This window comes from Paramisgurnus dabryanus, chromosome 5 (genome assembly GCF_030506205.2).
Source record: "Paramisgurnus dabryanus chromosome 5, PD_genome_1.1, whole genome shotgun sequence".
Taxonomy (NCBI): Eukaryota; Metazoa; Chordata; class Actinopteri; order Cypriniformes; family Cobitidae; genus Paramisgurnus; species Paramisgurnus dabryanus.
The window spans coordinates 34,779,064-34,845,723 of record NC_133341.1 but is presented as its reverse complement, the minus strand read 5'-3'; the positions used below and the strand labels follow the sequence as shown (position 1 = coordinate 34,845,723).

At 37.9% G+C, this 66,660-nt stretch overlaps 3 protein-coding genes across 5 annotated transcripts in view; 2 read left to right on the top strand and 1 right to left on the bottom strand.

Annotated features, from left to right (window-relative positions):
• The window catches only part of slc1a3a (solute carrier family 1 member 3a), a 17,279-nt gene extending 14,152 nt beyond the window's left edge, over positions 1-3,127 (top strand). The window contains exon 10 of the mRNA XM_065251006.2: positions 2,460-3,127. Within this exon, the coding sequence (XP_065107078.1) occupies positions 2,460-2,670 (211 nt within the window). The 3' untranslated portion in view covers positions 2,671-3,127. The remainder of the gene's footprint in view (positions 1-2,459) is intronic.
• A 3,386-nt stretch (positions 3,128-6,513) lies between these two features.
• Positions 6,514-56,011, top strand: nipbla (NIPBL cohesin loading factor a). 3 transcript variants are annotated; one of them, XM_065251010.2, is made up of 45 exons: positions 6,514-6,631; positions 8,639-8,788; positions 12,012-12,174; positions 12,698-12,834; positions 14,596-14,692; positions 15,475-15,626; positions 15,707-15,762; positions 15,980-16,343; positions 16,428-17,153; positions 24,536-24,700; positions 25,037-25,207; positions 25,499-25,570; positions 25,669-25,758; positions 25,844-25,944; positions 27,129-27,215; positions 27,356-27,587; positions 27,819-27,970; positions 28,049-28,129; positions 29,287-29,387; positions 29,472-29,601; positions 34,926-35,008; positions 35,107-35,239; positions 35,340-35,483; positions 35,574-35,660; positions 35,833-36,047; positions 36,135-36,237; positions 36,536-36,634; positions 38,301-38,447; positions 38,529-38,663; positions 38,739-38,837; positions 39,552-39,605; positions 39,717-39,825; positions 41,342-41,472; positions 41,610-41,750; positions 41,841-42,089; positions 43,668-43,758; positions 44,565-44,738; positions 45,766-45,956; positions 46,144-46,251; positions 48,601-48,801; positions 48,894-49,040; positions 49,313-49,686; positions 53,414-53,588; positions 54,197-54,379; positions 54,948-56,011. In XM_065251010.2, the coding sequence occupies exons 2-45, from the start codon at positions 8,725-8,727 to the stop codon at positions 55,314-55,316; spliced, it is 7,083 nt and encodes a 2,360-aa protein (XP_065107082.1). In that variant the 5' UTR covers positions 6,514-6,631; positions 8,639-8,724; the 3' UTR covers positions 55,317-56,011. The 3 variants fall into 3 exon arrangements, with proteins under 3 accessions (XP_065107082.1, XP_065107080.1, XP_065107081.1); XM_065251008.2 differs by having other exon boundaries at positions 12,698-12,861; XM_065251009.2 differs by lacking the exon at positions 6,514-6,631 and adding an exon at positions 6,654-7,330 and having other exon boundaries at positions 12,698-12,861.
• A 10,085-nt stretch (positions 56,012-66,096) lies between these two features.
• Positions 66,097-66,508, bottom strand: gdnfb (glial cell derived neurotrophic factor b). The gene has a single exon (XM_065250106.1). The coding sequence runs from the start codon at positions 66,506-66,508 to the stop codon at positions 66,143-66,145; it is 366 nt and encodes a 121-aa protein (XP_065106178.1). The 3' UTR covers positions 66,097-66,142.
• Between the last annotated feature and the right edge of the window lie 152 nt (positions 66,509-66,660).

The following is a 66,660-nucleotide window of genomic DNA, read 5'->3' as shown; positions in this document are numbered from 1 at the left end:
CCATGCCAACATCTGTTTCCAGTGAATGTCCAAGAACATAACACAGAATACACTCATGTTTGTAGCAAGTTCTTGTGATCTCATGTCAGAAAGGGAATTTATAATAGGTAGTGTATTTTTTGTCACATTATATGCTAGTTTAGAGTCTATGGTGTAATGCTGTGATCGCCCAGAACAGAAGATCCATTGTGAGGTTTAGGAGAGACCCTCAGCCCTGAGGAAAAGAGAGGTTCCAGAAGGGGAAGTTAATACTAGAAAAAGATGGATCAGCTATTTTTTTCCACACAAATCTAAAAACTGTTTTTCTAAGGAGAAGCTTGTAGTCCTCAGAGCAGTTTATCATGTTCAAATGCAATGCATGAAGCGCTTAACATGATAATAAGAAGCAGTGACTGTGACTTTACAGGAAAAAAGGTTTATGTCAATTCAATTTAAAGCTTTAAGGGTACATCGGCTATGGAGACTTTAATAATTTATATTTGCTTTATACTACTAAAATCCTTTGATAAAAATGCATCAAATATTTTATTACTTTAAAAATCCCAACATGTAATAGTCATTTTAAAGAGGACATTTCACAGGACTTTTTTAAGATGTCAAATAAATCTTTGGTGTCCCCAGAGTACATATGTGAACTTGTAAAGTTTAAGCTCAAAATACCATATAGATAATTTATTATAGCATGTTAAAATTGTCACTTTGTAGGTGTGAGGTGCCGTTTTTTGAGTGTGTCATTTAAAATGCAAATGAGCTGATCTCTGCACTAAATGGCAGTGCCGATCAGTGGATAGTGCAGATTAGGGGGCGGTATTATCCTTTTTTGATATCACAAGGGGAGCCAATATTCAATGACCCATTTTTTTCACACGCTTGCAGAGAAAAGTTTACCAAAACCAAGTTACTGGGTTGATCTTTTTCACATTTTCTAGGATGATAAAAGCACTGGGGACCCAATTACAGCACTTAAACATGGAAAAGTCTAATTTTCATGATATGTCCCCTTTAAAGCAACACTATGTAGTTTCCTTGTAAAAATGACTTACAGCTCCCCCATGTGGTTGAAAAGCGCAACAGTGCCTGGCATCAGACACTCTTCTGCAGGCAGGGGGAGGGGCGGGGCTGTGTTTCCTACCCTCCACCGCCACTTTCAGAGTGTGCTTGTAGCAGCTAGGAGGTTTCTCAGGTTGCAGCAACAGTACAATTTATCCAGTTAAAAGTTGTTCTATCACTGAAATAATTTTAGAGACATTATTTAAAGGTAAAAAAAACTACATAGTGTTGCTTTAAGTTGTGGAGGCCATTATGTTTCACACATAGTGCATTCTGGGTCGATGACGTGTAATGGTTGAAGCGAAATATTACAGCAGTGGTGACCGGTGACTTCTGGGCGCAAATTCATAATATGTGTAAAAAGAATTTATGATAAAGAGACGCTCACGTTCACAAAATAATCGCAAGACACTAACTTAACACTAAACTCTGATTATACATGAGATTAAGCGAGTATCTGGCAAACGCAAGCGTCTCTTTTATCATAAACCCCTTCGAAGCGTCTGCAGCGGGCACGTATTTTGACATGACGCGTGATACACATGACGTGCCGAACGCATGATGGGCTTAATACATGTTTTGACCAGCTTTGCATCGTGTGCCCTCGAAAACTAAGTCAACGGCCACCAATGCATTACAGTTTACTATGGTAAATACTATGGTATCTAGTACATTGTAGAAAGGGAAAAGTTGGATATGCTTAAAATATTACGTAAACTGGTAACACGCTTAAAATTTCACTTTAGTTTACCTTAGGGGAAGAATACCTAGCCCCTAAGGTGACATTGGAGTAAGAAATATCTAAAGTTCAGTTATGTGCTCACGCGAAACCTTCATAAAAAGTTTAATTTTTTTAGCGTGAATCCATCGCGTGTGCACGCGAAAGTTTACTTTATTTAATTTTTGCTCTATGTCCCCTTAGGGGCTTCGTAGAAGAATTTAAGTTGAATAAACTTAATTTTTTAAGTTGAAGTAATATTTTTAATGACATGCAGGTGTCAAGACCATACAGCACCACCTAGTGTCTGTATGCATTTAAAATGCTCATCTTCTGTTTAATTTGTTTACCACTTTTACCTCGCTGCGGGATTTGATTGTAACCCTTTGCATCACGTATCGTGATGTAAACAAAATGGCGGACTCTGAATGAAAATATTTTTTCAAAGTTTATCAAAACTATGACATTTATACTGTTTTTTTATTTTATTTCAAATCCATATAGCCAATCCCAGTGTTAATCTATATGCCATACATGTGTTTATAGTCAGGGTACCCTTTAAGTATGCCTTAATAAATTCTGTAAGCAAGCTGTGTGCAAACAAAATGTGCTTTTACCAAGGAATAAAGATTAGTAAAACAAAAACTAATCACCATTTATCTTTCTTTCTTTGTTTATATCTGATATTAAGGGATCGATTGCGCACAACCACTAATGTTTTGGGAGACTCTATTGGTGCTGGCATTGTGGAGCACCTGTCGCGTCACGAGTTGCGCTCTATGGACGCTGAGCTCGGAAACTCTGTGGTGGAGGAGAACGAGACCAAGAAATCCTACCAGCTAATATCTCAGGAGAGCGAATGCGGGAATGCCAAGATCCCTGACAGCGAGACCAAAATGTAGACACCTGTTTTTCTGAGGAGTTTTATTCATGGAAAACTGGAGTTTTGTACAAACATTAGTGACTTAGCCAGACACTAGTGATGTCCGACATTCATCTCAAATCTTTTATATACCTTTCAAAGACATACAGATGTGTTGAAAAGACCACTGTAGAACCAGATGTGAATGTGTGCAGTGCTCAAGGGTCCTTTTTACTCTGTAGATTTAGTAAACTAATTTTTATTAGGAATATTATTAATTAATCTAGATGCAGGTTTGGTTTTAGTTGTTCAATAGAAACTGAATACCATCATGGAAGAAATTTGTTTAAAAAACTTCAACTTAAATTTGAATAAATAAAAGTTAAATTCATCATAATCTGCTCAGTTATGCACAAAACGGAGTAATGCACAGGTACGTGTAATAATCCTGAAGTTGGTGATGATCATGAAACACAAGACATGTAACAGGTCATTTTTGGAAGCTTTAGTTGGAAAGTGAAATATTGGGTCCAAAAACACCAACACAGAACAATGTTTTCATGCAACACAATAAAAGTGTATTTTTTGTATACCAGGTTCAAATCTGTGAAGTCATTCAGACAATGTATGAATTTATTTGAAAAGTTCATGATGTAATGGATATTATTCCAAGACATTATAGATGAATGTAGTTTGAATAAACAGAATAAAGGAATGTTTAAATCCACAGATCATTGTTGTCAAGTCTGCTCTCACTGCTTGTGTTCATTTTAAGTGGTTAACATTTATTTGTATTTAGATGCAATGTTGCACTGTAAATAATTTTCTGTATGCAGCATTTTGCCAGTAACTTACTGTAGATTTAAATGCACTGTAAAAAAATCCGTAAAAATTGCAGCTGGGTTGCCAGTAATTTACCGTAGATTTAAATTTATATTATTTACTGGCAAAAGTTGTTTTACTCTGTAAAGACAAAGACTTGTAAATGTTAAATGTTCATTTAACTTTGAACAAACTCTTGCCAGTCAATAACATAAATTTAAATCTACGGTAAATTACCGGCAACCCAGCTGCAATAACATTGTAATTTCTACGGATTTTTTTTACAGTGTGTTATTACTGGCAACAGATTGTTAAATGAACAATTAACAAGTTTTTATCTTATAAAAACCTATAAAAACAGCCTCATGCAAAGGATTCTAAGAAACAGAAATATTCATAAACCCTTTCCTGTTTTTTCCCCAAATTTGGTTCCCAGAATTATTTGCATGAGTTTGTTATTTTAGTTTTATTCTGTAAAGATAAAGACTTGATAATGTTTAATGTTAATTTAACTTTGAACAAACTGTTGCCAGTAAATAACATAAAATTAAATCTACAGTAAGTTACTGGCAAACAGCTGCCAATAATACTGTAATTTATACAGAAATGTTTAACAGTGTGCCAAATAATACAAAGGAGTAAAACTACAAAAGTGATTTGTCCTGAGGAGGCAATAAGAAGTGCTATAATACAAAGTACCAGGATCGTTCAGAGGAGATGCATAACGTATTTAAATGCACACATTATTATAATAACCATAATAATGTTATAAAGCACAAAAGAAATATGCACACAGTAGCAACAAAATAATAAATGTGCAAAATGTACCATTTGATTAAAGTAGACAGAGCAACTGACAAGACAGTTTTGTGTTTATTATGTTACACAAACTTCAATTTACCCTGAACTTTTGTGCTACGTCGCCATCTAGCAGTAAAACTCTGTAAGTACAGAGACAGCAGAATAGCACTATGCGTGTTATAACCTTTCACCTCCTCTCTCCTAGTGTTTGAAGAACAGGCGACAAGAACAAAAATATTACGTGATGTTTTAGTCTGTCATTTTCACGTGCTAAGGACAACTCACATTAAATGTATTTGTATTTGGCAGACGCTTCAATCCAACTTAGGGTGTCTTACAAGGTTCCCTATGGAAGGTTTTATCTGCCAATTTAAAAAAATAAATAATTTTTTTTTTTAATTAAAGCCAAATTTACCATTTCATTTTAGAAGATTGTATGTAAAAATATGCGCCAAAATAAAAATGTAATTAATTTATTTAATTTTCAAGGTGATAAAGCATCTTCCCAGGTAAAGTGAAAAGTTAATAAAAAAAAAAACAATTGATGAATTGACATTTCATTTTCACTACAATCTCATGGCAAGACAGCATTAAAATGAAAAGGCAAATGTAAAAAATTATTTATTACATACATTATTATATATAATTTATTAATACTTACGCAATAATAGTGACAAAAGTTCACTTTTCATTTTATGTTCACTTTTATTTCATAGTTATCATTTTCAAAGTCAACTTGCATGCAAATTATATGTTAATCAGTGCATGAAATTTACTTGCTCACGTGTCTGGGGCAGTGTTGTCAACTTTAGATTTAGTGAACCCAGCGATGTTTTTTACTACAAAAAAGCGACAAATGTTTGGATGAACCTTAGCTTCACATCTGTACCGAAAAAAACTTCCATAGTTCCCTGGGTTCAAACCTATTAACTTTTGTGCTAAAGTAGATGGTTTCATCGGACGCACATGCGTTGTCGCGATTACGCACTGAACCAAAGTGAACTTCCAGTCTAAATTTATTTTGGTCTGGCTATTGGCTAAACTGATCTCTGAAACAAATACCTTCATAAAATGTTTGGTTTGCTAAAGACAAGGGAAGCATTGATCACAACTGTGCAGAGAGGTTTGGCAAGGATTCAAGGACCTATAGTTTACATTGTATACATTAATTTTACACAGTAACGTAAGCTCAATGTAATAGTTTATACACTTTGATATTATATATAACTATATAAACTTTATATAAGTAATTTACTTGTCATTTTGTTTCCATTGTTATCAGAAATAAACTACTGTAAAAGCATTACTGTATTGATTGATTCTATGTGGAAATCTACCAGAAGTTGCGTTTTGTCAACAAAAGCTGTTTGTTTATGTTGTTGTTGCTAAAACTGTATATAGGAGGATAACCAATTGTATACAAAAATACTTTCCTCTTTTTTTAAATAACAAAAACTAAATATAAATAAATTGTATTGTTTGTATCCAATCTGAAACGTGACAACCCAACACAATATTTATGTACTGTTGTGATGGACAAAAATTTGTAAAAAAAAAAACAGATCTAATCTTTTGTTGTTATTACATTTCTTTGGTGTTTTTTTTCATTATAACATAAATTCTATACTGTCATTTACTCTATATATTTATTTTTTTGTTTTCTATAATACATTTTTTTTCACATTCCTATACTCTTTTCCTTGTTTCTACCATGTTTAAAAAGTATTTTCTGCAAAGCTGTTTAGCAACAATGCAAAATAAAAATGAAAAGCATGATAGAAATAATTAGAATTTAAATTTTGCCTGCAATTAACAAATATTAATTATGTTATTTGCCTTCAAAACTGGATATGTATGTTGAAATAGATGTAAAAAAAGATGCCGATATGTAAAGTGTTTCATCAAATCATTTGTGTTATGAGTTCAGTTACATTCTCCACCTAAATGAAAGCATCACATCTGTGTCTGAGGGAAAATATTCACGTATTTGCGTTTCCGGTCAATCAACAATTGTGCCAGCCTCGACAAACCAACAGTTGCGTGGCTGTTTGTTTGAAAACAAAGGCTTGAAACATTACGCAAATGTTTTAAATGGACAACATTTCCCAGCGTGGCTGAATAACAGCTGCATTTGTGTCGTGTCCACTTTGAAATACATATAAAATTTTAAGGGAAAAAGCTTGACCTCCCCCACCCCAGATGTAAAGATAGAGTTGGCTTGTTGTTAGCTGTCTCGGCTAATGAAACCCCGCTAGCCCGCGCTGATCTTTTTATAGCAGAGAGGGGGAGCCAGAGACTTACAGCAGACCGACAAACCAACCTCTCATCCCAACAACAGTCCCCTTATTTTTTCTTCTTTGAAGTTACCCCAAGATAAGGTAAATATATTATCACCTCACAATTCCTCCTTAGGCCTCTATTCGCGCTCCCTTGCTTTATTTCGGCAGCTTTCCGTTTGTTTTTCCTCGACGAAACGCCTCTGAGGTAGACGGACGTCGCAACGGCTCGGCTAGTGCTTCTCCTCCGGCGCGCGCCCGTGGCTGGAAGCGCGTGACCCGGCGTCGCTCTCATGCGCACAGTCCGAGGCTTCTGGGAAACTCGCCTAGGCCTCGCGACACAAACACGGACGAGTGTTTTTGTGCGACCGTTGGAAAACGCAAACGGATTATTCGCAAATATACCGTACGCGCTGAAATGACCGATAACGTATCGTTGTGCGACGTACAGTCGCGCTGAAGAACGAGGGAAAGTGAAAAAAATGTTTTTTTGTTCGCGAGGGGGGATAGAACGATGTGCGTAGCCGAGTTAGCTTTAGCCTTAGCGTATCGGTTGTTCTGACGAAATGACCGAACGATTCACCAACAGTTTATCCCCAAACCAACTGGGTTATTTAATAGACGACTAAGGAATACAACCGACCCGGATTTTGATAACAAATGAACCCCTCATATCAGATCATTGCTAACTAGCGAGCTGCTCCACGGAATCTTATTAACTCGCTAGTTAGCTAGTGCTTTGCTAATAGACGAAACAGTGTAACGTCTGTCATCTCTCGTTAACCCACAAAAGGCTTGAATGTGAGTTATGCTAAATGTTTACAAACTGAACTTCATACTTTATTGAAAATACGTTAGCCACGATTTATGTCCGATGAACGTAATGACTATAAAGCGTCAGCGTGACGCTTTGAGGATGAATGGTTTCACTCTCCAGTGATCGACTCCTGTTTTGTCAACACTGTGTTTTGGTCGTTTTGTGTCGCCATGCGTGTACAGATGTGAATCATCACTACACTTGTGACTTGTCACTTTTTCTGACTAGACTAGGTCACGTTTAGGAGCCATGTTTTGTTTTAAATAGTAAAAAGCATACATTTGCATTCCCAGTCTCATTTCCTCTGCAAGTCGTTTTCGCCAAGTGGTTAGAAGTAGAAACTGAGATTGCTTTAGAGGATGTAATTCTTCCTTAGCTTTGTAGTTTTATTTTATATCGACTTGTTATGAGCAGATTGGATTTTTCAGTGTCATCATATGCAATTGCTTGTTGTGTTTTTATTTTAAGTATGCATGCAAGCGATCAGAATGGATTTATGGTCAGAACTAAGTGAAATATTTGACACATAAAGGGTCGGGGGATAACTGGTGTGAATGCAAGCCTCCCTCGTGCATGAGTTATCTGTCATCAGCTCATTCTGCAGTTTACCTTCCGAATACTGTATCACATGCAAATGAGTCATGAATATTAATGTACTGTAAGTAGCCCGGATGCGGAAGTACATTCTTGGACCAGTTTAACAGCTGCCTTCGTGAATTTACGAAAAGGCTTTCATTATTTTGTGTTAAACTTACTGTTATTCATAAATATGCATCTTACTGTTTGTATTTAAAGTAACGTTATTGCATATAAAATACGATAGTATTATGTTATACATTCAGCATTAAAGTTTAGCAGACTTGCAGTGTTTTTTTGCATCTGCTCTTTTGTGCCTACCATGAGCTGTCCAACACCCAGCTGTCCCTTTGAGGGAGACATGGTTGGGCCAGCATATCTAATCGAGGGGTGTGTCGGTGGACCATCCTCTGCCAGGCTTTAGGGGGTGTGTCCGTCAGGCTGTCTGCACTTTTGTAGATGTCATCTGTTTACCATAATGCTTCTCCGTGTGATAGTTGGTGTACACAGAAATCAATACAATGCGTCTAAGTGGACTGATTCTCCCCGATGGCATTCATGCCAGGAAGTAGAGTGTATGTTTTGAAACAGGTTTTGATCTATTTAGGAAAACCCTCCTGTTGCCCAAGGCTGGACTGACTGAACAGAATAGATGTGTTTTCCCAGAAAGTCCCATGTCAAAAAAACTCATGCAAACTTTCCTTTTTTCTCTTTAGGATTGAGTGAAATGTGAGGGATGGTCAGCATATAAATCTCTTTGAGGAACTCTGTGTGTGTAGAACTTCTCTGGCCAGCCGTCAGTATGAATGGGGACATGCCGCATGTGCCCATTACAACCCTCGCTGGGATTGCTGGTCTCACTGACTGTAAGTACACACATTACACACGATGACTTACTGCAACAGGTCCTGCCCACTTGTATTTTTTGAGTTTTATACTGGGTTTGTTAATTATAGTTGTATGTAAAGTCATGGAGTTTTTGCACATTGATGTCAGACTTTTTCATTTATATTACTGACTGGTTATTTTCTCAGTAGGTGATTTAAGTAAATATTATGTAATTTACTGAATTATCTAATAATATATATGACTTTATGGTTGTATAACATATGAGCTGGTGTTTGCATCACATGATATTAGGGATGTTAACCGATGACCGTTTGACAGATGGTTGACCGTGTCAACGTTAACTGGTCAAAGTTGTCGCTTAAAAAAAGTGATCCCTAAATTAGGCTATTATAGACAGTGGAGTAAACGCTACTACAGTTAATCATCTCTTTCCAAGATCTTTTTGTGTGAAGTGAATAAATCCCTCACACTCAGTTTTTCATAACTGGCCTGTTTGTACTTAATAAACCAATAAAAAACATTTGGCGCAAGGTCACTGCGTTTGGTTTCGCACGCTCACAAGGTTTGCGAAAAGTAAAAGCTACAGGCTATTTTTGATAAATTCCTTTATTTGAATAGTAGGCCTAAATCAAATACAGCAATAAAATAAATTAAAGTCTCTCCTGATTGTGTTCCAAATTATTAACATTTACGTCTTTTAGGCTAACAGTAAAGTGCAGAGTAAGTTTTGTTTCTGTAAATCCTCAGACATGATTTTTACCACTTAATTAAGTTTTGTTTTGTAGAAAGCATTTCTTTAAAGTGAATTTCTTTTTGTATAAATTGTATCTTAATTTTAATAAATGTTTCATCAACCAATTGCATGTATTTAATAAATGAAAAGCAAATATAGCAGAGTATATAATAACCGGTCTGTGCATGAAGGCGCCGGCACGGCTCGTTCACTTGCATTGCATTGTTAACTAGAACGCACCTCATCATAAATGAATACAACTCAGCGTTGGCCTATATGCCTCATACATTAGCATTTCATATCTTTGCTACATTTGTTCTAGAACAGACAAAGGCTTTCTTGCACACAGTGCGGTGCGAGACCCAATTGGCCGGTGCGTCTTTTCTGCATTCTGAAGGTGCACGTTTTATCCATTGGTTTTATCGTGTTGCAGTCTATTAGGCAACATTCTGCATAAGATGGGTTTAGATTTGGAAATATATTACATCTACATATCAGTGGTAACAGATAAGGTGATGATGATAATCATCTTCCTTTATTATTGTTAGCACCTCAAAATAAAGCGCAGTCTCTTCGGAGCTGTCATTTTCTTAAATGAGCCGCTGCAATTTTCAAATAAGCTTCACAAACGCCTTTATTTTCAATGCGACCTTGTACCTAAACTATTTCGAAACTAAGCAGCCATTTGTCCTCTGATTCGGCGCCACGTTTGCGGGACTCATGTTCCGGGCTGTAGGGGATTTAAAAAAAGTGTTGTGAGCTATGTGTGTGTGTGAGTGTGTATATATATATATATATATATAATATTTTATTTTTTTTAAATTATTATATATTTTTTTAACTAATAGGCCTATCGGTTAACCGGTTTCAACCGGCTAATGAGGCTCGGTGGCCGGTCAAGAAAATTTTTAGTTTTCGCCATCCCTAGATTTAAATATATATTACAACTGTAATGAAGCAATATTATTATCAAGATTTTGACCATACTGCTAACTAGTAATTGACTAATATATGGCAGTATATTGGACAATAATTGGATTTTTTTTTAATCGGCATCGGTCAATGAATCTTTCTGTTCCTAATGAAAAGATACTCCGCTATAAAGTCACGGTTCACAGACAGTGAAATGACCCATCATTAGCACTATTCGGACGGGATTAGTTTTCCAAACGACGTTTGAGTTTAAACATGTCCCCCACGAAGTCTGTGATTTAATTTACCGATTTGGACAGGAATAAAATTCTCAGACTATTCCAGGGGTGGGTGATTCATTTATTTGGGCATTTCCGAAGATCACGTGCTCTGGATACGCGTGTTTGTAATGTTTGATATTTTGCTTTAAATGTTAAATTATTACAGAACATGTAATTTATTAATTTAATTTTAACAAATCAAAAGAACTTATAGAAATCTTACTGAAGTAGCCTACGTGTTTTATATAACTGACTGCTTATAATAAACCCAAAGAAATGAAGAAATAATGATTAATACAATTTTATTATATTTATTAATTAACATTACCATTCCAAAGTTTAACAAAATAAGGTTGAGTTTACCTTATACTGATATTACAGTGGCCAGTCTTAACAGTGTTTGATATTCATCTTGATTTAATTATTTTATTTCGCTGAATGGAAAAAAAAACATCCATGTCTGAATGAATGGGACTCAAGAAGTACAATATACGTGCATTAGTAAGACCTTACGGCAGATCATGTTGGCCAAAACAGGAAAAGAACCGCGTTTTTAAAAGATATTGTGGGTAAACACAGACATTTGCATCCGGAAGGGATTTAGTTTCTCAGAGGACCTCTGAGTTCAGCGAAAACTAGGTAAATTGCTCTGGAATTTTTACGGAGGTCATCAGAGAAAAACATAGACATGGCCAATTAGGATGGGATTAAAAACACAGAGGACCTCTGAGAAGCACGATTTTCTCAGACGTCCCCCTGTACAACTGATCCTGTCTAAATAGGGCGATTGTTTACTTTTTAACATGATTTTTATCAATATCGCTATCGTCCATACTCCCCCCATCAATTGACCACTACAGCTCACTCCAAATTCTACCCATTTATAACAATATTATAGTTATATTTATGTATTTTTATTTATTCATATATCCTTTATTCCAAACATTATAAAACAACTTTCAGTAAAGTTGTTTAGTAAGCGTTGGAGCTGATGTGGGCAGCGCTCCGACATGTGGTGCTTTTGCACTTTCGGCGACCCGAATTCGATTCCCGGCTTGTGGTCATTTGCCGATCACATACCCCTCTCTCTTCCCTGTACTTTCCTGTCTTCTCCTTATTCGCTGTTTAATAAAGGCAAAAATCGTAAGAAAAAATATTTTTTTAGTAAGCATAAAAGCGATTAAGATTTCATTATAATTTTTTGAGATACGATGTTTTGGAGCATCAGTGACGACAGATGGCTTCTAGATTTTGTCCCCAAGGACTTTAATAATCAAAACATGTTTCATCCGCACACATTGTTTTTGTGTACAGTGCTGAACCAGCTGCCCCTGCCCTCCCCGTTACCGGGCACCACCACTAAGAGCCTGTACAGTGGGCATGTAGCTGAGGAAGTGGGCCATCTGATGGGCTGCAGGGATGAAACTCTGGTTTCTCAACTTGCCAGCGGACTCAGCCAGGTCTCCACGGAGCACATGTGAGTTTCTGCTTGTGTTTACGCCTCTCTTCTGCCCTTGATATATACCACAACGCCTGCATACTCTTTGACACCTGTCCATGCCTGTCTTGCCTATGACTGTCTGTACTGATACACATCATTTTCACATAATGACAGTTCATGGTGATTGTGGGCTATGACTTACATTTTGGTTTAGGTGTTTTTTACTTTTTGGTCTATGAAGCTTTGATTTCTGATAAAACAATACTCCTTTTTATGAAAAAACACCTTTACCCTCAGTTTCACAGACAAGGCTTGAGGCTAGTCCTAGACTAAAACACATGTTTGAGGTGTCTCAGCTTATAATAACTTGTACTGACAGATCTTTAAATATGCCACTGCTATTGATTTGTCTCAAGATACACACCAGTTATGTCTTTCACTTAGGGATATTTATTAAAGATGCTTAAACATCTTAATTTAACTAAGACCTGGTGCTTTAGCTAAGCTGTATCTGTAAAACCAAGCCTTAATGTGTAAATCCTTTGATCTTTTTCCATAGAGAGCTGAAGGACAGTTTGGGCAGTGATGAGTTGGAGGGAGATGTACCAGTTCTGCTGCAGCTCCTGCTGTCCAGAAACCCAAACATCTTCAGAAACAAGAGCACACCCAGCACTCCGCAGTATCCAGCACAGGCGGGTAAGAGTCACCCCAACCACGACACAGGTGTTTAGTTAACTTATTCCTTTTGATGGTGCACATGTTATGCTTGTATTCTGTTTGCTGTTAAAGAGTTGTTTACAAACAGTGTGGTGCTGTTTATTTCTGGTATATCTGAATATAAACATCTTTAACCTCCTAAGACCTGTGGCCGGTTGCATAAAACTTTAAGACTAGTCTTAAAAGTTAGTCATGAATTTTTTCTTCAAGGCTGATCATAACTGTTTTAAGTATGTTATATAGAAATGTAGATTGGTCTAATTTAAATCCAAATAATAAGACTGATTAGCCCTATCTAATTGCTAGTTAGTCAGAATCAATCAGAATCAATCTTAAGACGCATTCTTAACATCACGGCTATGTTTATGCAACCAGCCACAGGGGCCTCATTTATAAAGTGTGCGTACGCACAAAACAGGGCTGGAAATTTTATAGGTTATGATCTATAAAAAATTTACTTAATGGGAGAATGGGCTTGCATTGCGGCATATGAGGATGATTTATGTACGCACACGTGCAGGTGATCTGTGATTAATAAAGGGAACATTGCTTTGTTTTATAAGTCTTAATATTTTTGGGCGTATGCCATTTTTGGCTTTTGTGCATACATAGACTTTTAGTAAGGCCCCTGATTGGTTAACGCGGCGCGAAAATCCACCAAAGCTAAAATTTGTCAACTCGGGCGCCAGCCACAAATTCACAACAAACGCAAATGCACAAAAAGCATCTTTCGCGCGAAGTAGCGCGAATGGGGCGGAATTGCGTCTACCGTGCCGCGCCAAATGCATTATTCGCGCCGCAAGACCTGTCTTCACATTGACTTAACATTGAAATCACTCATCCTTGACACCTCTACCAACGCTGGTGTAAACGCAGCATAATGGTTAATTCTGTGTAACTGGAACCTGTTGTACACAAACGTGGACAATGTTAAAAAAAAAAAATTTGGTTATTATATTTATTGTTTTTTTCTAACCCCAAATAGCTGGAAGAAATCTAAATGTAAGCCAAACCAAAGCTCGGGCTTTAGGAGGTTAAGGACTGGTTATCCTCTGCACATTTTATACATGTAATAACTTATATACAGAGTATAATCTTTTTTTTTTACGTGTATGCACAGCCTTGCAAAGTATAGTTTATTACATGTACACCGACACTTGGCACGTGCTCATTGCGTCAAAATGCAATGCATCTCCTGGGCTATTGCTACATTTTCCTGTATGCCCATGCATGACCTATGCACGGTTACAAAAATCTTGGGGTGTGGACACTTGCGTATGCATAAAACGGGATATAAATATCTTTTAATGACACTTCATATTCATTTTTCTTCATTTATTTGTTTAATTCATTAAGATACAAACAGAAAATTAAGGAAATTTGATCACTATTTCATGGCAAAACCAACCAATCTAATGGTCGCATGGTGACCTAGGACACACTACTGTATGTGCCAGGAATTTGTGTTGTTGTGGTAATCTGCATAGTACATCAAACTGAGGAGCAAGAAAAACCTGTTGCTGTAATATGTCAAAGCATGCAATGCAGAACTGTTACACTAGAGGTGTATGATGTCACATTTGTTATGTTTTTAGAAATTATTTGTACATTTCCTGAAAAATAAGAATAATCAAATCCTAAAAAGTAATGTAAATGTACAGGTGTTTTTTAAATGTGTTTTTTAAACAGATATTTTCCTGCTTGTGTTGATAGTAATTCAGAATCTCTCTGATGTTTCAGGTATGGGCCAGCAGTCAATGGCACCCCCATATAAAATCATGCACAGCCCAGTCTCTGGCAACTACCAGCAGGCATCCATGTCCCATAGTCCATCTGGGTGAGCCTCTTATTTAGTTTTATTTAAGCATGAACTTAAGATTCCTATTGTGGGAAGTCCAGTAGTTTCACATTGTACAAAACCAGCAACTGGTGTTACTTCTGGATATAGCCATAATGCTTCATATTTCAATAACAACGTTATGACCGGTTCAGTCTTACTGTTTGTTTGATTTGGCATTAACTCATTAGTGCAAGCTAAAAGATTTTATTTATTTGTTCACTCAGGAAAGTTTTGTCATTTATGTGCACTAGCATTAATCTGCATATCAGCTGGTGATATAGGCTTGAAACAATGTGAATGAAAGGTTTTGCTTGTTTGATCAAACATTTTTAAAGTCAGAAAGAAAATATAAACAAATTGTGTTTGTGTTCCAATTTAGACGTAAAACACTTTAGAGACGGTTTCCCGGACAGGGCTTATCCTAGTCCAAAAATGCATGTTTGAGCTGCTTTAATTTAAATATACCTTGCACTGACATCTTAACATATATAAGTGCCATTGTTTTGTCTCGAGATGCACACAAGTATAGTTTTTTGTAAGGTTTGCACCAAACACCCTTGACTTCATCGTTAACCCCAACTTTCCACTGTTTAAGTTTGTTTAACACTGCAATGAAATTTTACCTTTGGCTTTAAGTACAAGATGTTGAATTTTCCCTTAAGTCGCTTTGAATAAAAGTGTCATTAAGTAAATAAATGTAATTTTTTTGACCCTCTCCGCCAATTCTGACATCTTTTGATCTCCACAAGGAACGTGACCTCTCTTGTTCTTTGTTTTAGGCGTTTTGTACCAGGGCAGTCCGGTTCTGGTGGACGTTTTCTGCCCCAGCAGAGCAGTCCGGTGCCCAGCCCTTACGCCCCCCAAAGTCCCGCTGCTGGTTACAGACAGTACCCCCACCCTCCAGCATACAGCCACCAGCACATACAGCCAGGTTTGGATGAAAACGCATGCTATACAACTGCTTTTTGAGTTTGTCGATTCTGTGGCTTATTCTTACTTCTGCATTTACAGGCTCAGTAGCAAGTCCAATGGTTCCAGGTGGCATGAGAAATGTTCATGAGAACAAGGTTAGAAGACACATTTCTGTTTTATATTAAGCTTCAACAGGTGTATTATGAAAAATTTATTATGCATGTTTCTTTTGCCATCTGGGGGTTTAATATTAAGGCTAGGCTTTACAGTAATGGTTATTTTCCTGTGCCAAAAAGTACCCTGTCACAGTTGGTATGATCCACTGTAACAGCTTATTTTGTTCCTAAATGTCTCTCTTTTCTGAACCATCAGGATCAGATGAGAACATTCACGGCGTCTCATATCCTGCAGTCATCTCCACCCTACACCCCTCCTCGTGATGGGGCTTCAGACATGCTCCTCGGCTCTCCGGACAAGCAGCGTGGTCTGAAGCCTGGCGAGGGGGAACGCGAGCAAGCCGATAAAGCGGCGGTGTATGATATCGTGGGCTCACCTGCAAAAGACCACACTAAACTTTCCCTGCGTCGGTCACGGCCTGCGGATGTGGGGCTTGAGGGAATGTACCCGGGCTCGGACCCTGAGGGAGAACTTGTGGAGGCGCTGGCTGCAATAGAAAGGATGGAAAGTGAAGCAGCCATGGAAACGGAGCGCAGCGCTAAAGAGGTCCAGGACAAAGGTAGGCAGTGGTGTCTTCAAATCAGCCTTATTTTCTTGTGTGAGCAATTAAAGCATTTCCCTTATTGTTTGTGTCTTTTTTTAGATAAACCTTTGAAAAAGCGCAAACAGGATTCTCATCCTCAGGAGCCTGGCGCGGCTGGCACTGCGGGTTCGGGCTCTGGGGCTTCAGGTGGAGGAGGTGGGGCTAATGCAGGCCACAGGCTAGCCCCTCAAGAGGCCAGCGCCGCGGGTACCAGCGCCAGTCGGCCGGGTCTCCAGGTCAGCTTGGAACAGGTGGGCAGGGTAGAGGATGCCTGCATGGGCGTGCCCACCCCTGCCAGCGAGGCTCAACGATGGCCTCAAGAGCCGCAGGAGGGCGTCACCCCGAAAGCTCTCAAGCACAAGCACGACCATGCCCCCGAACACCGGCATCGCAACGATGACAAGCAGCCCGATACCCCACGACAGAAACACAGGCCTGAGGGTCGCCACAGCGATGCCAGCACACAGCGTGCTGCCCAGTCGGGGAGTAAACCCGTTGAGCTTCTTCCTTACATGCTGGGTGAAAACACCGGTTCTGGAGCGCTGAAGAACTTCACCATCCCAAAAATCAAGAAGGACGGAGGGGGAGATGTTCCAGATGGTTGGAAGCAGCCATGCGTGCGACTGGATAGACTGGAGTCCGAGGTTGATGTGATGAAAGGCGTCAAGCCTGTGGTTGTTCTGCAGAAGCTCTCCATTGACGAGGTGCAACGGCTCATGAAAGAGAGAGACTCGCGTGGCTCCAAGTCCAGCAAGAACAGACTGTCCTCTGGGAGATCTGGGAAAGGTAGGGGAACTCCTTTATCTTTGCTATATAGCAGTTTAAATGACAGGTGTCCTGTGCATCTTGAGATGGCGTATTGTTTTGGATTAAACCTCCAGACAGGGATTTGTGTTTCTTGGCTGTTTGTGTTGAAGCAATTATGTGAAATGTGTTTCTTGGGGTGCCGAGCTGAATAGATATTGCATTGGGATTTTGTGTCCACCAAAGAGGACTTTTAGAAAATTGAGGAAATTGCTCTTATGGGAAGATGTCATTTGTTTGTTTTATTGTGGATTACAAAATAATATTCAGTAGATTTCTTTAATAGTAGTAGCATATTCGCTTGTACAGTAAAACATAAATTTACTGTTAAAGAATAGGGTAATGCTACTCAGTTGAACCATTATTACAGATGAGGGTTTGTCACAAGTGTTTATTTATTTATTTAAAAAGTATTTATCAGTTAAAAACAGAAATTCAACATATAAGCACTTAGGGCTGTCACAATGATTAAATAATCGTCTCATCACGATTGTTTGACCTCATCGCAATGATTTTAGATCACCACAATGATTGCACATCTCTCTAAAAAACACAAGGGGGAGCTGCAGCGCCTGTATAAATGAGACCGTATCAGATTAATTTTAAATAGGTGTTATGTGTATTAATTAGGGATGCTAAACAATTAATCGCGATTAATCGTTAGCAGAATAAAAGTTTTTGTTTACATCACATATGTGTGTAAACTGTGTATAATAAATATGTATATATATATAAATATGAACACATTCATGTATAATTTTAAGATTTTTTTTTTATATATTAAGTATTTATATATAATATAAATGATACATAAAAATACAAATGTATATACACATGTAAAAATTTCTAAAACATATACATGCATGTGTGTACATTTATTTATACAAAGTTATTATACACAGTTCACACACATATATGATGTAAACAAAAACTTTTATTCTGCTAACGATTAATCACGATTAATCGTTAAGCATCCCTAGTATTAATATTTATTGCCAGGTAAACCTTGAAAAAGATTTAATTTAAATAATCACAACGTGTGAAAATGATTTCATAAACAAACAAAAAATGTATGAGAATTAAATGTCAAAGCAATAAATCAGGCAATTAATCGTCATAATCATCACAATTGATTAGACAATTAACCGTCAGCCAAATTTCATAATTGTGACAGCCATATAAGCACTATTTAAAAAGGGAAGTTAGTAGACTGTTGAAAGACTTTTTTAGTTTTAATATTAACTTGCACTAAGTTGCCGTTTTCAACCATAAACTGAAAGTTAATGTCCAGTTTGTATGTTTGCTTATATAGCAACAGCGTTTTGAAGTCCTAAAAGTGCGAAAGCACCACATGTCGAAGCGGTGCCCACTACACCATCGGCTCCTACTATGCTAACGTACGGTTACACTTTGCAGGTCCATACTAAAAAAACACAAACGTGCCACTTAGAAACGTCCATTCACAATCTCCAACTTTTGATTATTCCTCAAATTTTGTATCTTCGTCTAATCCAGGCTCGAACATAAGGTCTGTTTACAAACACACAGAGCTGTCGAAAGGAGCTGCTCTGTGAAACAGCCAATCAGAGCAAATCTCAACATTATTATTCATGACCCTTTCAAATAAGGTAATAATAGACCATTTCATTATAAATGAGTTGTAAATGGACATTTAAAAACATTTCTGGATAATTTGTAGGGATGGGCACGAGTACTCGATTGCTCGAGTACTCGAACGTGGCATCGATGATCGATCACGAAAACGATGATCATGTGGGTTTATTTATTTATTTATTGTGGATATGGCGGCATTGGATGTCTGGTTAGCATTACAAGCGCATGTGGTAGTAAAGACTGGGTCTGGAGATGCGTGTTTGACGTCGTGTCAAGCTACGCAGACCGACGTATGACATCAGTAACATTACCATGCGTGATTCAAAAACAAACAGATAATTCCACGCAACCGCACAACAGAAACCCGCCGATCCGCGCAATGCGCGGCAGCCCGCCAGCCCGCCGATCCCGTGAAGCCAGCCACAACTCACATCACTGAGGCACTATGGTTTAAAAGGATGTCGTGATTTTCGGAAATACAGTCAGTCAGGTGCAAAATGTACAGCGCCGTCAAAAGTTCAATGGATTATCATCTCATATTTAAACATCAAATGTCAAGAGATACCAGAGAGCCATACGAGCATTACCATTACATCTTGACTGAGGTAAGAGGACGACACGACACAGCTAAACGCGCATGATAGCAAAACACTTAAAGCTGCTTAATGTTATGAAGCTTGAACTTTGACTGGACGTGTTTAAAAGTGCGCTGTTTTTGATGCACATCCACAAAGGGAGTTAAACTTTCTTTTTTTTTAGATAACTTAGTTGAAACTTTAGTTGAAGTCTTGCATTTTATGCAGATAGATGCACGTTGTATATTTATGTTGTATAAAGGCTTAATATTATGCAGAGTGCGTCAAATAGAAAGGGCTTCGGTTTGTGTTTATTAACCCTTTAGTTTCACTTCATCACGCAGCTTTTCCTGTTAGAGGTTTCTGTTAAAAACATTTAATTCATTAATAATCTAGTATGTTTTCATTGTTCTGTCGTAGTTTCTTCAAAATTAAGTTTTATTTGAGTTTTTTAATCAAAATATTTTCATTTTCACCATGACGTGTACGCCCCGCCCCTTTGATTGCCCCGCCCCCAGTTAATCGAGTACTCGTTCTTCAGACCTATGGATTAATCGAAATGAAAAAATGACATAAATGCACATCCCTAATAATTTGTGTACTTAATAAAGCCACACACCTTTTATGTAGATATCAGAGAACGGGCGGCACAGTGGCTCAGTGGGTAGCACTGTTGCCTCACAGCAAGAAGGTCCTTGGTTCTCCCTGTGTCAGTTTGGGTTTACTCCGGGTACTTTGGTTTCCACCCACTGGCCTAAAAACACATAAGTTGGGTAAATTGAAGATACCAAATTGCCCCTCCCCCAACCTGTGTATGGATTAACTTGTGGGGATCAATTTGTGACTGGATTAACTGGTTCTTGCCATGAACATAGCCATATATGGATTCAGGGCTGTGTTTGTGCTGGTCAAAATGCTTTTTTGAGTTTATTAATGCTTAAGCAAAGTTTTGACGCTTTATTGTCCAGGGTCCCTTATAAACATACCTCATTTTCTAAAAAAAAACAACTGTTTTGTCATTTTTATTGTTTGTTTTTATCGCTCTGTAGAAAATGCATATGTGTGCAGGAGGGTAGTGCTTCTTTACAAAGTACCATCGTCATCTACTGGCCTGGCACACATAATGCAGTGTTATTAGTTGTCCTGCAATCCATGTAAACACTGATCTTTTTGTCAGCATTGTCGTGTGGACGGGAAAGGAAAAACTTTTTGCTACGACGTTGTCATGTAAACATGGCCTTAGTTAGGGGTGTAACAGATCACAAAACTCACGTTTTGGATCCCATTACACTTTTTGAAATCGAATCAAATTAATAATCTAGTCTTTATTGTATAAATTCAAATATAATTATAATTTTTTAGAGCTACAGAATAGGGTTGTGCCGATAGACGATAGAATTGTGTATCGACGATCGTCAGACATATTGCTGATAGCAGGCTTTGATGACAATTGTTTTTGTTGTTGTTATTATTATGAACGTCATAGTTTTACATTAACTCTTTCACCGCCAACGTTTTTTTAAATAAGTTGCCAGCCAGCGCCAGCGTTTTTCTTGATTTTCACCAAAGTTTAATGCCTTCCAGAAAATGTTCTTCTTTAAATATATAAACATACAATATACCAAATGAAAGAACAGACCCCCTGCTTTCAAAAAAAAAACCGTTTCATCCTACCTTCAGTGGTTCTTTTGTAATCAGCTTTTGAATATGGGTAGGTTTCTGCAAAAACACCACATTTTGAGCAAAAAGCAGAGATAATTCAATTTTTGTGACGGACTTTTCATAGAGATCCCATTCAGAGCGATCTTTAAAACGGACACGGACATGCAGCAGCTTGCCATAGGGCAATACTTCCGGGTTTAAAAAGTTGCGGAAGGTATTGCGGAAAGACGGAAAATCTCGTCATTGGCGGGGAAGCGTTTTCTCTTAATTGACGAGATATCTCGTCAATGGCGGTGAAAGAGTTAACATGTGCATTGCATGCTTTTCCTCGCATGAGAGGGTTTGTGGGCTTCAATTTGCACGAGAGAGCTTGTAACATGCACAGATTCCTTCTCGCTTGCACCTGGACTTATACCCTGTTCACACTGTTCCAAATTTTGGTGCATATCCGATTGGAATCCAATCACATTTAGAACGTGTGAACGGCCAAAAACCACATAAGAAAACCTTTTTTTATAATCCGTTTCAGGCTATATCCAGAGGTGTTTTGAAATCCTTTTTTAAATCACATTTCCTGAAATCCATTTCAGTCTGACCGCTCTGATCGCATTTGTGTTGCTTTTTGGTTACGTAATGCTGTCATGTAAACGCAACCCCGGCGCGAACTTTGGAACGTTGAGGCAGATTGTTGTGCCAGCGTGTCATTGCCATAGAAACAGTGCATATAATCCAGAACACGGCAGAATGCTACAGATCGCAGAGATTGGATCTGAACAGTTGTGATACACAATATGGACAGTGAGTCTGTCAAATTGGATATGCACCAAAATCGGATATGAACTGACAGTGTGAACAAGGTATAATGCGTGCTTCTTAAACTCTTGCTTGGACCTGAATGCGCACAGCATGGACTCCTAGCATTGGAACTTGTAATGCGCATGACTAAGACTCTTCCTCGCGACATTTCCACTGCGCTAGAGAGGTTGTTAGGTGCACTAAGGGTTAAAACTAGTGAGTATGTTGTTCCCACTCCCTGACACGCAGAAAATTTAAAGGACAAGTTCGGTATTTTAGACTTAAAGCCCTGTTTTCAGATTGTTTATGGTGAAATAGAATGGTTTTGACTGAAATTTCGACATTTGCGCCTGTCCTGAGAATTTTCGCGTGTTTGTGTTTCAGCTCAGACCTCTACAATGGGTTTAATGGTGCACTGGAACAATCCTTCCTAAAATGCATTAAACTTTCGTTTACAAAGACGTGAAACTCACCGAGTGGTCAGGGGTGTTCACTGATATGCTCACACAAAAATCGCTGCAAAAGATGCTTTCCAACAGCTGTTTTAGCGTTCGTTGTTAACTTGTGGACCTATTTTCCCAAACTCCTCACACCCGTACATTCTTCCGCTTAGAGCTTGAATAATAGACACTCCAGCCCAGGTGGTGGCGCTAATCCGCCTTTGCCAATTGCAAGAATAGAAACAAAGTTCCCGGCGCGGAGTAATACCGTACCTCACAGCACATCTAATACATGTCAATGGAGTTGGTAAAAACTACGATAAAACCTGTTAGAATGCGTCTTTTGGAGTGATTTTTGTGTGAGCATACCAGTGAACACCCCTGACCACTCGGTGAGTTTCACGTCTTTGTAAACGAAAGTTTAATGCATTTTAGAAAGGATTGTTCCAGTGCACCATTAAACCTATTGTAGAGGTCTGAGCTGAAACACAAACACGCGAAAATTCTCAGGGCAGCCGAAAATGTCGACATTTCAGTCAAAACCATTCTATTTCACCATAAACAATCTGAAAACAGGGCTTTAAGTCTAAAATACCGAACTTGTCCTTTAAGAGCGCCTGGACTTTAATGAAGCACTTGGATTCATGACATCAGTTTTACGAAGGTTGCTGTCATCATGGTTTTGCCCTTAGAGTAATTGACAAATAAATGAACAAATAAATAAATGAGTAAACCATTGCCCCGCCCCCCGATACTATTCTGTACTATTGGCGATCTCACTGGCTGACGATAGGACAATTTCAAAATGGGGCATATCGCCCAACACACTACTACAGAAGTGATTTTATCTTTGTCTTGGGTTGTTTGGTTAACATTAATGACACAGACTTAAGTAGGTTAATTAAGGTTACTGTCTCTTTAAGATAAGAACAGACCTGGTTTTTGCCTCTAATCTATGTGTCCTGTCAAGAACAGAAAGATTTCATGTTCGCTTGGTTTTTGAAATGCATCTCTCTGTTTATGCACTTTTGAGTGCACTTAAACCCATGCGCACATAGACAGAATTCCTAACGCTGCTTCGGGAATAAGATGCAGCATAAACAGTCGATAAACTATGTTGCTTTGCAGTGCTCTATTCTAGAGCTGAAGATCTTTGCCCGAACCCGATGGGTTTGGGCTTCATTTCTAACATTTTACACGGGCTCGGGCTTGCGCTCCGGCTTTGCACAGTAAATCAGCGGTCAAGTTCAATGCTGCTGGATGCACTTTCAGTAAGCGCAGGACCGCACTGAAGCCATTTACAGTGGATTTAATAATTTTCCTCAACAAAAACATGTAGCCTCATCTAGGCGAGTACAGGTTTTTAAATGTATAACTAAATATTAATTGAGGCTTAAATACATAATTTAGACAGAGGATACGCAAATCCCGCGGAGCCTTTATTTTAATTTCATTATTGCCAAATACCCATCTTAATTCAGAATGTATTATCTTTATTTAATTCGTTAAGAAATAATAATTTTTATTGGCATGTTGGCCTATTTATAGTGTATGGCATAGGCCTATTCAGAGTGAGATGTTACGATGTTACAGATTACTTATTTTATTTCTTTGTTTTAACTTCCAAGTTGCGTAGCCTAGTTAGTCATAAATAAATAAACTTAAAACCTGTGTAAATTACTCATTCTTGACAAAAGCTGTGTACGTGCGCACATTTAAATAATACAGTCGGGCTGTAAACGGGTTCGGGCTTTTAAAAAGCTGTCAATAAAAATGTACTTTCGGGTTCGGGCCAAATTCTGTCGGGCTTTGGTCATTTCGGGCCTAACTTTTAAGGCCCGATTACAGCTCTACTCTATTCAACAAATGTATTTTCATGGACTACAGTATGAGACACAGTAGCGCAACTCTCTCTAAAGTTTACACATCAAGGGTTTTGTTCTTTGAAGGGAAGTAAGGATGATTACTTCTAATTGGAGTTGGACCAGACACATTCAACGCACACGCGTCTAGGTGTACAGCAAACTGCTGAGTTTAGCACCTTTTTGCGGTTAAATTGTAAAAATCACTTCATTGTTAACATTTGAAAGTCTGTGAAACATGTGCAAATGTTAAACCATCCCTATTTAAGTTTGCGTATTAATCTGCGAATCACATGCAAGTTGTGGGTCGTGATCCGTATCAGCTGTGATCCGGTACATCTCTAGCCTTAGTATTGTTTATAACCTGGTTGTAAACCTGTGTGGATGGTGTAGGTTAAACAGAAGTCTCTTCACAGGTGGTATAGACCCGTCCGTGCTGAGGGATCTTCCTCCTGAGCTGCTGGCAGAGATCGAATCCACCATGCCTCTGTGTGAGAGAGTCAAGATGAACAAACGCAAACGCAGTACAGTTAATGAGAAGCCGAAGTATGCAGAAGACAGCTCTGAGGACGAGCAGTTCTGTGAGTAGTGCACTACACTTCTCCAATACTACACTGAACAACATGCACAACTACAAATGCCAGATCGGTTGATATGATATACTACTTTCAAATAACAATCAGTCTTAGGCTAACTAGACAAATTTAGGTACTTTATTTTACTAGCCTCTTAAAGGGAAAGCTAATTCTGAAATTATTTCCTCAGTCAATATTATTCAGAAATATTAAATCAATTAAGAAATTATTCCTGTGGATATTTATTTTGATGTTAATTGGATGTTGGAATGAGAGCGGTCAGATACAAAACCAAGCACATGTAAGCATTACTTGAAGTCTGCATTTGTTTTTCTTACTAAGCGTCTCGCAAACGTCATAAAAAGGATCGTGACAGAACGTGGGAATTCGAGGACCGAGACAGGAGGAGCTCTGGGGAGCATCGAAGAGAAAGCAAATTCGATGCGCGCCGAGGATCTGGAAGCCGATACGACGAATCTGATCAGGACTCTCCTCCTCCCAGCCTCAGTGACGGTGAGCTGAGAACATTTTCTTATTCACTTTAATAAATTCATTCGGCATGTAACTGTGAAAAAAGCTCTGCGTGAAAAATCTATTTGTTGCAGACAGTTTTGATTTTGTGGCATGCCCCACGAATTCATGAGAAACACTGTAATGCCAGTGGTAATCTAATAAGCCACACACAAGTCTTCATAGGCTAGTGTTTCTTTTGGATTGTAGCCAGTGTTGTAATATTGTTCGAATTTATCGGGTATTTTCTTACATGCTTTATTATGTGTTAAGTGAGATTTTTTACTCTTTCAGTTGCAAGACGTTTAAAGTCAAAAGAGAGGCAAAAGAAACGCAAAGCATATGAACCCAAGCTAACGCCTGAAGGTAAACCAATTTCCTTCACTCATTGAACTGAATATTTCCTCTGTCACTTTGTTGAAAGCATGCTTGCTAAATCTCACTCTGTTTTCTTTTCTTTGCAGAAATGATGGACTCTTCAACGTTTAAAAGGTTCTTGTTAAGTATTGACAACATCTTGGAAAACCTAGAGGATGTAGACTTTACTGTTCAGGGTATGTATGTGTGTGTGTTTTATAGGTTATGCATAAAATCCTTTATAGTTTTTGTGCCTTCATTTTCACTTTCATGTTCTTGCAGATGATGATGAAATCCCTCAGGAGCTGCTGTTGGGGAAACAACAGCTGAATGAGTTGGGTAGTGAATCTGCTAAGATTAAAGCCATGGGCATCACCTGCAGGGTAAGTGCTTTAATATCTTAAACCACTTTTATGATTGTTAAAGACCCCATTAAATTATTATTGAAGCTTATTGAAGGTTTGACAAAGTAACTTCAGTTAATATTATTAATATTAATGTTGATATGCATGTGTACCGTGCTAGTCAAAACGACAAATTTTTTACAAATAATTAACTAGCCAATTTGTAACTTATCAATAATTTGCCAAAAATTTGCATTATTCGCCCTTCTTCTTAAAGTAATGATTAATAAGTCTTATTAAATGCGGATAAAGCTCTTTCATGTCCGTTATGCGTTTTACTCGCTGAGCCCCGAATGATTCGCTGAGCCCCGAATGATTCGCTGAGCCCCGAATGATTCGCTGAGCCCCGAATGATTCGCTGAGCCCCGAATGATTCGCTGAGCCCCGAATGATTCGCTGAGCCCCGAATGATTCGCTGAGCCCCGAATGATTCGCTGAGCCCCGAATGATTCGCTGAGCCCCGAATGATTCGCTGAGCCCCGAATGATTCGCTGAGCCCCGAATGATTCGCTGAGCCCCGAATGATTCGATGAGCCCCGAATGATTCGATGAGCCCCGAATGATTCGATGAGCCCCGAATGATTCGATGAGCCCCGAATGATTCGATGAGCCCCGAATGCTTCGCTGAGCCCCGAATGATTCGTTTGGTGACTGAATTGTTTTAACCGTTCGTTGAAACGAATCTGTTTAAAAGAATCATTCATTTTTGAGTCATTACTGGTCACGTTGTGTTAAAAGTGCGAACATGATGTTGAACCATTTCCACGAACAATTTCATGCAGGAAACAATACACATCTGCTTGTGTAGTAGTGTGAAAATATAAAATTTGGTCAAGGCAGCCACCTCCAAAAAACTATTAAAGAAAAACTTCACTGAAAAATGAATTTTCCGTCAATTAGTCGCCCCCATTACTGACCCTGGACCACAAAACCAGTTATAAGTTGCAACGGCTAAATATTGTCTTATCCTTACAAACCATACATTAATCTATTAGATGATGAATAAATCTAAATTTCATCCCGGTGACCTCTTATTGACTTGTTTTTTAAGCTTTTTTCTATCACTGATCTGGGTGAAGTATAAAGTTTTTGTAAATGTAACTGCATGTCCACATTGTGTGTTGAACTTGTTTTTTATGTTGTATCTCTCTTATAATTGCCAGATTCCCTCTGATAAGCTGGTGAAACTGTTGAACATCCTGGAGAAAAACATTCTGGATGGGGCAACACTTTCTACACTCATGAACCTTGTGAGCAGCATTAGTAACTTTTATATTTCAGATGATGCTGTTGAGAGGGAGTTTTTGTTGAGCACAAATTTGATTTTGAATACTGTAAAGTCAATCTCATTGGCTCATGGTGCACTGTTTTCCTCTCTGCTCTCCGTCAGGATAATGATGGTGAGGATGAGGAACGTCTCTGGAGGGATCTTATCATGGAACGCGTGACCAAATCGGCAGACGCTTGTCTGACAGCGCTGAACATCATGACATCAATACGCATGCCCAAAGCCGTGTACATCGAGGATGTGATCGAGAGGGTCCTGCAGTACACAAAATTTCACCTGCAGAACACTCTTTACCCACAGTACGATCCGGTTTACAGGGTCAACCCTAAAGGAGGTAAGATACTTCTGGTGCTTATTTCATACAAAATCTGTTCACACCTAATCCAATATTGAACAGCTTGGATATCTGATCAAGATGTTTGACATCTTAACAATTAGTTTGAGTATATTTAAGTGCGTTTCTAATGCATAAAACTCTCCACGCAGTCCTTAATATACTCAAACCCTGCTGCTGTCACTTGACAGTATCAAATTATACTGAAGCTGCCATGTTGTTGTGTCTCAGGTTCCTTGCTCAGCTCAAAAGCAAAGCGAGCCAAGTGCTCCACCGCAAAGCAGCGAGTCATCGTCATGCTTTATAACAAAGTCTGTGACGTTGTCAGCAACATCTCCGAGCTGCTGGAGATTCAGCTGCTTACTGACACCACCATACTGCAGGTACGAGTTTATCTGGATTGCCGTTTTTTTCCCAATTCACTCCCCTCCTCTCAATCTCACTGTGTTTTGTTTCTGCAGATCTCTTCGATGGGCATCACTCCGTTCTTTGTGGAGAATGTCAGCGAGTTGCAGCTCTGTGCCATAAAGCTGGTGACAGCGGTATGTTTTACATTTAATGTAAAAACCATAGATTTAATGTTTTCAGGCATATCCCAAAAGCTGTCTAAAGCATTCAGGCTCACACATCTTTTGCATAACTTTGCAAAATATCTTTAGTCCCACTGGCTAATATATGATGTCATTAGTTAGTCCTTCCAGAAAAACGCTGAGTTTTTTTGTGATTGTAGCGGGCAAAAGTCCTTGATCTTGCAGAACTTTTTATTTTAAATGCTATGGAATATGCGAGATATTTATGCAATTTTATGCGATGAAATTGCGGAAACTTGCAAAAACTGCGGGAACTTGCAAAAACAGTTTTTAGCTTTAGCAGCTTTTTAATGATGTTCACGTCACATAATCACATCATTTCATAACGTTCCCCATGGCAACGGGGGACATGGCGCTTGTGTTAGGTAAATGCAAAATTTTTCAACTTTCTGCTAAGATATATTTGATTTTTGTTATGAAAATGCAGGGATTATGAAATCATGCAAGCCCCGCATATTTTGCGCATGGAAATCTGCAATTTATGCTGTGAAAGTGCAACATATTTGAAAAAATGTGTCCTCCGCATAACTATGCGGACTTTGGCTGATTATGTGTTAAATCATGCTATCACATAATCGCGTTTTCTGGAGGGATCAATTAGTATACGGTGTCTACATGTTTGTTACCTGTGTAACCCACCGTTGCAAGTGGAAATGCGAAATATGTTTTTACTTGAGGGAGGGTTTCTAGCAGACCAATCACAGCGCTTGTTGTTTTTAGTATTGCATTATGTTTTTGGAGAGGTGCGCGTCAGGCTACGGACAGCCTACGGCGTAGGTCCTGCACTAAAGTATAAATCAGCCTTAAAGGTGGGGTGCATGATTTTTTAAAAACAATTTGGAAAAGGGGGTCGAGCCAAGTACCAAAACACACTTGTAGCCAATCAGCAGTAAGGGGGATGTATACTAACCGACATGACATCATTGCCTGGGTTGCGTATGTATGGGCGGGTTTTATCAAAAGAAGGTCCAGATTCTATTTGGGTAGGGGTGTGTTTGTTTAGGTGATTTCAAATGTCAACATTGTCTTTCAGAGATCATGCACCCCGCCTTTAATACCCCGAATGCTGATTTGACTAATTTGCTCTTCTGTTTATCTTTGCGTTTCAGGTCTTCTCTCGGTACGAGAAACACAGGCAGTTGATTCTCGAAGAGATTTTTACTTCATTGGCCAGACTGCCTACCAGCAAACGCAGCCTTAGGAACTTCAGGTACAGATGACAGTTCTGCCTAAACTGACCTGAAGTAAACATGAGCGTTTTCTACATGTGGACGTGATCTGTCTGTGTGCGCAGGTTGAACAGTAGCGATGCAGAGGGAGAGCCGGTGTTTATTCAGATGGTCAGTGCTCTGGTACTGCAGTTAATTCAGTGTGTGGTCAATCTGCCCTCGGAGAAAGACTGCTCTGAAGATGATCACAAGAAGGTACTGTTTCACATTATTAGCTATTTGAAGCTTTTATTGTGTTTACAGTGCGTAATATAACGTGTTCATGTTTCACATGTAAAAAACCGTGGTATTTTTCACACAATTTAAAATAAAGACTTATCTGCAGGGTTCCCGCGGGGTCTTAAAAAGTCTTAAAAAGTCTAAAATTCAGAATGTTAAATTTAAGGCCTTAAAAAGTCTTAAAAACACCCAGATTTTTATCCCAGGTCTTAAATTTAATTTACCCAAGTCTTAAATTTCTTACCTCTTTTCATTCCCAAAAAGCGTTGTCGGCAGAAAATAAAATAGTAATTTAAAACGCTGAAGAACTAACTTAATGGCGGAGGCAGAAAGTGTATGGTGGTGGGTCTCTAAAGAGAAACGTTCCGCCCTTTGTCTTAATCAACGCAAATCGTGCCATAAGCTATATTTCAGGTGTTGTGATCTGACTGTTTACTGTGGGTTTGGCGAGAAACAATCCTTAAACTTATAAGCAAAAATCTTTTTCGGGGTAATTTATAAGCCCGTGGCTTACCTGAGCATTTGCCAGGTTCTGAAACATAGAGGACACAGAAACGAACAAAAATCAATGCTGCTTTATTGAAAATCAACTTAAACAGTCGGGCCGTCGAGTCACGAGCCACCAACAGCGTGTCAACTTTAGTGTTACACCGTTTTATATTTTAGACTTTAATATTGCTCTCTGCTGCGATGCACTTGAACCTAACGCTTTTCCCTTCAGCTCTCCACAAACAGCAGCGATTGGCAGACGGAAAGCAAGAAAGTACCGTATTAAACCATATATTTCAAAAAAGTGCAATTGTCGTCTTTTAGGAACAATTCAAACTTTTTGATTGCGCAAATGCTTCAGGAGTTACGGTTAAATGAACAGCGGTAGAATCAGAGCCCTTTCGCATAGGCAGGCTGCTGCATACGGCATCGCCTGGTTTATTTGAGTTAACTGAGCATAACATTCGCAAGTCATAAGCATATTACAACAATTAACGATTAACTAAGAATAATAATCAATATTTTAAAGTTAATTTCAAAGTTAATATTCTGAAATAAGACCATTTCTGAAATAAGAAATGCGACCCTTCGGAGGCTACAGCCTTCGGATTGAGAAACGGTCTTAGTGGATAACGTTAGCAACACATATCAAACAGCCTTTTAATGGTAAATTTCATTTTCTTAATGCAGATTCATCCCTTATTGTGTAATTAGAGAGGCTATTAAACCTGATGGCGGTGTATATAGTGCATATTTATGCATAAAACGTATGGGTGGAGTGTTTTTTTGGCTCTGTAATTCTGTATTCAATTAAATGCAATACATTAATTTATTAATAACTTGTATTAATAAAATGCATATATTAATGCTTTTAGGGATTAATAATAATTGAAAGTGATCTTTTGTTCTTTGTATATTTATAAACAGGCACAAGATATATACACAGCACACAGTCAGTTGTACATTAAACATTATGGGGTGGTTTCCCGGGCAGGGATTAGCTTAAACCAGGACTAGGCCTTAGTTTAATTATAACATATAACTAGTTTTAATAAACATGCCTTACTAAAACCATTACTTGTGTGCATTTTGATGTATTTTAAGATATGTCAGTGCAAATTGTTTTCAAGTTTGGAAAGCTCTTATCCCTGTCTGGGAAACCTCCCCTAAGCTTACGTACTACAGAGTGTGATGCATTTTAAAGCTTTAAAGTTGTATGAGGCAGTGTAAAACTAGGCACAAACCAGCAGCTGACCATACTAACTGATCTAATATTAGTGAATTTTATTTGTCAAAAAACATTGTTAATAGAATTGTATAAAAATACTACTTACACATATTAGTGATGTATAAATATTGTAAATCAATGCATTTCTTGACTATTAATTAAGAAAAATCACAGCTCTTTGCCTCTAACTCAATGTATTTCAATGGCTCACTATGAGCCATTTTTGGGCTTTCATTGTCAGATGTCTCTTCCTAAAGGGCTATGGGTAAAATTTGTCGGTGCCAACACTCGCAGTCTAATAGAGTTAAGCATAATGTATTTCCATGTATTTTGATTATCTATTTTAAAACTGCGTTCATTTTATATTTTTCTATAACTGAATCAATAAAAATAGAATGTTTTAAGAATTTCTGAGATCATTTGAATGCTTCTAGTAATGTGTCGTGTTGGTCTTAAATTTGACTCATAATGGTCTTAAAAGGTCTTAAAAAGGTCTTAAATTTAACTTGCTGAAACCTGCAAGAACCCTGTATCTGTATAGCGCTGTTTTCACTGTTCCTAAAACGGGCTGATATCTTCCTTGTTCCAGGGTTTCCCGCAGAAAATGTGTTAGTTAAGGTGGTAGGGTTGTACCGGTGGGCGGGCTGGGGGCGTGGCAATCAAAGGGGCGGGGCGTTCACGTCATGATGAAAATATTTTTATTTAAAACACCCGAATTAAACTCAATTTTGAAGAAACTATGACAGAAAATGAACACATACTAGATTATTAATTAATTAAATGTTTTATCAATAGGCTAGTTATCCTCCAGACAGTGACGGACCATGTCTTTCTCTCATTTCGGCCATGTGGCGCGTGCCGCTCGCGGTGTGAAGAGCGTCCACACTATTCTCTGAGATGCACTTGACAGCCTTTTGTGCAGCGAAATTTTTTTTTGACAACCTAGTTAAGGTGGTAGGGTATCCCAGCTTAGGTGGGCCGCCCGAACTGAATAGTGCTGCGGAAAACCCTGCTTGTTCTATGAAGTCCCTCCTTCAGAAATGCGTATCGAGTTCTGATTGTGTAGTTTGTTTAGTGAGTTGTGATTCGATAGCAGCTTAGCTTTCTGTTAGCTTAGCTGGAGACTGACATATTCCTGTGGGCGAAGCTTAGTCAAAAAAACGTTCTAGTGACGTCATTAAAGCGGGAAGAAGAGGGCTGTAGTCCAAATCGGCCGTTCGTTGAAGGCTCTGGAAAAATGTATCGCCTGGCAGTGAACTTTGAGTTTTATCATTTTACAGATATTATATATGCTATTATAGCAACATTACACACTAACTAGCTTTTAAAAAAATGGTATCAGAAAGAACGTTTAACCTTTTAAACAATAATAACAGTTTTTACGGCAATCCATATTTCTAATATTATCCACTAGTTGGTGCTCTTACCCACTTATAAAACACTGAAGCATACAATGATCCAAAAACAGTAAAAACTCTGTGTGTATGTATTAATCATTGTTCTGAATCTGATCTCTAATAATACAAAATAACAAAAATGCTATTATTTCATGCTATTATTTGAGAGGTGACAAAAAGAGAACAAATAAATATAGGATGTTTATATATTTAAATAATACCTTTTCTGGAAGGCATTAAACTTTTATGAAAATCATAAAAAATGCTGCCACTGGCTGGCATCTTTAAAAAAAAAATGACTTAAAGGGCACCTATTATGCAAAATCCACTTTTAAAAGGTGTGTGGACATAAATGTGTGTTGGCAGTATGTGAACACAACCCTGAAATAAAAAAAATCCACCTTCTTTTTTAATTCCCATTAAACCAAAGTAGTCTCATTATACATGCTGTTTTGATTCTCTTGTTAAAGGTGCAGTGTGTAAATTTTAGCGGCATCTAGTTGTGAGGTTGCGAATTGCAACCAATGGCTCAGTTCACTGATCACCCCTCGCTTTTGAAACGCATAGAGAAACATGTCAAACATGTCATCGTCGGAGACAACTTAGTAAAAAAAGTTTGTCCGTTAAGTGATCTGTAGAAACAGAAACCGGCAAAAAATGGCAACTTCCATTAAGGGGACCCTCGGTATGTAGATAAAAACGTCTCATTCTAAGGTAATAAAAACATAACGGTTCATTATGAAAGGTCTTTATACACCCCTGACAATATAGTTTTGTATATTATTAAGCATTTCTGTTAAGAGATTCTTCTAAAAATTACACAGTGCACCTTTAAGTTGACATCACAAAAGCAAAGCCCTGCCCACGGCCACTGACTGATTGGTTATATTTACCCAAAAGCTTTTCTAAATGTGTTTGTTAGCACATTGTAGCGGTCATACGACTAAATATATAATTGTCACAGACTGTTTTTACAGGAACCTAATCTATTTTTAACCAATATAGGGCAAAGTGAGTAGCCTGGGTGCCAGCCGATCTTAGCCCCGCCCACAACATTTTGAGGAACGGGAAGATCGGTCTGGAGTTTCACCGCTGAGTTGCTACTATGCTCGACCCAAAGCTGGTCGAACCAATCAAATTGTCAGGGCGGGCTTTATATGATGATGGACAGATGATCAGTAACGTAAATCAACCACGTCACCAAAGAGCGCGTGTGTTGAATCTGTTGTTTACAACGAAATGGCTGCCGCGGTAGAAATCAGATGTGTGGACTCTGACATTGAGTCTGTTCTAAAAGATATCGACAGAGCATTGATTTTAAAAGAGGAACAGAGAAACGCGAGCAAGGCATTTGTTGATGTTTTTGCCGTCCTACGGGATTCGACAAAAGTTGTCGCACTTATGAAAGATCAAGTTAAAGAAGCAACTAAAATGGGTATCACGGCGATGCAACTCGGTGTGCACGACGAGATGGATATAACAAGCAAACGTAATGGGTATCGTCGTGGATGAAGTTCAACTAATGTACAAATGGTAAGAGATAGTCTTACTGTATGACTTAATGTGATATAAATGAAATGTTGTAAACATAGTAGGTGTTGATGTACGTTCGCAAACTCAGACTTGTAGTGTGTGTCGTAGCGAAATAACTAGCAGTTCGGTCAAGCTGCAAATACGTCATTTCAACATACGTCTCACACCCCGTTGCTCTGATTGGTCGTAGGTCTATCCAATTGAGTGCAGAGGCATTTTTCGGTTGAGACACGCCTCATAATTATAGCTCAATGGAGCGGTATCAGACTCAAATTCTGACTAGAATTGAGTATGACAACGTCAGGCTACAAAGTGAGGAGCTGTAGCTCATTTTGCATTTAAAGGTACAGACATGAAAACAGCGCTTTTTTGCTTCCACCCAAATAGGGGCATTTTGGGTATGTTATAATAAATGATCTGTGGGGTATTTTGAGCTGAAACTTCAGACACATTCTAGGCACAGATGAAACTTATATAACATCTTGTAAAAATTGGCATAATATGTGCTCTTTAATACGTAGTAGTAGTAGCAGCAAATACTTGGAAATCCCTCCGTGAACACTAAAGAAATGATCTATAAACATGTCTATTCTTAGTACTCCTGTAACGACAGAATCCTTGAACGTAACCGTATAGTCTGATTTATTTGTCAGGTTGACGATGATGTGTTTATTACCAACTCGTACGAGACTGCCAGACGGACGGCACAGAACTTTCTCTCCGTCTTCCTCAAAAAGTCAGATCATATTTCCTTCATATAAAATTTTATTTCATGATGGTTTGTGTGCCACTTGCATTACTCAATGTGTGATTTCTGTTTGTTTATTGTCTCAGGTGTGGGAGTAAACAGGGTGAGGAAGATTATAGGCCACTGTTTGAAAACTTTGTGCAGGATCTGTTGTCTACGGTTAACAAACCCGAATGGCCCGCCTCAGAACTTTTGCTGAGCCTGCTGGGCAGATTACTGGTAATGGCAGAACTTACACGTGCCATCAGGCGTACACTCATCATATTAAAAAAAAATACTGAAACTAAAGCATTTCCTAAAATTTGTGCTCTCTTCGTAGGTGCACCAGTTTAGTAACAAGCAGACAGAAATGGCCCTGCGTGTGGCATCGCTCGACTATTTGGGCACCGTCGCCTCTCGACTGAGGAAAGATTCAGTCACCAGCAGAATGGATCAGAAAGCCATCGACCGCATCATCAGTGAGGTAAACACACCTGCAGTTAACACACAAACATGCACACAATGCCACTAGTGGACTGCGTCTAAAACAATCTCTGTTTGCTGATGTGTAAAGAGCTCAGAAGGAGATGAGACCCAACGGTTACAGAAAGCACTGCTAGGTTACATGGACGAGAACGCAGAGACAGACCCTGCCCTCATGGTGAGTTCAGCTAAAGTCCCTTTAATGTCATCCTAGGTGCGTGCTTGTATTTTACTTAACCGGCCCTAACTGTGTATTTTATCTGGCCATGGGCTTTTTGTGTTTAGAGATCTTTGTTTTTTGGTCCGTGCATAGAAGCTCTTCTGATTGCTCCTTTTTTCCTACCTTGTAGTTTGCACGCAAGTTTTACATCGCTCAGTGGTTCAGAGACTGCACTACGGAGGCTGAGAAGGCCATGCGTAATCAGAGTCAAAAGGATGAAGATGATGGGACGCAGCACGCAAAAGAACTGCAGGCCACTGGAGACATCATGCAGCGCGCTGAAACTCGCAAGAAATTCCTTCATACGGTCATTAAATCCACTCCCAATCAATTTACTACTCTCAGGTATTTTATACAGCGTTTGATATGTCCCTGTGAAGGCTGTATAACAGTGGATATGTCGTGGTATTAATGCAAAACTTCTCTGGACAGGATGAATTCAGACACTGTGGACTATGAGGACGCCTGCCTTATCGTACGCTATTTGGCCTCCACCCGACCCTTCTCTCAGAGTTTTGACATCTATCTGACGCAGGTGAGAAAACACAATGTCATTGGTTGATTTTGTAAAACTATAGGGTGGGCAACCCTTTATTTTGGTAACTATAAATGCAACAAGTTACATATAACTTAAATGAGAACAGAGATGTATATGAAATTTAATGCACAACTGTGTTTGGGAACTTCAAGATTCACATTTGAGTAATTGATGATTTAAAGAAGTCCTATCTAAAGTTTTGCTAAGGTTAATCAGATGTCTGTTTTGTGTGTGTACTAATGTGTCCATGCATATGTATGGTTGTGCATAACCATAACATGCTGTTTTTTTCTAGATTCTGCGAGTTCTAGGTGAGAGCGCGATAGCGGTCAGGACCAAAGCCATGAAGTGTCTGTCTGAGGTGGTGGCGGTTGACCCTAGTATACTAGCAAGGGTAAGAAACTCAACTTAAAGGGCACATATAATGCCCATTTTTACAAGATATAATATGAGCCTTATGCCCCATTCAGACAGCCAGCGACTTTCTCGCTTTGTGTCGCCAGTCTCTTTCAATGAGGCGTTTCTAAATCTGGTTTTCATAAACAAATAAGTACCATCCACGCCAGTAACTGACGAGACATGGATGACGTGAACTCCACTGCTTCGCCCCCATTGGTAGTGATAATCACTTATCATTTGCATAAAGTTAAACTTTTCTTAACTTTCTCATGTCGCTGGACACGCCCATCCGGTCGCCAACGTTCATTTTTGCTTGTGCTGCTGGAAGTTGCCGATCTTCCATTGAAATGAATGAGATCGCGTTGCTTTGCTACTGCTAGTTGCTGGCGGTCTGAATGTGGTGTCAGGTGTGCCTAAATGCTATTTGGGTGAGGGGAAAAAGGACTCTTACAAACAAACAGTGAGCGCTCTTGGTTAAAAATACATTTGATTCCTGTGAATACAGTCTCACCGTGGGTTTACACCAGCCGTTTTTGAGGCGTAAAAATCGCATCTACCACGTTTAGTTTATCGCTTGAACATTTTGAATGCATTGAGAGACTCGTGTAGAGCGAAGTAGACGCACGGAAAAAGCAAGCATTTGACGCACGTCAGAGGCGAAATCTGCTTCTTGTGGGGGGGGCAAGTGCTATGCGGTTGTCTGTTTCCAAGATGGCTGATGTTGATCGTGCATTCATCGAGAGAGTTACCGGTTTGTATTTGGTCACCTTACTATAGGGGGGAAATAGTTAAAAAAACGGTGGGAATGCCGAGGGTCGATAAACGTCACGTGACTCAAAAGTGAAATGTGTATTTACACCTTCCCAGGTGGCCCAATATCCTCACTGACACTCTTCCAAGCGAGATCCTTTTTATTCCTGTCTCTATAAAAATAAGAACTTGTGTTGTAAAGCTCCGGGTGACTGATTACGGACAATTTCAAGCGTTCCTCCATGTTGAATGAGTGACTTTGGGCGGGGCTGCCACCACAGCAGCAAGGAGGCTCCTGATTGGTTAACATTGCACGAAAATCCGCCAAAGTTCAAATTTTTTAACTCGGGCGTCAGACGCAAATTGGCGTGAACTGCAAAATGCACAAAAAGCGCCGTTCACACGAACTAGACGCGCGACTGAGGCGGAATCGGGTCTGCCGCGCTAAACGCTTCAATCGCACCACAAGACCTCCAGAATCGCGTCAACGTGTTTTCACATTGACTTAACATTGAAATCACTCGCACTTGACACCTCTACTGCGGCTGGTGTAAACGCAGCATGAGACCATAGTATCTTTAGCAGCATTAGTGCTGCAATGTGCGGTCAAACACATTTGGGGGCAGTGGGCGAGGCTTTGTTTGTGTGACATCACATTAACAAGAGAAACAAAACATCATGTCTAATGACACTGCTTTGGTTTAATAAGGATTAAAAAGGATATGGTGGATTTTTTTCATTTCTATTTTTTTCACACACAATTCAAACACCTTGTAAAAGTGGACTTTCCTTAATATGTGCCCAATAATTATATGTATGCAAGCTGATTTCATATAAACTCCGCCTTAGTCTTTGGTACAAAAAGTGCTGCTGCATGCTCACTTCGTTGGCGTTTTTTTTGTATTCTGTAGTTGGACATGCAGCGAGGTGTTCATGGGCGCCTGATGGATAACTCCACCAGCGTGAGAGAGGCAGCAGTCGAGCTGTTGGGACGGTTTGTGTTGAGTCGGCCTCAGCTGACTGAGCAGTACTACGACATGCTCATCGAGAGGATACTGGTATGTGTCCCCCGTGCTTCCTCCTTCTGTCCTCTTATCAATGAAGCGGTATTAAAGCAAACGTGTGTGATCTTTCTCCAGGATACCGGTATCAGTGTAAGGAAAAGGGTCATCAAGATTCTCCGAGACATTTGTCTAGAGCAGCCCAACTTCAGTAAGATCACAGAGATGTGCGTGAAGATGATTCGCAGGGTCAATGATGAAGAAGGCATTAAGGTATGACCGCATTCCCTATTTTGTTTGCTGTTGAACAATTTATTACTTTGTTTTAAAAAATTCTCCTTTTTGCAGAAATTGGTGAATGAAACATTCCAGAAACTGTGGTTCACACCTACAGCCAGCCATGACAAGGAGACCATGAACCGAAAAATTCTCAACATCACCGATGTGGTCAGTCTAATATGTTGAAATATCTTTGAATTATCTTTGAATTGGCTGAATGCTATCTGTCACCATCAAGCACATTATTTTTTCTAGTTGGTATCCAAAAACCAAACCAAAATGTCATAGGACATATGTGTACAGGAAATAATTTTATAGAAAATGCACCAATGTGAAATGCATGTGCATTAACCCGGCGTATAGTGTTTTTTTTATTTTACATGTACACGAACGTACGTGCATAGCTTATTTTACTCGTACGTGTACATAAACGTTTAAAATGCTTCTCCTGGGCTACATACTACTTTTCCATGTACACGCGTGCGCAACCTACGTGTACAAAGTATGCATGGTTACAAAAATCTAGCAGTGTGCATACTATTCTGATGACATAATTTGCGTCATGTATGTGGACCCTCGCGTATGTGTGAAAACGGATCTATACTTAGCTTTAGTCTCAAAGTTCCTTGTCCCATGTTTACTTCTGCAAAGTAATTTAAATACCAAACAACCTAGAACCGTGTTTAGCCCACATTTTACTCACCCTAAGGCCGTCTCAGGTGTCTTCCTTTTTCAGCTGAACACATTATATTAAATGTACCATGGCTTTGTAATGACGTTGAATAGTAGCCATCAGTACTCCTCATCTGAAGCTATATTATCTAAACAGCCGCACGTTTTAATGGGCTGTCATATAAGTTAATGTTGTGTTTTCTGTTGCAGGTTGCTGCCTGTAGGGACACTGGTTATGATTGGTTTGAGCAGCTTTTGCAGAACGTGAGTTTTTTTTTTTTTTTTTTTTTTTTTTTTTTTTGTGCTTATCAACAGTATGTATTTGCATCGGTCTGGAGGCCCGTACCGTTTCAATGACCTGTGTTGTTTCCGTAGCTGTTGAAGACGGAAGAGGACTCGGCCTATAAACCGGCCAGGAAGGCTTGTGTGCAGCTAGTAGACAATCTTGTGGAGCACATCCTCAAATATGAGGAAGCGCTATCAGGTACGTGGACAAAATCTCCCACATAGCACAGTACTAAAGTTTCTTTACAACGTCACCTGTTTCAGTAAATCCATTAAAGGTGCATTAAGTGATTTTGCAGAAATCGATATTAAAAATCAACGGCCAAAGAAAAGCACACAAGTAACCAAAATAAATAATCCCTCGCTTATTTGTCAGCTGTTAAGGTTTGTTTATACTCGTGCTTTGGTCCGCAACACGAGCCTCTGCTGATAAGCACACGTGCCAAAAATGTTCGCTTTAAATGCTTATATCTTCTGTATGCGAATGTTGATTCATACCAAAATGCTTTTTTGCATAGTTGTGTTTCACACTTGAAAACGTCTCTGGTTACGTATGTAACTGTTGTTCCCTGAGAAGGGAATGAGACGCTGCGTCTAGGGCTGCATAACGATTAATCACGTTTAATCGTTTGCAGAATAAAAGTTTTTGTTTACATCATATATGTGTGTACTGTGTATAATAATTATGCATAAATAAATACACATGCATGTAGATATTTAAGGCCTATTTACATGTGTATATACATTTTTATATTTATATATAATTTATATTATATATAAATATTTAATCTATAAATATTTTTTTCTTAAAATTATACATGCATGTGTGTATATTTATTTATACATAATTATTATACACAGTACACACACATATATGATGTAAACAAAAACTTTTATTCTGCAAACGATTAATCGCAATTAATCGTTATGCAGCCCTAGCTGCGTCTCCCTTGCCATACTTCCTGCGTCCCTGTAATGCCGTCTTTGGCAATATTTCAGATAGCAGTATACTTCCTGGCTCCCGCATTACCCAATCTTTGTCGTTAAGCCTCACGATTGGTTGAATTTGATATACACATTCAGACACACTTACCCCTGGAGGCGTCCCCAAAGTGTCATCGCAGTGATGCAGCGCGAGTTCCCTCAAAAGGGAACTGTAACAATGTATCTTAAAAAGTAACACGATGTAACCTTGCTCTTACTTGAAATGTGTTCCCGACATTTAATCCTTGAATTTGAGGCTATTGGACCTGGAATGTCCTTGAAAGGTCCTTAAATTTGAAGTTAACTAAGGTGTGGGAACCCTGGGTCATTTTTGGATGCAGAGCTGCGCACGGTTACAAAAATTGCCATGCACACTTCCATGTGAAATGGGGTCTCGTGCATGACCACCCACTCCGTGGTGACATAATTTTTCCCGCACATCAACACGCCAAGTATAAACAATACTTTAGACCATTAAATTTTCAGAAATTGCTTTCTGTACCTTTAGGTATTATAAGTAAAGTTTTTTAATGACGGTAACAGAATGGTCTGGAAATTAAAATGGGGTGCAAAATATGATCTGTACGTTATTGAAACATTACGATTGTGGTTTTACATTAACGTAAATTTAGGTGTGACGCTAAATCGATAGTAACTCATTCATATATAAAATTAGTAAATGGTTTCTCCTGAAGATGTTAATATGCTGGTTTGATGTCATCTGTGTGCAGAGCACAGGAGTGTTAACTCGACGCGGTTGGTCGCGTGCATCACCACGTTGTATCTGTTCAGTAAGATCAGAGCGCAGCTGATGGTGAAGCACGCCATGACTATGCAGCCCTACCTCACCACCAAGTGCAGTGTAAGTACAGAACTGCCTGTCTCTCTATTAAACAATCCCTTTAAAATCTAGAGCCCTTCTGTCCTCTAGTGGCCATGTATTATTAGTGTTACTGAATGATAGTGTGTGACCACATGTATTTTTTTATTTTTTTGCAGTCTCAGAGTGACTTCATGGTCATTTGTAATGTTGCTAAGATCCTGGAGCTTGTAGTTCCTCTGATGGATCACCCCAGTGAGAACTTCCTCACCACCATGGAAGAAGACCTAATGAAGCTTATTTTAAAATACGGCATGACCGTAAGTGATACACACACGTTTGCTTTATTGCTATAAGTAAAATAGTAAGAAAAATGTAGTGTATTAATTAAACAATATTTTTCTTCACAGGTTGTTCAGCACTGTGTTAGTTGTTTGGGTGCCATTGTGAATAAAGTGACCCGTAATTATAAGTTTGTATGGGCGTGTTTTAACCGTTATTATGGGGCTCTGACGAAGCTGAAGGTCCAGCACCAGGAGGGCACGAACAGTATGGCGCTTACTGCTACTAAAGCGGCTCTGCTCCGATCGCTCTTTACAGTGGGAGCTCTCTGTAGACACTTCGACTTCGACATGGAGGACTTCAAGGGCCCCACTAAGGTAATCCAGTCTTGTAATATTCTGTTTGATTATAAGAAAATGTGGTGTTAAGTTTATGGTAACCACTATAAAGTCTGTGTCTTTCAAACTGTAGCATATGCAAGACCAAAAAATACAAAATTTTATTAAACGAATGCAATGTTTTAAACGACCCCTTTAGACCTGATTTTGAAATAGTGTATTTAAAATGCGGCGAGTGGAAAGACTCCCATATATCACAAAAATGTTTTACGCTCGAGTGAGGTAGTTTTTTCAGGCAATTCGAAAAAGATTTGCAAAACTGCAATAGAAACATTTGCATTTAGAAGGACAGCTGGCATGATTGGTCTTAAAATATGACGTTATATGACAGAAAAGGTGTGTTTTAGTTCATGTGGCGTCACAAGAACTGTCAAGCACATTGCATCAAAAGCATACACAGCAGTTGACTCAAGAATCGTTCTTGCTGTATTTTGAGTCATTCTCACTGTATTTTGATGTCATCTGCATGGTGGTATGTGCGGCGCCGTATTTAATGGTTTGTTGAATGATGTTTCGTCCACACGTGCATGGGTATTTCCAAAACCGTACCTTTTACTATGTGGTTTGGCCCGTTTGTCTCCTGCCAGGGTAAAGATTTTTAGAAACTCCAGTTGCAGCGTAGTCGTGTAGCCGCCGGTGAAACCAGAGTTTTTGGCTGGTGACGTCGTTGTTCGTGTCGATGCAAGACCCTGCAATGGCTTCTGATTGGCCAACATGGCTTTCAGTTAGGGATATATTGACATCTGTTGATTTGGCATGCCCTTGACAATACTTCATGCCAGGTTTTTGCGTGTTTGTGTGGACACAGAGGACTTTTTAAAGTGCACTTATTGTTCGATATGCGATTTTGCATTTCCTTTGGTGTGTAAGTGTGTGTTACCCCAAAGTAAATGATGATGTGAGTTATCATCTCCAACGTAAATCTCTTTTCTTGGACTACAACAAACACGCAGATGGTAAGCAACAGTTTACTTACTGGAATTGGTGATGTAGACAAGACCGACATTATCATAATTCCTCCTGCTTCGGACTTACAGCTTGTAAGTTAACTTCTGTTAGCATTGCATTGTGAGCGAATCTTTCAAACATGGTAAGGAGCGTCACTTTCCAGCTGACGTCAGAGGTATTTAGACCAATCACAACGTACAGATTAGCTGGCCAATCAGGGACACAGAGCTTTTCAAATCGATGAGTTTTGTAAAAAATCAGAGCGTTTGAGGAAGGCAGGGAAATCTTGAGCAACAAAAATGTATGTTATGTGGAAAATAATGTGTTTTTAACCACAAACCATGCAAACACATTGTATAATACCAAATACACAAAATAACATTGTTTTTTAGCAATTAAATAGGTGCACTTTAACAAAAGGAGGGAATCATGATTCAAGAGAAACTTTCGTACTAAAATTTATTTTAAATTTATGCAAAAAACCGTAAGAACAACTTACACCACACGTTTGCAATAATCACATAAATTATTATTTTATATTATATGATATCTTTTTATTGCTTACATTTATTGACTTATGTGCATGTAATTGTCTTCTGTTATTAATAGGTTGTTATAAAAGAGAAGGTTCTGGAATTACTGCTATACTTCACAAATCACGAGGATGAGGAGGTCAAGTGTAAAGCCATCATTGGTTTGGGTAAGATAACATTTTAAATTAAATATTAGGTGTTAATATGACAGAAATAAAAGTTGTTAATCTGTGAATGTTATTTAAATAAATATGCATTCTATGTAGTTTGAAAATTAAAGAAAAACTTTTGAAGGTAAAGCCGCCTTTCCACTGCACACGACATACGGAAACGACAGTCGGATTTCTCCACCTAGTGGCAGTCGTAATGAAGTTTCAGTTTAATCATATATGGGAGGGAAGCTCATTCCAGCGCAGGAGGCTTCATTCTAATATATTTACCATGGTGGAATAAATAAATGAATGCAAATGAATGAAACAATAAACCGCTATACATATATGACAAGGATTGCAAATATTTTTTGGAGAGAACATATGAAGACAAGATTAAAATAATTACATACACAAATTAAATTAATAATGTATTTATTATCAGTAATCAAAAGTTTTTTTTAAAAGGATTCAAGTGTTACTAATAAAGTTAAACAAAAAGGATTAATCATTTTTACCTCACACACAGTTTATGATTGGAATACAATGAAATACATAACTTCCGGTCGGCATATCGCATGCGGTTTAGTCGCGCAAGTTCAAATTTTTTAACGGATCCAACGCTCAAAATGGATCCGATATTTACGCATCCGCAGATGGTCGGCACTTCACGCAGACCTTTTGCGACTCTCCATAGGAAATGAATGACTTCTGGCTTATCGGCCGTCGTTTGTCGTGTACAGTGGAAAGGCGGCTTAACACTCATAGACTAAACTTTTGCACCAAACCGTTCTCTTCTCGACTCACTGTGTGATGTGCTACAGGTTTCCTGTTCATCATGCACCCGAGTCAGATGTTTGTTCCAGAGGTGAAGACTTTATATAACGGGCTGCTCTCTGATAAGAAGTGTACAATCACACTGAAGATCCAGGTGCTGAAAAACCTTCAGATGTACCTGCAGGAGGAAGATTCACGCATGCAGGAGGCTGACAGAGAATGTAAGCGGCCACACTTTGTTGTTTTAAAGTTAATCCCTAATAATAGCTTTCCAAATTCAAAGTATGTGTCAAGAGTCGCTACACAAATGTAGTGCTTGTTTTTCCTTGTGTCATTTCCTATTCAGTTTTTTTTTTTTGATTTAAAATAATCAGAGCCATCCTTGGGGGGAAAACAGGGATTTTTTTGTATTATTAATCCACTCGTAATGACATTAATAAGAGTAAAACTCTGCAAAGTTACAAAAATAAATAGTACTGTAGTTATATTATGTGTTCGGGCTTTAAAGGATTGTACTAGTTTCAAGGTCTACCACCGATGATGTCACTTGCACCAGACACTAAGGCCACATTTACACTGTATGTGTGAAGTGACTCAATTCCTATTTCTTGTGGCACATATCAGATATGACCCATGAACGTGTAAGCAGGAATAAAGTGCATAGATTCCGATGTTTTCCGATTGGTTTAATGCCTCATTCATATTTGAAAATAAATCTGATATGAATTGTGTACATGCATTTGCGTCTGCAGTGTAAGCGGACAGATCGAGATTTTTCCCGTATCATGGCGTACTGTACGTCATTGAACAAGCAGCGTTGGCAAATGACATCAACTCGTGTTGACACGATCTGTGATCATAATCTTTTTTTTTAGCAGTGCAATGGAAGACGCTGGCTCCCTTAGTGGATTAATGCTGAAGTTTCATGTCTTGTATTTAGATATAGTATAATCATGTTGTCTGTGCCCATTGCATATTGTCATGTTTTAGTTCCTCTGTGGTTTAAGCTAATCCGGCCAAGTGTTAAGTGTAAATGCAAGAAAAATCCACTGAAATCCATTGGTCAGTTTTTCATTTATGCAATTTAGCAATATTAGATGTTACTTGTACGCCAAGTCCTTTGAAGCCACGACTTCCTCGTATGTAGTTGTGCATGGTGTTGTGATTGGAGCTTTGAGAAGATACACATTTTTGTATTTTGGTGAGATGTTTTCCAGGCTTACCCTGCTTGTGTTTATCTGTCTCCAGGGCAGAAGTTGTCAAAGCAGGAGGATCTGAAGGAGATGGGTGATATCTCATCTGGAATGAGTAGCTCCATCATGCAGCTTTATCTGAAGCAGGTACTGGAGTCTTTCTTCCACACGCAGTCCAGCGTCCGGCACTTCGCTCTCAACGTCATCGCTCTGACCCTCAGCCAGGGGCTCATACACCCCGTACAGGTACACACATACACAACACATTTACATTTTTCACAGATTAGAACTGTATTAATAATAATAATAATTAAAAAGTAATTTTGAAAAACAGTTACTGGTAGGTACAGAAAATGTGTGCAGTTTTTATCACTCACAGGCTTGTACACTATAATACGGACTTATGATTTTGCTTTTCTCCTTGTGATCACAGTGTGTGCCATATCTGATTTCAATGGGGACGGACCCTGAGCCCGCCATGAGGAACAAAGCCGACCAACAGCTGGTGGAGATTGATAAGAAGTACACTGGATTTATCCATGTAAGCATCAGTCCACAATCCTTGCTATATGTGTCATATACAATACTCAACAATTTTATACATAAATAGGATCATTCAGGTGGAGGGATTCTATTGGCTGGATATATTAGAGCAAGATTTGTAAGAATGTAACGCATTATACTTTAAGCCAGGGGTCACCAAACTTTTTTCTCTGGGGGCCACATTATCGTTCCTGACTGTGATGGGGGCCGGGTCAGCTATATAACATAGAATTGTATGACCCAGACCAAAATGACCACCAGCAGGCCTCATTGTGTAGTAGAGATTACTAGCCTGGCACAGCCAAAGTCCCCATCAGTAAACGGCTTTCCATGGGTAGCTAGTAGGTGAGCTACCTTATAGCTAGCTCGAACTGCAGCCTGGTTTACCTGAGTTTGGCGAAGGAATAAATTCTGTTGTGCAGCCAGTCCGCCTTTCATCCTCCGAATCCGGTCTTCTCTTGCTTGCCCTCGCTAGCTAGCATACTCTTTGTGGCGGGTTTCGTGATGACGACACAGATTATATTCTTTGAAAACTGCCACACTCTCTTATCAACTTTTCGTTTAATGCTAGCCATTTTGCTGTCCTGAACACTGCCAGTTCTGTGACAGACAACGCACATGCAGATAACCGTCACTGCTTGATCACGAGCATGTCAGGTGACGAAAATTCGGCAAATATAGTTAATTTTATAATTAAATATCATGTTTTAACTTAAAAAAAATCTACAAAATACAAGATAAGAACATGTTTTTACTTTGCAAAAAACAATTACAAAAATTAAATTGCCTCATAGGGTCGGTTCAAGCAGTGGGGGCAGAGGGGCTGGTCAAAGGGGGGTGGGGGGCCTGAGTCGGCCCGCGGGCCTTAGTTTGGTGACCCATGCTTTAAGCTTTTAGATTCAGCGACATTCAGTGTGAAATAACATTTTGTTATTAAGTAAAAATTTATCTTTGCTTAAAGCAAGAAGGGTTTATATATTTTTTCCCACCAGTTTTTTCATTCAGCATTTAGACATGTTTGCCGTTTTAGCTCAGAGTCAGATCCTCACCCCTTAAAGGGAACCTATTATGCAAAATCCACTTTTACAAGTTATGTAAACACAACCACCCCACAATGAAAAAAACCCTCTCCTTCTTTTTTTAATCCCCAATAAACCAAAGCAGTCTCATTAGATATGCCGTTTTGATTCTCTTGTTAATGTGACATCACACTGATTTTATGCGCACATGAATTTTGTTGAAAAAATGAAGAAAAAAAAAACAGTATTCCAAAACAAATTACGACAATACCAGTCTGTTTTGATGTTTTGTCTTAAAGCATAAGTCAATTTTCTTAAAAAAAATCTAAATAATTTACTCACGACCATGTCATCCAAAATGTTGATGTCTTTCTTTGTTCAGTCGAGAAGAAATTATGTTTTTTGAGGAAAACATTCCAGGATTTTTCTCATTTTAATGGACTTTAATGGACCCCAACACTTAACAGTTTTAATGCAGTTTAAAATTGCTGTTTCAACTGAGTTTCAAGGACTCTAAATGATCCCAAATGAGGCATAAGGGTCTTATCTAGTGAAACGGTTGTCATTTTTGCCAAGGAAAATAAAAATATGCACTTTTAAATCACAACTTCTCCTCTATCTCCGATCCTGTGACGTGCCAGCGTGTCCTCACGTAATACGTCATCAAGAGGTCACGGATGACATATGCGAAACTACGCCCCAGTGTGGAGAAAGAGGACCATTCCGACGTTGTTGTATGTGTAATGATACCAATTAATGTCTTTCTGTCAGTTTATTGTTTAAAATGGTCCGCAAATATGCGTTTCATATATGTAACACGTGACCTTTTCACGGCTTTACGCAATTACGTGAGGTCGCGCTGGTGCGTCACAGGACCAGAGATAGACAAGAAGTTGTGGTTTGAAACTGCAATTTTAAACTGCATTAAAACTTTTAAGTATTGGGGTCCATTAAAGTCCATTAAAATGAGAAAAATCCTGGAATGTTTTCCTCAAAAAACATAATTTCTTCTCAACTGAACATAGAAAGACATCAACATTTTGGATGACATGGTGGTGAGTAAATTAACTGGATTTTTTTTATAAAATGGACTAATCCTTTTACACGGGTGATTGTTGATGTAGCAGACCGGGATTATCATATTCATTATTGCATGTTTTGATTCAAAGATTCGCACATACTTGTGTTCATTTTTGCTTATTTTTCTACTAAAGCCTTTTAAAAAATGTGTACATGTTCATACTTATCTTTTTATTGATATTTAAGTCTATTTTAGGTGGCAATAGTGTTACAGGAATTATTAAACAGAATATCATTGTTGTCAACAGATGAAGGCTGTGGCTGGGATGAAGATGTCCTACCAAGTACAGCAGGCGGTCTTGGGTTCAGGAGTGTCAGTGATCCGTGGTTTCCGCCAGGACGAGTCCAATTCAGCTCTGTGTTCTCACCTGTACAGCATGGTTCGAACAAACCGGCAACACAGACGAGCGTTCCTCATCTCGCTCCTTAATCTGTTCGATGACAGCTCGGTTAGCACTGCCCTCCTGTCTTTATCGTTCCCCATCTGTAGCTTTTTGCTGCAATTTTGAGACCTTTCTTTTTTGTCTCTTTCTTTGAGCAGAAGATGGAGGTAAACATGCTGTTGTTCATGGCTGATAATTTGGCCTACTTCCCCTATCAGTCTCAGGAGGAGCCTCTGTTCATTATGCATCACATAGACATCACGCTGTCGGTGTCGGGCAGCAACCTGCTACAGTCATTTAAAGAGGTAAGCACTTGTACACACACCATGAATCCTAAATTAATTCTTATTTTGAGTTATGGAGAAACATTTTGTTTCCATGGATGAATCTGATGGTTTACTGTGTACTTGTAGTTTATCAGATATATTTGGATCACATTTGAACGTCAAATTATTAAATAGGTTTGTTTATTTTTAATAAACACTGCAAAAACAAATTCTCCATAGTGTGCTTACATTGTGGTTGCGATGTCATCATTATGATGATTTCTGAAGTGACGTTTCTGCTATCGTCTCAGTCTCTCATCAGAATTCCAGGCCGAAAAAGCAGGAAAAGGACTCGACGGAGACGGCACCAACAAAACGGTTCGGAGGAGCAGAGAGCAGAGCAGGAGGACGAGGTAGACCGGCACAGCGGAGATGAAATGGTTGAAGATGATGACGATTTTGAGGAGGATGAAGATGGGCAGCGAGTGAGAAAACCCAAGCCGATGGAGAACGCCAAGGAGCCGGAGTCCGAATCGGAATCTGATCTGGAAGATGCCGATGCCGTCATGGAGCGTCTCCCTGACGACACATCACCTCTCCTAGACTTCGCTAGAGCATCACAGGGCATTTTGTTACTGCTGGTGCTGAAACAACATCTCAAGAATCTCTACGGGTTCTCTGACAGGTATCGCACATCCAGAAACCTTTGTATGCAAGATGATAATATTTGTTTTATTGATTCCTCAGTACATTTTGACAAAGCATTGCACATTATGAGACGGAGGAAACATATACATACATATACGTACACTAGGGTTGCAAAATTCTGGGAACTTTCCATGGCAATTAATGGAAATAAACGGGGAATTAAAAAAAATCCTCTAACAGGGAACTTAAAGGAATATTCAATTTTCTTTCAAAGAAAAATCCAGATAATTTACTCACCACCATGTCATCCAAAATGTTGATGTCTTTCTTTGTTCAGTCGAGAAGAAATTATGTTTTTTGAGGAAAACATTGCAGGATTTTTCTCATTTTAATGGACTTTAATAGAGCCCAACATTTAACACTTAACTCAACACTTTTAACTCAACAGTTTTTTTCAACGGAGTTTCAAAGGACTATAAATGATCCCAAACGAGGCGTAAGGGTCTTATTTAGTGAAACGATTGTCATTTTTGACAAGAAAAACCACAACTTTTCGTCTAGGTCCGGTCCAGCGTGACCTAACGTAAATGCGTAGTGACTTAGGGAGGTCACGTGTTACATATATAAAACGCACATTTGCGGACCATTGTAAACAATAAACTGACACAAAGACATTAATTAGTATCAGTTGACATACAACAACGCAGGAACGGTCCTCTTTCAACACACTTGTAAACACTGGGGCGGAGTTTCGCTTTCGTTCTCTGTGACCTCTTGACGTTATGACTTATTGCGTGGGGTCACGCTGACGCATCACGACCGGATCTAGACGAAAAGTTGTGGTTTAAAAGAGCATATTTTTTATTTTTTTTGTCAAAAATGACAATCGTTTTGCTAGATAAGACCCTTATGCCTCGTTTGGGATCTTTTAGAGTCCTTTGAAACTCCGTTGAAAAAAACTGTTAAGTGTTAAGTATTAAATGTTGGTGTCTATTAAAATGAGAAAAATCCTGCAATGTTTTCCTCAAAAAACATAATTTCTTCTCGACTGAACAAAGAAAGACATCAACATTTTGGATGACATGGTGGTGAGTAAATTATCTGGATTTTTCTTTTAAGAAAATGGACTATTCCTTTAAATTGTAGTTAAAACAATCTTGCAGCGTAATTGTGTTTAAAACAACAAGATTTAATGCAATTACAGTTGAATTTCTACCCTGCACATTCTTCAGTCACATTGCTTACTGAAGGGCAATTGAGTCCACCCCCACTTAATGTAATTTTTCATAACATGCACAGATAATTTTTTTAAATCCTGCACACAAAATAATGTCAAAATGTCCATCTTTGCATTTATGTAAATTACATGCATTTATTTAAAACTTCCTTAGGCTGTGTGTAAGCTAGTGTGCAACAACATTATACCATTGTAAAGAGAAATGCACTGACTAAGAAAACATTTAGGTGAGATAATATCATTCAAATGGGATATATCATGAAAATCTGACTTTTTCCATGTGTTAGTGCTATAATTGGGTCCCCAGTGCTTCTATGAACCTAGAAAATGTAAAAAAAATCAACCCAGTAACTTAAGTTTCGGTAAACCATTCTCTGCAGGCATTTGAAAAAATAGGTCATTGAAATGTGGTTCCCCTTGTGATGTCAGAAGGGGATAATACCCAGGACACATCCAAAAACTGCACATTGTTGCTCACACCTACAACGTGGCAATTTTAACATGCTATAATAAATTATCTATATGGTATTTTGAGCTAAAACTTCACATACGTACTCTGAGGACACTAAAAGTTTTTTTTCTTTTTTTAATTCTTGTGAACTGTCCCCCTTTAAAAAAGCACCCAAAAAACACTAAAAAGTTTAGACACATTACTATTTGTAATGTTTTTTTTAAAAGTCTCCTATGCTCATCAAGCCTGCATTTATTTGATCAAAAAATCTTCAGAAATCATTCATATAAGGATTTTTGATCAAATAAATCCAGGCTTGATGATCAGGATCAGGATTCTTCAAAATGTATTACTTTGCATGCATGTCTGCTTATGACCAACTGTTATTTATGTTTGTATATGATATAGTTTATATATATTTCGCTATATTTTCAAGTAATTCACATAAATTCCCCTAAGTTTCCAATTTGGAATATTTCCAAAAATTTCCCAGATTAAGTTTCCATAGAAAGTATCAGGAAACCCTTTGCAACCCCAACATACACGCATACATTAATATTAGGGGTGTGACGATAAATCGCAACACATACTAATACAAGGGTTCTCAATCTTTTGCAACTTGCACCCACCAATGACTGTTTAAAACATTCTGAGGACTGCCTTTCTAAACATGGTAGTATCAATGCAGATAAAACAACAACAACAATGCATTGTGACATGCCTTTCGCATTACTAAAGGTACACCTGGTGGTACCCCTGTAGATGAATGAGGAATGTTATTGCTTCCATGGTCATTTTGAGCAGAAAAAAAACATTTACTTTTAGGCTTAGGCTTTATTTTTATTAGTTTTTAAGGGTAGTACTTTTGAGAGGTTACATCTTTAAAGGTAAAATATACAGACGTGGAAAACATTAAGAAACCATTTCAAGACTGTTTTCAGTTTATCTAATTGTACTATTTATAGGTATGTGTTTAAGTAAAAATTTTAATTTTTGTTTTATTCTATCAACTTCCAAAAAACATTTCTGCCAAATTCCTAATAAAAAATAATGGTTTTATCTGCATTTATTTGCTGAAGTTTGAAATGGAAAAAAGTCAAAATACAAAAAAAGATTTTGAATAGGCTTACTGCAAAGAAACTTAAATGTTCAAAGTTCATATTAATTTTTAACAACACAATAATGTTTTAACATTCATTTTAGGAACATTTCAAAAGTGAATATTTGATGAAATAAGCCTGTTTTTTTTATTCACGTGTCCTATCATGCTCTCCGTCTTTTACATTGCTGTTGTGTTTGGGTGACTTAAGGTTCGCTGTCTGAAGTCAAAAGTCACTGGACTGAAATCATAACAATAGGCTACATGTAGACATGATTATAAAAGGCAAAACTGAAGTGGTCTATTCATTTTTTTGGCGGCTGCATTTAAAATCATTTCTGAATTCAAATGCATCTTATTTGACGCATAAGCCAAACTGAAAGTATATTGCACGTCAAAAAATTATGCGAAAGGGGGAACCCCGAGCTTTAGAAAGTGATGCAAAATGCATGTCAAAAAGGTGGTGCTACAATAGGGGAAAGTTTGTGTTTTTACAACTTACCTTGGGGTGAGAATTTTGCTTCCTTTCAGTGTATCGCACACTGGAGTCACACCGCAGACAGCTATTGTAGATGCCACCTTCTTTTTAATGTGGCACAACGCGGATGTGCTGTTTGCGACCCCCTTCACATAGTGTTACTGCATCTGAATGAACATACATACGTTCTATCTGACGTGACGTGATAGCTGTTGCGATATTCAAATATGAATGGGCTTTTAGATCATGCATCTTGTTTCTGCGTGAGAGCGCCCTCTGGCTTTTCACTATAATTCATTGAGAAGCATAGCAAGCAAATCTCACGATTTATCATTACACCCATAATTAATGTATGCATGATCCAAAATAAACATGCAAAATTATTTTATTATTATGAATACTACTACTAATGCAATAAAAAGAAAATTGTGTAATTGTGCTATCTGATAATGCTTTTGCGGGATATGATCCTAATAATCCTTACGTTCTTTTAACGCAGCAAAATTCAGAAGTACTCGCCTACAGAGTCAGCCAAGGTGTACGATAAAGCCGTGAACAGAAAGTCATCCGTACACTTCAGTCCACGACAGACCATCGACTTTCTCAACCACTACGATGTTCACGGTGATCTTACCTACGAGCTGAAGAGGAAGATCGTCAAACAGTACCTTGATGTAAGAATCACCCCCAGCTTTCTAGTTCATTTAACAACAAAATCTTTTTACTGCTTTAATGTTTTTTGTTTTTGGTGGCAGAGCACCTCTTAAAACTACATGGCATTAGGGCTGTCACGGTTATGAAATTTGGCTAGCGGTTAATTGTATAATAAATTTTGATGATTAATTGCTTGTTTTATTGGTTTGACATTTTATTATCATAAATTTTTTCACATATTGTTGTGATTATTTAAATTAAATCTTTTCCAAGGTTTACCTGGCAGTAAATATTAATACACATAACACACATTTAAAAGTAGTCTGATACTGTCTCGTTTATACAGGCGCTGCAGCTCCCCCTTGTGTTTTTAGAGAGATGTGCAATCATTGCGGTGATCTGAAATCATCGCAATGAGGTCAAACAATCACGATGAGACGATTATTTAATCATTGTGACAGCCCTACATAGCATAGCAGTGTCCTAGCATCCAGATTTTTCTTGATGATGTTTTCAGAATTTATTGTGGATGAAAACTGGATGCCAAACTTTCTGTCCGTCAAAGCTCTTACACATCTTTTTCTGTCTGCCATCACTCATGATGTGCTCCGTCTGTTTGATTTTTCAGTTCAAGTTGCTGATGGAGCACCTTGATCCCGATGAAGAGGATGAGGAGGGAGAACAAACGAGTGCAAACGTGAGGAATAAAGCCATCACAGCACTGCTGGGAGGTGCGGCCACAAGCCCCCGAAACCACCACACGCTTGACTCCGAGGATGAAGATAGCGAAGGGGAGGAGAGAACGCCAGGGGTAAGAGAACCAAGCTTTCAAATCTGGAAGGGATTATTTGATTTATAAAATGGTTACAGTTTTATTAAGTGACATTATGCTTAATAATGACACAACATTATTTATAAAGAGAAACAGTTGCACACATCAAATTTGTAACCATTAACTCCAGAAAGGTATGTAACTGTTGTTCCCTGAGAAGGGAACGAGACGCTGCGTCTTCCTTGCCATACTTCCAGCGTCCCTGTAACGCCGTCTTTGGCAATATTTCAGATAGCGATATACATCCAGGCTCCCACGTCACCCTGTCTTTGTCGTTAAGCCTCACCGTTGGTTGAATTTGATACCCTTACCCTTGGAGGCATCCCCAAAGTGTCACACAGTGACGCAGCGTGAGTTCCCTCGAAAGGGAACTGTAACGATGTATCTTAAAATGTAACACGATGTAACCCTGCTCTCACTTAAAATGTGTCCCCACATTTAGTCCTTGAATTTGAGGGTATTAGTCCTTGAAAGGTCCTTGAATTTGAAATTAACTAAGGTGTGGGAACCCTGAAAAGTAAGTCTCACTTTTTTTTAAATTTTGCAGGCATCCAAGCGAGGAAAGCGTGGGGGAGAATCTGCGGATCTGCTGTTGGCCAACATGAGCGAGTCTGTGAGCGCGCTCGACATAATAGCCATCCACTGCCCCAAATACAGAGACCGGCCGCAAATCGCGCGAGTCATCCAGAGGAACAGCGACGGTTACAGCATCCACTGGATGGCCGGCTCTTATTCGAGCCCATGGTCCGAGGCCAAACGCCGCGACGGACGCAAGCTGGTGCCTTGGGTGGACACCATCAGAGAGACGGATATCATTTACAAAAAAGTTACACTCACTAGCGGCAACAAGCTCACCAACAAGATGGCACAGACTCTACGTGCGCTGTACGCCACCAAGGACAGGAACTCCAGCTAATGATGCATAAACACGCGTAAACGTGCTTTCTAGACCTCTCATCTCAAACCTTCTCGCGCTCAAACACATACAACGTCATGCCTACCAGCCAAACATCTCCCGGGTCATCTTACGTCAGCCAAACCCACACATAAACACACACACAAGCGGCTATTCTACACTACAGACTTTTCTCTCCGATGCACTCTGGGTCCGCTGGCCACATTTTGAGAGAGACGCCGCGCCAGGGTGCATCGTCGTATCGCAGGAATAAAATGTTTGGAGAAACATTGTATGGGTGCTCCTTCGCTGTTGTGCAGCAGATTTCTGGTTGTTTGATTTCTACTCCCAGTGTATCATAGTTTAACATAAAAAATATTGTTTATATCTATAAAAGAAATTTAAATATATACTGAATGTTGAAAGAATTAGTTTGTTGATGTTTTTACCTTTTTCCTTTACTTTCGTTTTTGATTTCTCTGCGTCAAACGGCTATCTATAGCTTAGCTCCTCCTTTACTGGCTGATGACTCTTTCTGTTGAGCTGTTTGTCCATTTTTGTACAATAGCACCGTGTGGCTGTAATTTATTGTGTATAGCATGCAGTGTCTGAGGAGGGCTGTGTCGAAGGACATTCGCGATTTAATTGGTCGCCCTGCTCAGCGTAAAGGGACCCACATGCCTCTGATGGAACAAATACTGCAATAAATTTTCTACTTCTCTTACTTGCAAGACTCTTCCTGTCAGTTTTCACTTGATTTTTTTGTATTGCACTTATGAACGAAATGTGGTAAAGCACACCTGGTAACTGCTGTGCCGTGTGGTTACGACAATTCATCATTTTTGCAGATGCACAAAATATTATACAGTTTTTAGTGGGTTCCAACACTTTGCATTTCTGTGTTACAGACCAACACACATATTTATATATACTAAACTTACATCTGTCATGGGCCATAAATGCGTATGATAGATCACTTGCATCAGGTGGAGTAAAAGACACAAGGACATGATGTAATTGGTTTTAGATCAACTACCAAACAACTCAATTTTTTTGAGCATATATTGTTGTAAATTTCATGTATTCAGATTTCAATTCCATATGTAAGGGATGATGTAGAGGCAGCCGGTAGTTATTGGGAAATAAGCCCCGACAGTGTGATCAGGACCCGACGCGAAGCTGCCTCTACATTATCCCGCTTATTACACGGCTACTTGCCACATAAGAAAAAAACTGGACATGAATATGAATTTGAAACATTTTATTGGCATATTTGTTTTAAATTAACATTTTTATCCTTCCGCGAAACTTTGCACAGATGCATAAAATGATCGTAATACCTTATTAAGATCCTCTGCTTCATACTTGTCTGTCTCCATTTTTTTTTCTCTTTAACCAGTCTTTGAGAAGTTTTAATGCCCATTCTTTATTTTTTTGTGTGTTGGCTTCGTAGCTGTCATGCTCTATTTTGTCAAGTTCAGTCTCAGTAAGCTCTCTGTGTCTTGTCGTGGTTGTCCAGTGTTTGTCACAAGATGGCGCCAAACAGACAGTAATCTTTATTGATCTTTATTGGCGCGGAGCGATTTTACTCGTGCAAGTAGTCCGGCTATGCGTTATTATTTTGGAGCGGTTATTATTTGAAAAGAACGAACCTGCAAATGTCTCAACTGACCAATCAGAATCAAGCATTCCAGAGAGCCGTGTAATAAGAATGCATACATAACCAGATTTGTATGCATTTTTTATTTCCAAAGTGACTTGCTGAGTTGTTTGTGGTTATCAGACAGCAACTTGCATGTATACTGAAAAAAAAAAACAATTTACTTAATTTACAAGTTATTGCACAATTTTTTGTAAATAAATTTCACACATAATGGAAGTTAAGTAAATCTACTTGGGTGATTCTCAAAAAAATCCAGATTTAGAAGGTGTGCAGCATCAGATTTTTTTAACAAAGCCTTTGAAGCCAATTTTTTGCACATATAAGATAAAGGTCTGAACTTACTGTAAGCATTATTTTAAGAGGATTTAAAAAATATTTCCTATAGAATTATTTACATTTTTTAGATTATCATTATCAAAAATGATCATTACCGCAACATGATATTACATTAAATATATGCATTTACAAACTCATGTTTCCGTAATGAGAACTAAAAAGTTGTCTTGGTACTATGACAAACAAATTTCAACTTTTATCTGGAGAGAAAAAATAAGAACTTGAGTGTCACAGTCAATTATGTCTCTTCCAACAATTTTTTTATTTTTGAAAATGTTAGTTCTTTGAGGGCTTAAGCAATGATTTAAAATTGTTGCGGGGATGAGAAAATTGGTCTTGGACACATTTATATTCCTTATTATTGTCAAATACCACATGTTTCTTTACTGTAAATGTTTATAGTATAACATGCACTGAAGCTTTTTTTTTTTAGATTTTTTAATTATAAATATTTCCATGTCAAAGAACCCAAATCCAGTCATGGACACGTTGCGGTAATGAAAATTTTCCCCTTAAATGTGAAAAAACAACATAATTGGTTTTATTTGATGACATTTGAAATCATGTGCAAAGTAGTACGTGAAGAGATGTCTGTAACTGTATGCTGCTTATTTTAAAACTCTTACTTTGCATTTACTTCTTTATCAAAATGTTTCATGACACCTCATAAATCTAATTTCGTAAGAATCACCCACTTTACTAAGATAAGTAAAATAACATTGTATTGTAAAAAATATGTGATATTTCCTTACAAAATTTGGTAGCAATATTATACCTAAGCTAATATTTGCTTCTTTAATGCAATCTTCCTGATATAATTATTTAAAGTGACCTATTTTCTTCATGTATTTATTATTATTATTCATTATGATGAGAAAGTAAGAAGAGACTGGTTTCAGTACTGGCATTAGCAGTTATTCCTCATTGACTGAATGAATATCATTGTGTCACCTACATTTTAAACACAAGCACCACACTTCTGCACGATGGTAACTACAAAAATAAAAGCACTAACAAGTCTTTCTTTTAACTAAAAAAAATAGTGTTTCATTTCAAATTTTACTCTCCAAATGATGTCCCATGCAAAACAATCTGGGAACTACACGTCCACTTATGTCTACCAAAATCATTCATGTAGTTTCAACATAAAATTATTCATTTAATTTCCTTACAAATATAAGTGGGTTATACATGATAAAATCAAGTTATATTACGCAGTAGTGTGTTCATTTAGAATTACTTACAGTTCATGTTATTTGTAACTCAAGTTTTGGTTAAAAAACAAGAATTAAATTTTTTAGTTTACTTATACTATTTTGTTAAATCTACAAAGGCACATAATCATTTTTACAGTGAGTTCTGGCCAATATTTGTAACTCTGCACTGTGTTTTGGCTTATTCTGCCCCGACTACGTATATAGACAAGATGTTAAAATGCTCTCTAATCTGTAAGTCAGTTTTCAAGTGTCTCCTAAATGAATAAATGTAATTGTATCTAAATTGTAGATAAATATTTCGCACTCACTGCATGGATTACTAACATAATGTAAGGCTGAATTTTAAACTTTTCTATTTTTCACATCTGATTTACTGTCTGTTAATGAAACAAAAGATCTCATGTTAACCGTAGTAACTTTTATCAAATCTAACTCCATGATACACCTTAAAGCTGCCGTCGGCAACTCTGGAGGATTGAGCAGTTTCCAAATATTTACAATTTCATGTCCCTCCCCCACTACCACCGAGTAACCTCCTAAGAGCTCGTCCTCGTCAGCGCGTGTGCACTAGTATTTTTTAAACCGCAGCTTTAAACTTAAAACTTTTGGTAAATAAGTAATTGAGCCTATTAAAGGGGACATTTCTCAAAACTTTTTTAAAATGTAAAATAAATCTTTGGTGTTCACAGAGTACATATGTGAAGTTTTACCTCAAAATACCATATGGATAATTTATTATAGCATTTTAAAATTGTCTCTTTGTAGGTGTGAGCAAAAATGCTGTTTTTGGGCGTGTCCTTTAAAATGCAAATGAGTTGATCTCTGCACTAAATGGCAGTGTCGTGATTGGATAGTGGAGATTAAGGGCTGGTATTATCCCCTTCTGACATCACAAGGGGAGCCAAATTTCAATGAGCTATTTTTTCACATGCTTGCAGAGAACTGTTTACCAAAACTAAGTTACTGTTTTGATCTTTTTCACATTTTTTAGGATGATAGAAGCACCAGGGACCCAATTATAACACTTAAACATAAAAAGTCAGATTTTCATGATATGCCCCCTTTAAGATAAATTTGAAGTATTCCACTGTATTGCATAGATGGGCTGAAAGTCGCAGAGGTGAAAGAGCCGAAGTCTGCCCTGCTGCCTTTTTCAAATTAAATTTAAAGGGGACTGAAGCGATCATGAATCCCTGTACAGTTTATAAAGCTAACATAGAAATTTTTTTAAATGGGGGGTTAAAGCCCCCCTATAAATGGCCTAACAACGCCCCTGCCTTTCATCTCTATTGTGATATAAATGCACAGATTTTTTATATGACTTTCCTGGCCTCTTGATATACACACGAAAGTTCAGATGTTTTTCACAAACCATATTTATTTCTGGGATAATATCTGGACGTCTAATTAAAACATGTAAGTAATATCTATTCTACTTCAGTTTCCAATATCATACTTAAAAACTTCACACCTTACTTTACCTGCTGACAGGTACACAGGTGCTGGAAACCCAACAACAGGTGCTTTCTTCAATGGAAATGTTTCTCCTGTATGCCATTCAGAGAAAATAATGCATGCTATGATTGGCTACATAATCTCTATTTAAGAGAAAACACGATTTAGACTGATGAAAGATATGATGGTAAGTGCCGATAAGCTTCATTCTATTGTTTTGATGGAAATATATAAGAGTGAGGAGTTTATTCATGACTGTCTCTCTTAACGTTTTGTAGTTAGAAAATAGACGAGGAATGTGACACCAAACTCATCACTGAAAGTTTTAAATGTCTAAATATACAAATATAGCCTTGTCTACATATATAAAAGTATATATTTAGCACACTCAATGCATAGTAGATGAATGTAAATTGCCATGCAGCCAGTCTTTTTATAAATGTACATGGTATTATACAAAAATGAATGTGGGGACCTGTTTTCAAAAAAAATAGTTGTTATTATTTACAAATGCACCCTAAATGTATTTCTATAAATTGTACATGCTGCACACAGATATAAAGAGATTATTATACAGTATTATTACTGTGGTTTTAAAGGTCAAGTCTTTAGTAAACACACAATGCAGTTTAATGATGCACTCCGGCTGTTCACATAATAGACTTGACATGATGCTCTATAATTATAGATGAGAATCTGATGTATACACACTAGCTGTAGATTTGAGCTCCATGCTGAACAACAGCAACATTCATGTAAGAAAGGAAAATAAGAGATGTTTGTCTACGGTGACCAGCTACTGGATGCTTTTCATGTATGGATTATTTATATTCTTTATATCGATTTTCAAACCTTTAAAGAGCCCCTATCTCATTGCTATAAAATTACGTTATTTTGTGTATTTGGTATACAATGTGTTTGCGTGGTTTATGGTAAAAAAAAAAAACATTATTTTCCTAAAAACACACTGATTTTGTACAAAACTCTGTGTTCCTGATTGGCCAGCTAATCTGTACATTGTGATTGGTCTGAATACTTCTGATGTCAGCCGGAAATGTGACGCTCCTTACCATGTTTGAAAGATTCGGTCACAATGCCATGCTAACACTGCAAAAAATGATTTTCAAGAAAAAAAATATCAAACATTTTTTAAATGAAGATGCTTTTTCTTGATAAGCAAAAAATCCAAGAAAAGAAGTCTAGTTTTTAGACCAAAAATAAGTGATTTTGTGCACAAAAAAAGCAAAAAATCTGCCAATGGGGTAAGCAAAAAATTGTGAAAATTTTTCTTAAATACTGAATTCAAGAAAAATTTGCTTACACCATTGGCAGATTTTTTTAGCTTGTTTTATGCACAAAATCACTTAAATGTGATATTTTTGGTCTAAAAACTAGACTTATTTTCTTGGGTCGTTTTGCACATCAAGAAAAAGCATCTTCATTTAAGAATTTTTAGATATTTTTACTGAAAACAAGACAAAAATACTAAGACATTTTTTCTTAAAAATCATTTTTTGCAGTGTAGGTTTGTTTTATGTTGATCTTTGGAGGTGATTCTGAAAGGTTACACATAATCATTATGTATTTCTCTGTAAAGGAATGAATGTTTTTTTCTTAAATAGTATTGCAGCTGTGCTCTAAAGGCTCTCTCTCTCTCTCTCTCTCTCTTTCTCTCTCTCTCTCTGTTTCCAGTCTTTTTCAGTATTCAGATCCTCACATTACAGATTTACAACAGCTAATGACTCATTACTGATGTCACCTCATCATGTTGAGGTAAATGCATTAACAATGTTTTCCTGTAATAGTCACTCTAATGAAGGTATCTGTGTTGCAGCTCAGGTGTGTAAAGGTGTGAAATGTGAACTCTAAATCAGGCTTTAGTTTCCACTCCTCTTTCACACAATATCCGTTTTTCTTTTCCACAAACTCTTTATTTTAACTACAACCCCTACAAAACGAATAATATGGAAACATAAGCTGTGTCCCAATTCAGGGGCTGCGACCTTCTAAGCATGCGACCTTAAATATGAGCACTCGGTCTTTCAAGGTGGCAGCCTCAGAAATCCGCGAAGAGAACTGAAATGAGACGGTCTAACCTTCGGACGACCCATAATTGGCGTCACCTGCTGCGCCTGTCAGCAGGACATAGCGGAAACGTTTCTGACTTATTAAAATAAATATGAAATCAGAAAAATATTAATTTAGTTTAGAAAATATGACACGTTGATGTAGATTAAACTATTCAACAGTATATTAAATTAAATTAATCAACCTTAGAAATATATGCATCATAAAAATAATAATATTAACACAAAACATAACTTATAATACTAAAACAGTGACAAACTTTTTTTGATAAATACACACTTTTATTTAATGAAGGTTTTAATTGTTTATTTTAGAATATCCAGCTGCCGTTGCAGCCGCGCAATGAATCTTGGGATATCCTCGGCTGTTAAGGATCCATTCGTTCTATCCTTAACAGCGCGGAGAAATGAGGACGCATTTTGAGGCTTCATTCTAAGCATCCTTCGAATTGGGACGGCCTTACCAGCCTGAAGTCGCGCTGCTGTGACGCAATCGGTCTTAAAATACGTCCTTAGAAGGTCGCAGCCCCTGAATTGGGACACAGCTATACTGTAGGCCAAATCTTACCCTGGAGGGCCGGAGCACTACAGAGTTTACGTCCAACCCTAATCAAAATTAACCACCTGTGTTTAGTGATCATGAAGACCTTGATTAGCTTGATCAGGGTTGTGCTAAACTCTGCAGTGCTCCAGCCCTCCAGGGGAAGATTTGGGGAACCCTGCTGTAGGCCTATATGCTTAAACCTTATTACATCTGCCTTATTCAGTCTGCCACCGTGTTGATTCCAAACCGAGGCTCTGAGGGATGGACATCCAGAGCATACGCTTTAAACCTATTATTTTGTATCAGGATGCTGGTCATTCAGCCATCAAAACACAGAAAATACATCATTTTAATGTTTTCATGCCTGCGTTTTTTGTATGAATTGGAGATATGTACTTAGGACTATATTAGTTTTTTTAAAGAACAGTAAACATATATATTTTTAAATACATTGTGAAATATACTAAAAATGCCCAAAAAATACATTTGCTGAAATATATATATATAGGAAAATATATTTTAAAAATAATAGTTTTTTAACTAATATTTTTTGGTCATTTTTTTACATAAATATATTTTAAAGCATTTAAAATATATTTTTTAGTCCTCCATGTTTTAACCCAAAGAAATATATTTACATCCCATTGGAAAACTTTTAGTTTTTTGTTTATGTTACAAAACAAAACTGGTTTGAAAAGGTTTAAATAAAAAATATTTATTACTTCAAAATATACTTTATAAAACAAACTTACATTTTGCATATATTTGAAATATATTTTGGCCAAGAATACATTTGTAATTGCTTGCCATTGAAATGCATTTTGAAATATAATGTTGATATATAAAGGTCATAACAAAATATATTTTTTACTGCCAGCTCAACCAAACGGTTGAGCACATTTTGAGTCCCTATATTTTATTGAGAGGAGTACCTAATGTACCTCAACCTGATTGAGCCATCTCTACTATTTGTGTAAGATATGTTTTGCCAAAAAAATCCACTAGATATCAATGTGTCAATCAACAGCACATCTTGTTATGTGGATTTTAGAAAGAAAAAAAATCACTTCTGTTATATGAACTGATCTTGTTGAAATTTTGCAAGGAAACCATATTTTTTTGACATATTACACTGTAAGAGCCCTAACTTTACAAATACTTGGTGCCATGAAAAAACGTTTGTATGTTTTGAATAATTTTTCTAAATCATGCTCAACCAAACGGTTGATTTGTCACTTAATGGTAAAAGTAGAAAAGCTAGGTTAATGTTTTCAGATCATCCATTTCTGCAGTCAGAATGTACTATTTGCTATGAAATATACATTTCTGATCATTCACAGCTATGAATATGACACAGCTATTGTTATTTCTTATTTAATATATTGAGATAATTTCTTAAGTATGTATTTTTGCCACTTCTGGATATTTTTTTGAAATAACTATAATGAATTCATATAATTAATGTATGGAGATCATAATTACTCATTAATTAATCAATAATTACTTCTTAAATGATGTTTTAAATAGTTTGAAGGATTGTTTGCAACGTTGGCTTACTCTACACAGCATTGCTGGTTTACAAAGAAATGTTAAAGGGGCCATGTCACCAGACTTTTTTAAGATGTCAAATAAATCTTTGGTGTCCCCAGAGCACATATGTGAAGTTTTAGCTCAAAATATCATATAAATAATTTATTATAGCATGTTAAAATTGCCACTTTGTAGGTGTGAGCAAAAATGTGCCGTTTTGGGTGTGTCCTTTAAAATGCAAATGAGCGGATGAAGTGCAAACACCGATCACAATAATGGTGGTTTGTTGAAATTGAAACTTAGTTGTGCTGTGAATTATTTTCTCTGTCTCTCCCTCTCTGGATTAAAACACTGGAAATGGCAGTGCTGTGGTTGGAAAGTGCAAATTAAGGGGTGGTATTATTATAATAAGGGCTCCTTCTGACATCACAAGGGGAGCCAAATTTCAATTACCTATTTTTTCACATGCTTGTAGAGAATGGTTTACCAAAACTAAGTTAATGGGTTGATCTTTCTCACATTTTCTAGGTTGATAGAAGCACTGGGGACCCAATCATTGCACTTAAACATGGAAAATCTCAGATTTTCATGCCATGACCCCTTTAATTTATCTAAAAAAAGACAAAAAAATTTATAAAATACTAAAATGCCATTTTATTACTATCTTTGGCCTTCTTTTATTTTAGGTTTTAAATGCAGAAAGTCCTTATTTTTGTTAATTTTGGTCATTTTTATTGCAAAAAACATGAAAACATTTCATGTCCTGCGTTAAAATGAAAACCTGAAATATTTTAATATGTTATACTTCAATAAATAAAGAAGATTTAATATACAAAACCATTTTTATTTTGATTATGTTTGTAAAAAAGAGTATTATAGTTCATATTTTCTAATTTCCATCGTATGCGTTTGAATTCCTTTAAGTGACATATCAACCGTTTGGTTGAAGCCGATTTAAAAAAAATGATGGGATGTGTTGAAAAAAATTACATTGATTGTGTTAAGTGGTGACATAAGGAGATAAGAAATGCAAACAATTTTTTTTTCAAATGCCTTTTTCTTGGTGTGGCAGTTAAAGGGTTAAGCTTTACTTTCCACAAAATGTATTTTGCATATATAAAAAAATTGGCCAGAAAAAATTATTTTTTGCTATGTGGGATTAGCCAACAGGCTAAAGGTATTATGTGCATGCACTATTCTCATCTCAAATTAGGTCATTTGTCACTTCTAATTTTAACAATTCACGTTTTCTGAGGTTCTTTGTTCTGTGGAAATTTGTAATTTTCTGTATTTTTCGGTGCATGATTTTTGAGAAACGCTTTGGAAAAGGGAGTCAGGCAGAGTACCAAAACACACTTGTAGCCAATCAGCAGTAGGGGGCGTGTCTACTAAACGCCATCATTGCCTGGGTTGCGTATGTGTGGGGCGGGTTTATCAAAAGAAGGTCCAGATTCTATTGGAGTAGGTGCGTGTTTGTTTAGGTAATTTCAAATATCAACATTGGCTTTCAGAGATCATGCATCCCGCCTTTAATTATGCAAGTCGATTCAACCTTTTTAAAGGTTTTGACCTAAGTTGACATAACTTAGAAAAACAAGTTAAAATTGTTTAAATTAATTTGTTAAGTTAAAGTAACACAAAAATATATGTTGATATGATATTTTTTACAGTAGGGTTAAGTTTAATTTCACACCAATATTTTTTTGTAAATGTTTGTATAGATATATAACTAATAAGGCCTAGTACTAAATTAATCTAGTAATACCCTACATTCCAGGTTAACAAAACATGATTTAAATGATGTAAAAAAATAACATTACCAACCATTTGATTCACCAAAAGATTTCCCTGATGTTCGAATATTAAAAAAAGAGGTAAAACGCTGAGATGTCAAGCTTTTAGTAATACACAAAGGTTTACAGCACCAGATGAGGCAATGTTAAAGAAAAATCAAAGTTGTTTATTTAGTAAGTGACTTAATACGATTCATCTTGTTTTGTCTCAGCCGAGTTGGTCTAGACACATCCACATTTCCGTGCCGAATGCCTTTCCATAGTGTGATATATCAAGTTGTCATCCAAAAATGACAGGTCATCATCGAATTCGATTGGTCGACAGCAGGCGGTGGGAGGGGAGTAAAGCAGGCGGGATTTATCGCTGGCCGTGAGACTGTTGAGGATTTTGTCATAGTTTGTGAGAGAGTTTATACAAACACCACTGCAGTAACTGTAGATCAGCTCTTCTTGACTCTTGTAGCCCAAACCCAGATCAGAAACTTTCATCTGAACCCGTCTGAGAGCACAAACTCCCGCTCCTCTTCCTTTCTTCTCACCGCTCGGTCTCTTACGTCTTGCACCTCTAAGTTTTGGAGATCTCTTCATTCTGTAAAGTATATCTGAAAGAGGTGTCGCCAGAAATATATTCAATTAAGATTTATTTATTTGCATTATAGCAAAGCAGCTTTACAGTAAATAGTAGTACAGGACACTTATGAATATTATAAAATACAAGTACATTAGCATTACCAAAAACA

Bases quoted from the DNA above. Each gene is read 5' to 3' on its own strand.
- nipbla (XM_065251008.2), top strand. From the start codon at position 8,725: ATGAATGGGGACATGCCGCATGTGCCCATTACAACCCTCGCTGGGATT. The intron at 15,627-15,706 runs GTTTGGATGAAA...CTGCATTTACAG, and splicing joins CCACCAGCACATACAGCCAG to GCTCAGTAGCAAGTCCAATG. The intron at 35,661-35,832 runs GTGAGTTCAGCT...CCTACCTTGTAG, and splicing joins AGACAGACCCTGCCCTCATG to TTTGCACGCAAGTTTTACAT.
- gdnfb (XM_065250106.1), bottom strand. From the start codon at position 66,508: ATGAAGAGATCTCCAAAACTTAGAGGTGCAAGACGTAAGAGACCGAGC.